The sequence below is a fragment of the Chelonia mydas genome, chromosome 6 (assembly GCF_015237465.2).
Source record: "Chelonia mydas isolate rCheMyd1 chromosome 6, rCheMyd1.pri.v2, whole genome shotgun sequence".
In the NCBI taxonomy this organism is placed as follows: Eukaryota; Metazoa; Chordata; order Testudines; family Cheloniidae; genus Chelonia; species Chelonia mydas.
The window spans coordinates 86233233-86305321 of record NC_051246.2 but is presented as its reverse complement, the minus strand read 5'-3'; the positions used below and the strand labels follow the sequence as shown (position 1 = coordinate 86305321).

The 72089-nt window shown below is 43.6% G+C and overlaps 1 protein-coding gene across 5 annotated transcripts; it reads left to right on the top strand.

Moving 5' to 3' along the window:
* The first annotated feature begins 32826 nt into the window (after positions 1 to 32826).
* EGLN3 (egl-9 family hypoxia inducible factor 3) lies at positions 32827 to 70386 on the top strand. Of its 5 annotated transcripts, none has more exons than XM_007065264.4 (5): positions 32872 to 33665; positions 61545 to 61664; positions 64729 to 64865; positions 65687 to 65760; positions 66185 to 70386. In XM_007065264.4, exons 1-5 carry the CDS (start codon positions 33081 to 33083, stop codon positions 66220 to 66222), a joined length of 954 nt encoding a protein of 317 aa, XP_007065326.1. In that variant the 5' UTR covers positions 32872 to 33080; the 3' UTR covers positions 66223 to 70386. The 5 variants fall into 5 exon arrangements, with proteins under 5 accessions (XP_037756512.1, XP_027683412.1, XP_007065326.1 ...); XM_007065265.4 differs by lacking the exon at positions 32872 to 33665 and adding an exon at positions 34883 to 35804; XM_027827611.3 differs by lacking the exon at positions 61545 to 61664 and having other exon boundaries at positions 32833 to 33665.
* Positions 70387 to 72089: the final 1703 nt, after the last annotated feature.

The window sequence follows — 72089 nt, the reverse complement described above, 5'->3', positions numbered from 1 at the left end:
CTGGGCCTCTGTGGGTTCCTAACAGGTAGAAAATTGTTGTAAATGTCTGGTCTTACCCAGTGCTGTACGTAGCGTTGTTGTAGCTGTGTTGGTTCCAGGATAATGCAGGAAGCGGCGTGGGCCTGGCCTCTGCTTCCTGCAGCTCCCATTGGCCGGGAACGGCGAACTGCGGCCACTGGGAGCTGCGGGTGGACATGCAAATGTAAACAAATAGTGTGGCGGCCTGCCAGCGGCTTGCCCTGACGAGCCGCATGTGGCCCATGGGCCACAGGTTGCCCACCACTGGTCTAGATGATCACAATGGTCCATTCTGGCCTTATAATCTATGAATCTAGTTGCTCCAAAGATTTGACCTCTGCCTGCAAGGAAACCCTCAGCCTTTTCTGGGAATCCTCCAGATGCTGCTTTAGTTCCTTTTGTGAAGCTCCAGCTCCTGCTTCAGGTGTTGTTTTAAATCCTGCAGGCCATTTTTTATTTTATTTTTTCCTTTTTGGTTCAACAGGAACACCGGTGCACACTCTCTCTCCTTGGAAACTGGATCCCGCTCCTGACAGCAACGTTGCCCCTTTTGACACCAGTAGCTAGTCAGAGTTTGGGTCCCTATGAGTGTTCTAGTTGGGAGTAGAAATTGGTGGCAGTCAGGTATTTCTTTGTTGCAGTTTTATTTACAAAGAATATACAAAGTCCTGTGTCCCTGAACACAGAAAGAATCAACTAGGAAGTAACAGCTTCTTTTGCTCACAGAACCACAAGCACTCTCTTCAGCCTCTACCCACAACCCAAAACCTTTTCCCCAGGTTTCTTTTAGGGTCAGCCACTGTCTTTCAACTGCTCCTTTCGGCTGCCTCTCTCTCCTTTAGTCTTCTTGTCTTGACTCCCTTCTCAGTTTCTTTGTGTTCTGCCTTCCCCCTGCACTACCCATACCTATCCAAATCAAATCAGTATTAAAAATAAAACAACCACCCACCCACATTAACAGGTGGGGGAAATTGATGTTGCCAGAAAGCTGGACAGTCCCAGGAACAAGGGACAGGAGACACTCGCCAAAGGACAATACGTAGCTCTTCCCTCAGGGAGTTTCTGGCACCCCCCATTAGCAAGGTGGGGAAGATGGGTTCTGATTGTCCAGTATTCCCCAGCTCCCATAATTTACCCCAGTGCGGGGGCCACGTGGAGCCCCTTGCAGCTCCATTCCAGCACCCAGACTAGGAATGGGAACCCAGCCTGACCGATGCTGCAGATATAGCCAATCACCTGTTTTTCTTCCATGGGACAACTGGCAGAGGACCAGGGAGTATTTTGCCTTCTTTGCAGCATCTTCAAGCCACAGTGGGTTAAGTAGGAACATGCTTGGTACCTAACTGAAGTACTTGGGTTGAACTGTTTATTCATCACTACTTGTTACCGGTTTCCAGTGTGGTTAAGAGAATAAAATGAACAGTTCCCAGAGGTAAAAGACCTGGGATTTTGGTGATGTGCCTTGGGCTCAAGTGATAGGATGAGATTTTGTGGCTTTCACAAAAGCCTTGCAGGCTGAGGTCCCCACTCTGCTGCATTCTCTTCTCCCTAGGGTGGGAGAGCCTGTCGGACTCAGAGAGATCCAAGTCTGGAGGCTAGGCTGAGGACAGCCTACCCCACATTCTTGGTTGTATGATAAGGTGCCCTCTAACCCTAGTTACAGGTTAGATGGTAAGAGTCCTGTAGCCCTGGTGAGGAGCACTGCAACCAATTACATGACTGGGGTAGGAGTATATGGGTGATGGGCAGGTAGCTCTCCCTCCCGTGTTAAAATTTAATAAAAGTTGCGGCCTGCTGCCTAATTACATGCATGTGTCTGTCCTCATTTTGCCACTGGGTCCCCATCAAAAGTTGTTGGGTGGACTGGGTTCATGCGCTTCTTTTGTCTTTGGTGGGGCTTATGGTTACAGTTACGTGAACTGATGCGCGAGTTCACACCCATCAACCTCAATCCCATAACAAGGTTTCACCCAGCTCATAAAAATATATTTTCATATGAGGCTTAAAACTGAGGTCCTGACCATCTGGAACCCTTAAAGATTCCCTGGTAAATTTGTTTGAAAAACTGTTATTTGTTGTCCAGGCCAAATTCTAAGGAAGGGCAGCAAGGGAGCTGGGGAATGGTGAAACGGGGCTTGGTGGGCAGGAAAAGAGAGACTGGATAGCATGCCCGAAGAAGCAAGTATGGAAGTGGGGAAAAAAGACAAGTGTTTGTTTTCACGAACAGCACTACAGCAGCACAGCCGCACCGGTGTCACTGTAACGCTTTCGTGAAGATTCTCCTACGCCACCAGGAGAACTTCTCCCATTGGTGTAGTTAATCCACCTCTCCAAGAGGTGGCAGCTATGTCGATGGGAGAAACTCTCCTGTCAACGTAGCGCTGTCTACGTGGGGGGGTTAGGGCGATATAACTGTCGCTCAGGGGTGTGGATTTTTCATACCCCTGAGCGACCTAATGATACCAATATAGGTCTGGAATGTACACCTGGCCTACGGATGCAGTAAAGCAAGAGGGCTGGGAGAAGTATAGGACATGCATGGGGGAGTAGGAGGAAGTGACTGATGAGATATAGACAGATAGAGATTATGGAGCTTGACAGGCAGCTGTTTGAGGACCTAAATGATATAAGAGTTTCTACAGCCCATTTGCAAGTATCTTCCTCTGCCTCTCTTTTGTAGCTCTGGAACTAATATTACAGATTAATAATGTACTATGTCGACTCAGTGTATCTGGCACTGAATTTGTAAATCCATCCTTTCTATTTCAGTCAGGCATGACTGGGTGAACAGCCTCTATAAGTAAAAGAAGAAGTGACATGAATAATTCTACCTCGAATGAAGGTCAATGTTATCCTCATATGACTTGAGCTGTGTGCAAGGAACAAAGACCTACATAAACCCAGTGCCATTAGCAACATGAGGTGCAGACATATTTTGTCATACGTCTCAGCTAATAATTAAAGTCATTACAGTTATTTCAGCTTTTACAAGAACCACCATATTCTTCATAGAAACTTATTTTAGCATCAAATTCCTTTCAAGGATGAAAAGAATTTAAGTCAAAACAAAATAGCTGTTCTGTTTCCTGGCCATATCTGTGCGTGCGTACTGAAGAATTATAAAAAAATTTTCTAGGATCCAGGTTGCTCTAGGTCATTTTCATCTCAAAGCACATACTTTTTGCTTGTTGCATTAAAGTACAGCTGTACGTATTTGTTTATTTGGTTTTGTATTCCCCTGTGTACATCTGAAAGAGCTTCCATTTTAATATATTACAACTGATTTAAATCAGTACAGCAAGCTACCTCATGTTTTATGTGATATTTTGAATTTAAAAAATTGGTAGTGACTAGTGCAAAATAAAAGCACGGTGCTATTTTTCAACTGGCATCAAAGGAGGAATTTTTTATACATACATCTGAACCCAGCTTACCATAATGTAGAAAACATGTGGTATCTCTACCACAATGACAGAATGGTCCATTTAAAATATCTTCAAAAATGTTATTTCTTCCAGCAAATGATAGATAGATAGATATGTAGCTTTCAAAGTAACACTAGCATTTCTAAAAGGGAAAGGGGTAAAAAGTAGAGTATATTTCCAATGAAAAATGATAATATCTTTAAGTAAAATAAACTTGTGTGGATTTTCCTTTGATTGTTAAAGGTATCCCAGATCAAATAGCCATTAATCTCTTCAGAAATATTTAGGTTACACAATTTTGCTGTCATATGATACTTCTGCTTAGCTGTCAGTTGGAAGCCACATACTGTAGAATGTCTATCTAGGATATTTAATCTGCTTAGCGAGTGGAACTTTCTGAGGCAGGAAATTTTTAAGGCATTATCTTATTTTTACACTGAGGCTTCTAAATTATTTTTTTCTTACTTATCATACTGTTTGCAACTGTTTATAGCATAAATGAAGGAGTACAGTTAAGGGATATTATGCTTTTGTTGTAGTTTTAACTCCGTGTCCAATACTAACACTTGCATCCCTCTCTAGGATATGCAACTCTTGTGAACGCATCATCAGCTCTAACAAACACTTATCAAAACACCATTCTACACAGGCACACCATCAAAACATTTATGCAAAATCTCTCCACAATCTTAGCATTAACAAAATCTTCTTACATAATGCAACAAATTGTGATTTAAGAACTTTTTTAAATGGGATGATGACTCAATTGTTTAGAAACCTGGAATTGAGGTCTTAATGGTCTTTCCTGCCCTGATTCTTGAGTCTGGCTGCACTTTGCTCAGGGTTGTGGGCAAAGTCACCTATTCATTTTCCTCCTAGTCTGGCACCACTAGGAACCACTTTGTTCTATCCTAGGCCGGGGCCAACCTCAGTGCTGCTGTAAACTGTATTTGGCTGCTCAGGGCCCCAAGAAGCAATTGCAGCAATTGAGAATAGCAACAGAGCTGGTCAAAAAAATTCAAATTCCAATATTTTTGACCAAAAAAGTTCAAGTTTTGTAAAGATATTTAAAAAAATTAGTTCCCATTTTGTGACCAGGTCTAAATAGCAAGTGCAGCAGCTTTCTGGACACACCTGCAGCATGCTCTCAAGTGTGAGGGGAGCTAGCATAAAACTGTTACCTCGTAGTTCATGGGGAATTCTGCTTAAAAATTCTGTGGGTTTGTCTGAAGCTGTGTTTTCATAGAAGAAAGACATACTACAAGGTAACACCCAATAGGAGAGAGAGGGGAAGGATAATAAGGGTGCAATAATTAAAAGTGCTCAGCCTTAGCCTGGCTCTGCTCCCACTGAAATCCGAGGACGCAGTCAAAGCCACTGTTGAGTGCTTTTGAAAATTCCCTCCTAAGAGGGAAAGGCAAGAAAAGATTCATGTTCCAAGATGAGAGAGGAAAAGAGTTGAAGAGCTCATGAGGTTAAGCATTGGTGAGTTTGTGCAAGGGACATACCAATTTGCTGTAATAATTTAGACCATGCAAGAGAGATCAGAAATGTTATTCTACCCGTTAGAGCTAGCAACTCTTCTCAGATAACACATACCAATTGTAGAAACCATTTACAGTACCACACTGAGTAGCAGACACTCTCTCTGGATTGGAAGCAGGGCTGCTGCTGTTTAATGAGAACCATTCTTTTCAAATTCAAGCTTTGGTTTAAGGCACCAAATTTAAGTTTCACTAATATTGATGCTTCTGCTGAGTACACCCTGGTGGAATCAAAAGGCCTGGTCTACACCTAAAAATTAGATTGACTTAGCCACATCATTCAAGGCTTTGAAAAAGTTCACATAGAGTGCGTCACAGTTAGGTCAACCTAACCCCCACTGTACATGCAGGTAGGTTGATGGAAGAATTCTTCCATTGACCTTGCTACCACCTCTCAGAGAGGTGGATTAACTACATCAGTGGAAAAACCGCTTCTGTCAATGTAGGAAGCGTCTACACTACAGTGCTACGGCAGCACGGCTGCAGTACCATGGCTGGCACTCCCAGAGAAAGCAGACACAGATAAAGGTTTATTCCTTTAGCTGAACAGAAATAGTGCATTTGTTGATAGTCAAGATGATCATTTCAGACTCTTCTAGTAAATGTCTAGTGTTAGCCTTCAGCATTATTAGCAAATGGCTGAATTTGAATTCATCTTCATTTTGCTTTGTTGATCTGCCTATCTCCTCCCCCTGTTACTTGACTGATAGTATATCTTTTCATAACTGTGCAAAAATACCTGCATTTACATTCTCATTCCAGGTTATGGACAAACATTTATAATCAGAGGAAGCTACTTTTCCATTGAATGGACTGCAGAATACCAGTTTTGAATCACACCATTTCTAAGTGTAACTCTAGCCATTTACTCCAGATGTACACTTGCTGTACTCTACAGTCATAGAATCCAGGCCAGACTGATCAGTCCCTTCAATGAATTATGTGAATATGGCCACAAGACAATGATCTATCCATGGGGAAAAGAACGGATTATGAAGGGTAGAATGGAAAAGGTAGAATGCTTACATGGGATGAAAAGTAAACTCTGGGCATTGCAATTTAGCAAATCAAAGTGAATTAGGCAATATTTTGCCCTGGTATACTACACTGATCTAGATCCTTTGAACCTTATGTTTTACATTATCTGGCTCCTTTGCACACATGGAAGTTGAATACCCAGCTATGGTCTGACTTGAGGCTTGTCTACATAGGGGTTTAGTTTGCAGTGAGTTGATGTGCACTAGTTGGTGTGCAATACATGATCCGCACTAATAGTCTGCACATGGGATAGCTGTGCCCTCTTTCAGTTTGCTTCATTGTGTAAACATGGTAGGGTCTTGATGTGTGCTAGGCATGCAGCATTTTGGGTAGGTATCTCGTAGTCCGTTGTTTCACTAATGAGCCCAGCGCATGCTGCGGTATTTTTCTTTCTGCACATTGTGGGGTGCACAGCAGAAGCCAGGTGGAAGCCAGTGGAATTCTGGGACTTGGGGGTCAAACTCAAAAAAATCCCATGATTCCACTCCCTCCTTCCTGTACTTCCTCTTTCTCTGGGCTCCATTTCTGAATTGCTGTTGGCCAGCATGGATGCAACAATGCTCTGTGCCGCTGTGCTGGCAACTGCGACTATGCAGAGGTTGTCTGGGGTCTTTTTAAGCTCCTGGCTCCAGGGGACTTCAGTTTTGAACTTCAGCCACCACACCACTGAGCAACTGATGTGCCTATATCAGCAGCTCCTCTAGCAGCAGCAGAAGGAGTAGAAGAAGGATGAGGAAGAGGACGACGACACCAAGTAACTGCTACTACATGAGCTCTTCCTAGAGCAGCTTTACACAGTGCAGTACCATTTCTGGGCTCTGGAAACCAGCATTGATTGGTGGAAAAGGATCATTCTGCAGACCTGGGATAATCAGCTGCGACAACAGAACTTCAGGATGGTGAAGGCAACTTTTTTGAGATCTGTGCTGCAGGAACCCTGGAGCTGGAGCTGCATACCAACATGTGGTGTTCTATTCCTGTTGAGAAATGGGTCGCTATTGCCATCTGGAAGCTGGCCACCCCCAGCTGTTACCCATCCATAGCCAACCAACTTGGCACAGAGAGATTGACTGTTGGGGCCACTGCCATGCATGGGTGTGCAGCCATGCAGAAGGCACTGTTGCATTGGGGTATGAAGCTTGGTAATGGTCAGGAGATTATAGATGGCTTAAGCGCATGGATTTCCTGAACTGTACTGGGGCAATTGATAGGACCCATGTGCCTATCTTTTGTCCCCTGAATCAGGCCTCAGAATGTATAAATAGAAAAGAGTATTTTCACAGAGTGCTTCGAGGCTTGGTTGATCACTGTAGCAGGTTTACAAACATAAATGCAGGGGGGTCTGGAAAGGTCCACAATGCTAGAATCTTTCAGAAGTCATGCCTCTTTACCTTAATGAATAATGGAGAGTTTGCCCCAGGATCACTATGGATATTAGTGGTGTGGATATTGCTCTGTTTTACCGGAGAGACCCAGCTTCTCCTCTGCTTCCCTGGCTAATGAAGCCATTTACTGCTCAGTTGGGCAGAATAAAAGAATTGTCTAATTATCACCTCAGTAGTTGAAGAATGACAACCAAGTGTACATTTGGCCATCTGAAAGGTTGAGCTCATGGCTAGGTTAGAAGGTGCAGAACAAAACTTGCCTAGAATTATAGCTGTGGGTTGTATTTTGCACTATATTTGGGAGAGTAAGGGAGAAAGTCTTAACGGTGGGTGGGAGGCTGAGGCACAGAGACTTGCTCAGTGGTATGAGCAGCCATCAAGGCGTCCACTGGCAAGCGTAAACTGCCAGGGCAATACTGTCAGGCATGCCTTTTGTTCTTACTCTGAGTCTGGGGCCTGAAAATGTGCAGCTGTACCTCCAGTTGTTATCCCAGGGATGGGAGCCTTTGGACTGGATTGTGAGCATTGGAATTGCTTTTATAAGTGGTAGAAGTGACACATTGTTGCACTCCTTATTTTAGATTGGGTCTATGCTTGTCTACTTTTGCAAAAAGCTATTACATGTGAAAATAGGTGTTTCTTGTGTGTACCATGCATGCACTGCAGATTCTTTCTGACTTTTTAAACAATTTTTATCGCACCAGTTATGCCCGTACATAATGGCCAAAAATAAAACTTAAAAAATAAATTAACAAGTTTGCTCATAGGGATTGTGACAACGTGAAACACAGCTTTAAAGTGAAAAAAAAAAGACCAACATTCAAATATAGTGCAGGGGTTGGGGAGTGGCACACAGCAATGGGGGTTGGGGGAGAGCTCCTATTCACAGGTAAGTGAATGCCTTGCCTTTGTTACTTCTTGTCCTTCTGCCTTCTGAGATTGCATCAGGGCTCAAAGTTGCCAGGTGCATTGGATGGCCCAAATGTGCTATGAAATATGTGAGCCTGTGAAAAGCCATTAAGAGCTGTATAGCTTTGGTGTCCCTAACCTAAGCGTCTTTTCCTGCCTGAATCCCTGTTTGAGGGCATATATACCTCAGTAGGGAGCAGTAGCCGTACTATCTTTACGGGCATGTACTGCCCATCCCTACATATACCTCAGGTAAACTATGACTAGTAACGACACTTCCCTCCTCCCCCCAGCAACTGTCTCAATACACTTTTGAATTTCACACCACTAAATAGTATCATTATTAGAATCTGATACGTGTGGGGGGAGGTGGGGTGTGACAGGGTGTTCACCCCTCAGCAGCATGGATGGGGTTAAGGTGGCAAGAGACACCAATTAGCCTTAGGACCTGCTAGAGAGATAAGGGGCAATGAGACTGAAGCTCAGGTGGTCAGGAATGCGGGTGTGGGAGGGGGGATTCTGTAAAGCCTAGGAGTTGAGGATAAAATGGGACTGCAGTGAGGTGAGCTGAGCTTGCAGTCAAACTTCCTGATTCACGGGGGAGACTAGGACCATGAGAAAGGGCAGGGTAAGAAGCAGTCCAGGGAAGGAGCAATAAGGTCTGAGGGGGACAGACCTGATGAACTGTTGGTTTGAGGGTTCCTGGATTGGAACACAGAGTAGAGGACGTGCCCGGTTCCCCTACCAGACACTGTGGGAGTGGAGCAGTTAGCATAGTGAAGGTGGAGACTGCCTGAGACTTTGAGGAAGGAGACTCTGATAATATCCTGGATGATGATGGTGACTTGGCTGGAGGGCTAAGCCATGAAGGAGAGGTACTGCAGCTCTGGGCTAGCAGAAGAGTGGCAGCAGAGCGAGTGACTGGGGCAAGGGGCTGAGTAACTGCTGGATGGGGTGTGGACAGTGACAAGCTAATTTCCCACATGAGCCCCCAGGAGGTGCCACCAAACGGTGAGTAGCATGACCCAGTTACAAGGGCAGGCAGAGGTTGCAGCTGCTCCATGTGGCTGCCATGTTGAACACATAGATGGAGTTGAGGGAAGGGGATGTTCGCTGGGCAGGATAGTTGCAGGGAGGCAGAAGGAAATTAGAAATGGATATGTGCCCTCCCTGGCATAGATTTGTAAACAGCTGATGATTGGGGCTTCAGCATGAGATAGACGTCAATTGCCCAGCTCGTCCAGTGCCATTTTAAAGATATATTTGGGGGAGGGGCAGAACAAAGGTGGGCACATTGGAAAGGTGGTGGGGACTGGAGATTTGGAAAGGCAGCAGCCGTGGGGCTCCCACAACAGAAGTTAGCACAGCTGTATAGCATAATACTAAATTGTAAGGCTAGCTACTTACATGCTGCGGTTCTTTCAATAGGCTCGTCCTCTTGTGTCCTAGGCTGGGTTTGTGGCTGGGAATCTGGCTGGCTTCCTACATGGCTGCCTTCATCCTCCGAAGTTCCAAACTGAGCCTGGCTCTCCGGGGAGATCTCTTCACTGTCGTCCTCCTCTGACTCTTTCTCATCCTTGTGGGGCACAGAATCCTTAGTGGTGGCAGAGGTAGGCTACCGCTGTCCATGAAAGCATTGCTGGCACATCAGTACAGAACCCAAAAAATCTCATAAAATGGACAGGCCAAATGGGCACCACTGGATGTGTTTCTGTTATTCCCAGGATTTTAGTACATTTTCCTGAGCTGTTTGTTCTTTATATGGCACTGCTCAGTGTCCCAGTTGTGACCCTGCTCGACCGTCTGCTTTGTGATCTCTTTCTAAAATTTTCTTACTGCAGTGGTTAATCACAAGAGCTGTCTGCACTGTTGCTTCCCCTAGGTTGCGAGGAGCTCAAGGATCTCACCACGGCTCCAAGCAGCTGCTTGTTGTAAGGTTGCTGGAGTAATATCGCTGTACTGCTGATATATTCAAGTCCAGGAGCAAATGGGCCAATCCTGGCTCTGAATCAGTTTTTAAATGGAGGAAGGGACATCCCAGCAACTTGACCCCAAGCAAGGGAGAGCACGTAGGTAAACAAGTTAGTGATAGGCACCTGCAAAGGAGCATGGGATAGCAGTTGGAGGACTGCCATGGTAATACACAGCAGTATCGTGTGCACAAGAACAACAGTCCACACTAATTCAATTTGCATCAAAATTAGTGCACTTTGAAAGAGGACTCTAGAATTCACACATCAGTGCACTTCCAGGGTTTGTGTCATGTACATGATGCAGGCATATCCAATCTGCACTAACTCGAGTTACTATGGACTAACCCCCCTCCTCTTTACCACCCTATGTAGACAAGCCCTTTGTGATGAATTCAATGAATGTGCATTCATGAAGCAATGCTCACTTTTTACACTGCTCATTCTTTAACCAATAGCTAACATTGTAGCCACTGGATAATTAGAAAGGGAAGGATGAGTTAATACCACCCCAAACCTTTTTCTTTCCTACTGAAGGTATGTCTACACTACGAAATTAGGTCAATTTTATAGAAGTCAATTTTTAGAAATCGATTTTATACAGTCGATTGCATATGTCCACACTAAGTGCATTAAGTTGGTGGAGTGCGTCTTCACTACTGTGCTACCTTCTCCAGCTTCAGGGTTGGGGATCCCGCCTTTGGAGGGTATTGGTTCCAGGGTGATGAAAAGGTCCTGGCTGCTGGGGAGAATGGATTCACCGCTTGCCTGCTGCACATTCTCCTCCTCCTCCTCTTCCTCATCCACAAGATCCTCCTCCCTGTTGGGTGAGACTCCCCCCTTGCAGGTGTCCATGGACAGTGGTGGGGTAGTGGTAGGGTCCCCCCCTAGAATGCCATGCAGCTGATCATAGAAGCGGCATGTATGGGGCTCTGACCCGGAGCGCCCATTTGCCTCCTTTGTCTTTTGGTAGGCTTGCCTCAGCTCCTTAACTTTCACGTGGCATTGCTTTGTGTCCCTGTTGTAGCCTCTCTCCATCATGCCCTGTGCAATTTTGGCATATATATTAGCATTTCTACTTTTTGCTCAGAGTTCTACCTGCACAGATACTTCTCCCCATACAGCAATCAGATCCAGTGTCTCCCTTTTGGTCCATGCTCGAGCTCGTTAGCGATTCTGGGGGGACTGTATGGTCACTGTGCTGCTGAGCTCGCCACGCTGGCCAAACAGGAAATGAAATTCAAAAGTTCCCGGGGCTTTTCCTGTGTACCTGGCTAGTGCATCGGATTCAAAGTGCTGTCCAGAGTGGTCACATTGGAGCACTCTGGGATAGCTCCCGGAGGCCAGTACTATCGATTTGCGTCTGCACTACCCCAAATTTGACCCTGCAAGGTCAATTTTTGCGCTACTCCCCTCTCCGGGGAGGAGTACAGAAGTTGATTTTAAGAGCCCTTTAAGTCGACAGAACCGGGTTGGTCGTGTGGACGCATCCACTTTAAAATCAACCTAACGCGGCTAAATTCAACGCAACCCCGTTGTGTAGACGAGGCCTTAGAATACAGCTCTGTTAAACAAGTTGTGCTGTAATTTTCAGGGTTTTACTTACACCTCTGTGCAATTGGTGTGAAATGGAAGTGTCAGGTCTTAACTGTGCTAAGTCTGTGTTTCTGGGATGGAGAGTGGGCCTGATCTAAAAAGTTACCACTTGTTCAAACAATATTCCAGAGCTGGCACTAGGCATAAGCAGACTAAGCAATTGCTTAGGGCCCCAAGCAGCTCAAGGGGGCTCCCTATTCGCTTTTTTAGTATGTGTTGTGTGGCCTCCCCCAAAATTATTCCTGCTTAGGGCCCCCAATGGGCTGGCACTGCCATAGTAATGTCATTAACTATTTAGTCACTAAATTTAGCCTGGAGGCACTTCTTATATGATATCTACATTTCAGGGCAACTGCCACACAGAATTTCAGGGGACATTAGCTGGATCAAGCTGCTTAACAAATACAGACATTGGAATTGCTTGTGCCCCAGCCTGCTTGCTGAGCTAGCTTTCACTTCTAAAGTCACTAACTAGGTCACCGAAAATGTTGTGGTATCACAGACATTACCGTGAAGGAAACCACATTGTAAAGCATCCTGAGGATGAGGAAATAGCGACAACACTTCTGTTAACAGATCAGGGCACTTAACCCTTTTAATGTTAGCACTAAATTGATGTTTCACATGAGATGGAATTTTTTTTCTGGGAGAAACTTCTAAAAAAGGCACTAGAGACAGCAGATGAACACATTCTAGATAGGCTTTGTCCCATTCCCCCCAACTTCCAATTGCTAACTTTAATCAGCTCTTCTGATACCCACAAATAACAAATTTACATGAGGTTTAGCATATCAGTCTGAATCTTTGATTAAATAAAAGACAAGACGTTCCAAATTCCAGTTTTCTATGGAGAAATTTCAGAAGGTCAGACTATACAGCAGAGCGTCTTTAGCAACAAAAGCATAAGGAAAAATAATCTAGCCGTTACTGTAATATAAATAAACAATAATATAATAATCTTCCCAAACATGAGTGCAGCCACCATCTACGATCACTGTGATTTCATTCCACTTCAAGATTCAGTGGGTCTTGTCCTTTCTCCAATTTCCCAGCCAAACTGAAAGCAGTCTATGTTTGAGGGGGGAAAAAAATCAATCTTTTCAAGATCTTTTCCTTAAATTCAGCTTAATATATTAATGCTTAGAACAGGAAAGAGAGAGCAAATGCTGTTAGAGTCAGATTCCTACAAAGTTATTTCTTGTCTTTAAATTCATAGATTTTCAGGCCAGGAGGAACCATTGTGATCATCTAGTCTGCCCTCATGCATAACCCAGGTGATAGAATTTCACTCTGTTATTTCCCCATCAGGTCCCTAATTTCTGGTTGATCTAGGGCATAACTTGTAGAAAGGTCTCTAGTCCTGATTAAAAGACTTCAAATGATGGAAAATTTGCTACAGACTTTGGTAAATTGTTCCAACTTAATTACTCTCACTGTTAAAGCTTTATCCTTGATTTCTAGTCTGCACTTGTCTATCTTGATCTTCAAGTCATTGGATCTCCTTATGCCTTTGTCTGCTAGATAAAAGAGCCCTCTACTATCACGAATCTTCTGTGTAGATACTTAAGCTTTTTAAGTCTCTTGCTGAAAGGCAGGTTTTCCAGACCTCAAATCATTTTTGTAACTTTTTTCTGAACCCTTTCCAGTTTTCTAATTCTGTATACAGTGGTAATACCACCTCCCTAATCCTACTTGATAGTCCCCTTCTTATACTTCTAAGGGTTTGTTTAAACACAACAAGCTGCACCAGCACAGAATTAGTGGTATAGTACAATTGAAAAGAAACAGACAGGAGTGGAGGAGTTTCATCGCTGCCCTAAACGCCAGAGGCATAATGGGAACGTGATGACAATTGAAAAAACTACATTGTGCCCTTGCAACGGTGCTTGTCACAACATTTGTGTCCACACAGCAAGATGCTGGGTCACTAAAAGTACGGTATGCTACAGGTAGATACCTAATGTCCTCCACACTGCCTGCCACCTGAGTGGGGATTTTCTGCTGTGTACTGTGGGATACCACCTGGTGTCACAGAGAATTGTGGGAGCTGAAGTCAAGCATCCAGCTTTTTCTCTCATATATCCCATAATTTGCCACTCACCTGTGCCAGTTCTGAACTGCTCACCACTTACATGGCTGAGGATGGAGTAATGTAGTGTTTTGTCCTTTGTTAGGCCAGAAAATATGACCCTGTTGCACAGGGATGGTCACTGGAGGTAGACTGACTCATCAGAGAAGAACTTGCACATAAAGGAAGTGGATGCAACTCCTCCTTGTTCTGTCCACCAGTTACACTTGGTGCAGTGACTTTTTGAGCTAGTCCAACGAGCATTATTTGGTGGGACTTGATCATTTTGTAGATTTGGGATGGCCAGCAGTGGCTCCAGAACTTCATGTGGCAGGACACATTCCTGGAGTTGTGTGATGAACCCAGGCCCTGCAGCGTCAGAACATCAGGATAAGAGCTGCCCTTCGCATGGAGAAGCAAGAGGTAATCGTAGTGTGAAAGCTTGTAACCTCATATTGCTGCTGATCAGTGGGGACCCAATTTGGTATGGGAAAACTACAGTTGGGCAGTCATCACTGTGGTGTGCACGGCAATGCAGCTGCTTAGGGGGGTCAGTCTGGTCAGTGTGTCGGAAATAATAGATGGATTAGAGCATCTGGGCTTCTCTAATTGTAGTGGAGCTTTAGACAGGATTCATATGCACATGTTGTATCCCCCTCACCTAGCTTCTAAGTATATAAACCGGGAGGGGCACTTAATGCTTCTGCAGGCCATGGTGGATCACTGGGGATGCCTCAGTGATATTAACATTGGCTTGTCCAGAAAAGTGCATGATGCCAGAATGTTCAGGGAGTATTTGACAAACTGAAATCAGTGATTCTCCCCCCTGCCCCGCTGTTCCAATTGATTGACTATACTGGTTGATGACTATACTGGTAGGCTGGAAATTAACAAGGAACCCTTTAAGCATTAGCTGCAGAATGAGTGTGCCTTCAGAAGACTAAGGGCAGGTGACATGTCTCATAACACAGCTTGATCTCAGCAAGGAAAATGTCCCATCTTTTATATCTGCCTTCTGTGCACTGCGTAACATTTATGAAATCAAGCGAGAAATTCTTTCACCTGGCTGGGAAAGTGAAGTATAGCGACTGCTAATTTTGAGCAGCTGGATACTAGACCAGTTACCGGTGTTGATCTCAAGGTGCTATAATATTCAAGTAATGATAAGGATGGGCCATAGTGCTGGTCTCTACTGTCTGTGTTACTGGTCTCCTGTCTATTGCTTACAGTAAAAAGACCCTTGTTGATAAAACACTTGTAGTTTATTAACAACGTATCATTGCAGGAGTTACTGTCCAGTGGGTAGGAGTGAATTGGGAATTGCCTCTGCTGGGGATGTATGTTTCCTGTCAATAGCCTACATTCTCTCTGCTTTGCAGTGCCAGGCACATTTCCTTGGGTTGCCTGATTCTCTTCCTCTGCCCCACTGTTTTTTCCAGTCGTTTTGTCTGCCATTTCGTCAACTGAACCATGTCCATGTATTTATCTGTCCTTCCTCCTCTCTTCAAACACTTTTCTTGCCATTCACAAGTTCTGCTGGCATGTGGACATAAGATCAGAAAACATGATTCTGTTTCTTTTGGCTCAGATATTTACCAGAAGTTCTACAGGTGTGTGTGTGTGGGGGGAGGGGTTACATTATAGGATCCTGCTCTTTAAGCAAACTGATTAATCAAAAAACAAACACTGGTTAGTGCTAGGGATGCAGGCATTCCGTGATAGAGAAATGTTCCAAAGTCTTTATTTTTCCCACTTAGAAACACATATGTAGACTTCAACAAAGATCTCTTAGGCAAATACTGCATTCAAGCCCTCAGGATGGTGAATGTTATTCTCCTTGATTTGCAAGTTCAGCATCTTGCAGAACTTCTCCTGGAAATACTAGAGGGGTGAATAGGGTCTTGTATTACAAGTAAAGGGAATATTTAGTAAATAAATTTAACTTCCTGTAGCTGTTGGGATCCTGGAGGATATATCCCTGAGAAGAATCCCAAAGTGGCAGAGAAGGGAGCTTTTTAAGAGGTCTAGGGGCCATCTGGGGAAATATGCAGCCAAGCTCTTTTCCATGATGACCCCACCCCTTGCCACTCCACCAGCACTTCATGGGAATGTAGTCTACTGTGGTTCACTCAGACAAATCACCTCTCCCCCATAATGGGTGGGCAAAAATAAGGTATTACTCGTTCAAAATGTTCTCTGAAATAGAACCTTTAGATTCAAGAACAGTTCATGTGAAGATTAACAAGCTTCTCAAGCTGTAAGCCATGGCACTGAGAACATCTAGTCTCCTTGAACCCCAGCCCTAAGCAAGGTGCTCTTATTATATTTGTCTTGCTCTGTCACATGGCATGATGAACCATTCAGTATTTTGAGGTTCATGTGGTCAGTGTATTTTATCTTCCCACTGATTTCTGAATGAGAGATGGTGGGTCTGCGTAATGTATGTGTATGTATTTGTGCATGATGTTGTTGCACCACAGAAAATCATGCTCTTTTACCGAGTAGCATATATTGGCTGGAAAGTGCTATCAATTTTTTGCTACCTCAGGTGTATTCTACCTTGGCTGCTAAATGCGTTTATCGAAGTGCATGCCATCACATTAATTCAGGAACTGAGTCGATGAACATACTTTACATGCATCATCATAGAGTGTACATGATATTCACCGTGAATCAATTTTGTTATAGCCATTGCACCACAGATATTGCATAATGTTGCTACTGATGCACCTCCCACCATGTCTGCCATGTGTCAGTAATGGATTTAGTTGCATGCTTTAAAAAAAATATCAGTGTGCTGTGGTGTACTATTGAGATGAAAGTACTTTTGTTTGCAAAATGCCGATTTTTGCCACTCCACTATTTTAGGCAAAATATTGGGGAGGAGGTGCAGTTTGGAAAGCCAACTGCAAAGTTTTAAAAATGGGATTTGGGGCAGGTCCCAACCCAGATCAGGGGAATGGTGAGTGTTTTTAGAGATGGTGGAGAACTGGAACATTCTTACCAGAGTGGGGAGGTGAAATGGCAGATGGAGCTTGTACCAGTGCCAGTGGAGTAGGATGAAGGGAAGGACACTGCTGCCCTCCTTCCTAGTATTTCCACACACAGTTCCAACACGCATGGTGATGGCTAGAGAGGCTTTGCCAATAGTTAAAAGCTAGAAGATAATAATTTGACCTCAGTGTTTGTGTAGGAACTGGCTAGTAATTGTCATGATTATTCATATACTTACTTGAGTTCCCCACTGTGTGGGATATGCAGGTTCTGGCATCTGTGCCAGGGTTTCAGGCTGGGTCTGTGTTAAGTTGGATCTGGACCACACCTGGACTTTCCAGTGCCTAGCTGTACTCACTCCTCATTAACATTGGGCTAAAGATTTTCAGACAAATAGTTTATTCACCCAAAAATGTGGTTTTGGGTTGACTGAAACTATTTGTGAATTCAAGTCGAATTCAGTGAATAGTTTCAACCAAAAAAAACCCAACGACTTTTTTTCAAAAAAAGTCAAAGCAGTTTGTTTTGACATTTTGAAGCAAAATATTTTGAGACTTTTCATCTTGAAATGTTTTATTTTAAAACGTAGCTAGATTTTTCTTTTAAACAAAGGGTTAAAAAAACAACCCTAAGCATGAAATGAAACAAAAAAGAGAGGAGAAATTGTTTTGAGTTGAAGAAAATGTTTTGTTTGACCTGAAATGAATCTTTTATTTTTATATTTTTTGTTGTTGCAGCCCCCATATTTAAAAAATCAGTTTTGTTTACTCTACTTCTCACCTTGTGGGCCAGGAAAATCAATGACTTCCTTTCTGCACCATCCTGAAACCTGAGCCTGGCCATGAACAGAAGACACTGTTTGCACGAAGGAATATTCTCTTGAGGGCTTAGTAGTTTTAATGCTTTGTAAGCCTTTAAAAACCTAGGGGACTTCTGGTCACTCTGACCCCTGAACAATAGAGGTCAAACAGATTACCAGACAAGTCTCTACTGAAGGGAATGATGCAGGATGGGAATGCAGTCAGAGGCCTTCTTGTACTGTTTGCCCCAGCATCAATATAACTTTACCATGAGGGACTTCATTATTCCCAAATGAGAAATAATTATACCAAATAACCTGAGAGAGATTTCAGTGTGAGACAGAGGTAAAAGTGGCCACAAACATGCCTCCACCAAAACAAGGTGCATTCTACCAGTGCAAACTCTGGTGCAACAACCAGTCACAAGGCTCATGTTAACTTCCTTAGCCATAGCACTGCACTAGGAGCTCAGGTTCAGCTGCTTATCCCCCACGAACCTTACATCTATTTCGAAGTTCCTGCTCTCCAGGATGCTGTCCCCCAAAGCATAATATAGATAGTCCATCATTGTGAGCTACAGTCTTTATTCCTAGATGTCTGACCTTGCTTTTGGCTGTATTAAAAAATGTGGAGTTCAAATGAGCCCAGTTTACTAACTGATCCACATTGCTCTGTATAACTTACCTGTCCTTACTATTAATTATAAAATTATTATTAATACTACACTAAAATGATTTATTGTTGAAACAGTAACTTACTTTTTGAGATGATAATATAGCTTGATTTAGTTTGTGGGGCTTTCTTTGGAAAGAGTATGGGAGTTTTGATAGGCACACAAATTGATGAAAAAAGTGAACAAAAAGTGATCCATTCCATTATCCATATATGAGCCACTGATGTCGTTGACATCTGGAGTGCTTAAAACCTCATATAAAAAGAATATGTATATTGGGCCTGATCCAAAACACTCTGACATCAATGGAAAGACTCCCATTGACTCAAATGGGCTTTGAATCAGGCCCTTTGGTCCTACACATAGGAAGCACATACAATCAAGGAGTAAATATATCTTGGCCTCAATGATAAACTCCTTAGCCTCAAGAATAGAATCCAATACAGCACACACTTGATGTATCGAGGTAATTGACTTCTCAGATCTCACCATAGTGTGGCAGAGATCTCTTGTTTAATTATGTTTTTAAAACAATAGTTTGAGTTTTTCTTCCTTATGGGAGAGAGAAATGGGACAACTTGAAGCCAAAGTTGCAGCCATTAACCAGATTGACACTAATGTATTGCACCATAACAAATATTTATGCTCCAATAATCACAACTTAATTTTTAAACTAACTTCTTTACCTTAACTAATTTCCAATTAGTTTTTGGGAGGGGTGGCTTTAGTATGAAACTTTCTGATTAAAGGATAGATCTGTCCCTTCCCCCTTCAAATCACATCTTGATTACATCCTGGCTTCCTGGTAGATAGCCATCTAGAACTAGCCCATAGAATTGATGTAATCTATTTATTAGATCATGTCCTAATCTGGCAGAGGTCTCTGTGATATCTCACTTCCAAGCCAGAAAGTATGATTAGAGAATCCCTGTTAATTAAAGATGTTGTTATTTAATGATTCAATTAAAATCTATGAGAGTTGAGGGCGCTGATGGCCCTTATGGGTGGAGTCATGGAATTTGCCATGGAGTTTATCCCATGCTGCAGAATAGTATCTCAGAATCTATCTGCCTGACAACAGGATACTTCACGTAGTGTGAATCGTGTGTTTCTGTGGGCTAGCCCCACTGAAAACAAGACGTTAGCTTCGACAAAAATGTTTCTTGTTCTTATCGTTGCAAAGTTAACCTTTCAAATGTGACCCAATGCAAACCAAGGCTGCATTGATTTAATAAAAAGAAAAGGAGTACTTGTGGCACCTTAGAGACTAACCAGTTTATTTGAGCATGAGCTTTCGTGAGCTACAGCTCACTTCATCGGATGCATAGCATATCGTGGAAACTGCAGAAGACATTATATACACACAGAGACCATGAAACAAAACTTCCTCCCACCTCACTCCCCCACTGGCAACAGCTTATCTAAAGTGATCCTCAAGTAGAGCCATTTCCAGCACAAATCCAGGTTTTCTCACCCTTTCCCCCCGCCCCCCCCCACACACACATACAAATTCACTCTCCTGCTGGCAACAGCCCATCCCCCTTTGAAACCCCTGGCTCTACTTGAGGATCACTTTAGATAAGCTTCAGAGTAACAGCCGTGTTAGTCTGTATTCGTAAAAAGAAAAGGAGTACTTGTGGCACCTTAGAGACTAACCAGTTTATTTGAGCATGAGCTTTCGTGAGCTACAGCTCACTTCATCGGATGCATAGCATATTTCCACGATATGCTATGCATCCGATGAAGTGAGCTGTAGCTCACGAAAGCTCATGCTCAAATAAACTGGTTAGTCTCTAAGGTGCCACAAGTACTCCTTTTCTTTTTAGATAAGCTGTTGCCAGCGGGGGAGTGAGGTGGGAGGAAGTTTTGTTTCATGGTCTCTGTGTGTATATAATGTCTTCTGCAGTTTCCACGATATGCTATGCATCCGATGAAGTGAGCTGTAGCTCACGAAAGCTCATGCTCAAATAAACTGGTTAGTCTCTAAGGTGCCACAAGTACTCCTTTTCTTTTTACGAATACAGACTAACACGGCTGTTACTCTGAAACCATTGATTTAATAGACTCAAAGAAATGTAGGGCTGGAAAAGACCTCAAGAGGTCATTTAGTCCAGTCCCCTACACTGAGGCAGGACCTAGTAGACCTAGATCAGGGGTCGGCAACCTATGGCACATGTGCCAAAGACGGTACGCGAGCCGATTTTTAATGGCACGGTGTTGCCTGCCGGATCCCAGCTGCCAGCCCCGCTCAGCCAGCTGCCGAACACAGGCCAGGGCCCCGGCAGGCAGCAGCATGCCATTAAAAATCCTGCCCACCCCGGCCTGCTCTTCTGCGCCCCCCCGAGCAGGGTGAAGAAGCTTGGTCCTGCCAGCTGCTGCTGCAGGGCAGGCAAGCTCCCCCTCCCCCGCCTCTTCCCCCAGCGTGCTTCACTCCTGCCCCTCCTCCTCTCCCTGCCGCCGATCAGCTGATGGCCCTCGCACGGGAGGGGGAGAAGCAGAGCCGCAGCACACTCGCTGCTCTGGGGAGGAGGCGGAGAAGAGGTGGGGATGGTGCCTTGGGGAAGGGGGGTGGAGTCAAGGCATATCCCCTCCAGCCCCCTGCCGTGAGCTGCTCTGGGCAGGAGGCTGGGAACACCCCCACAACCCCAGCCCACACCCCCAGCCCTCTGCCCTGACCCCTACACCCCCCCACACACACTCCCAGCCCCGTGCCCTGAGCCCTGCATCCTCTCACACACTCTCGGCCCTCTGCCCTGACCACTGCACCCCCCACACACCCCAGCCCTGACTCCAGTACCCCCATACATTCCCAGCCCTCCCACACCCCATGCCCTGACTCCTGCACCGCCCACACATACCCAGCCCCCTCACACCCCATGTCCTGATTCTTGCACCCCACACATTCCCACCCTCACCCTGAGCACCAAACAGGAGCTCCTGCACCCCCCGCCCCACATTCCCACCTGCACCCCTCGCACCAAATGGGAGCTCCCCAGGTAAGCACTCCACACCCAAACCTCTTGCCCCAACCCTGAGCCCCCTCCCTCATTCTAGCTCCTGACCAGACCCTGCACCCCAACCCCCAGCCTGCTCCTTCACCCCCAGCCCTGTGCTCAGTGAATTCTCACCCTCAGCTCAGTGCAGAGAGAGAGAGGAAGAGAATAGGTTGGAACCATGGAGAAGGTAGGTATCCACTCTATGTGGGCAGGGCCAGGATCCCAGACCGGCAGCGGGCTGAGCGGGGCCGGCAGCCGGGACCCTGGCTGGCAGGAGCCAGCAGACGGAACCCCAGATTGGCAGTGGGCTGAGTGGCAGCGGGCTGAGCTGCTCAGCCCACTGCCAGTCTGGGGTCCCAGCCGCTGGCCCCGCTCAGCCCACTGCCGGTCTGGGGTTCTGGCTGCCAGCCCCTTTCCAGCCGGGGTCCTGGCCGCAGGCCCCACTCAGCCTGCTGCCGGCCTAGGTGAATTGAAAATGCGGCATAAGATCAGCGTTTTAATTTAATTTTAAATGAAGCTTCTTAAACATTTTGAAAACCTTGTTTACATACGACAATAGTTTAGTTATATAATATATAGACTTATAGAGAGAGACCTTCTAAAAAACGTTAAAATGGATTATTGGCATGCGAAACCTTAAATTCAAGTGAATAAATGAAGACTTGGCACACCACTTCTGAAAGGTTGCCGACCCCTGACCTAGATCATCCAGACAGATGTGTGCGTAATCTGTTCTTAAATACTTCCAACATCAGGAATTCCACAAACTCCCTTGGAAGCTATTCTAGTACTTAACTATCCTTATAATTAGAAAGTTTTTCCTAATATCTCACCTAAACTTCCCTTGCTACAGATTAAGACCATTACTTCTTGTCAGACCTTTAGTGGACATGGAAAACAATTGATCACCATCCTTTTTAGAACAGCCCTTAATATACCTAAAGACTGTTATCAAGTCCTCACTTAGTCTTCTTTTCTCAAGACTAAACATGCCCAGTTTTTCTAACCTTTCCTCACAGATTTTCAATACCTTTTATCATTTTTGCTGAGCTCCTCTTGACTCTCTCCAATTTGTCCACATCTTTCTTTATGTGTGTGACCCAGAAGTGGACACTTCATACAACACTTGTGTTAATATACTCTAGAATGATTTTGCAACTGCATCACATTGTTGGCTCATATTCAATTTGTGATTCACTATAACCCCCAGATCCTTTTCTGCAGTACTCCTGCCTATTCCCCACTTTGTATTTGTGAATTTAATTTTTCCTTCTTAAGAGTAATACTTGGCACTTTTCTTTACTGAATTTCATCTTGTTGATTTTGGAGCATTTCTCCAAGGTGTCATGGTCATTTTGAATTCTAATCCTGCCCTCCAAAGTGCTTGCAGCCACTCCCAGCTTGGTAGCCGCAAATTTTATAAGCATATTCTCCATTCCATTATCCAACTTATTAATTAAAATATTGACTAGTACCAGACCTAAGACAGACCTCTGTGGGACCCCACTAGATATAGCCTCCCAGTCCGACGGCAAACCATTGATAATTGATCTTTGAGTATGGTTTTTTTTCAACCAGTTGTGTACCCACGTTATAGTAATTTCATCTAGACCACATTTCCCACTTCCCTGACCTTATCTACACTAGGAAGTTCTGTAGCCATATTTCAGCACGAGTGTGTCTGCATGGTGCTACTCACTGTGTAAGCTCTAACACTGACTGGACAAAAATGATTTACATAGGCAGAATTAGGTGGTATGGAAGTAAAATGCCTGTACCAGTCTATTCTACAGCTTTCCTCTTCACAAGATAGTAAAACGTTTGCACCCAGTCTCCACTACAGTTTATACTATGACCCAGTAGTAAAAATACCTGTGCCAACTCAAGGACTGAGTTAACACCATCATTAAGACCTATGCAGCTGTAGCAGCACTGAAAAAAAAAGAAAAAAAAGAAGTTGGTTTCCTGGTGTAGATATACTCTCTGAATCTGTAGACAGCCTGATACAATAGTTCTTTGGGAAATGTGAGCCGCTTCCATTCATCTCAAGAGGGTGTTAACCCAAAGATGTTACATTGCCAGACAGTTAACAATTTTGCTGCTGAATACTTTTGCAGAAACATCCAGCTAATGTGTTTATCGCATAATTCCAAACCATTTCCCATACCTTTATAGTGTCAAAAGCTCTAACTCTCCTTACCCAGCTTTCACAACCTTCATTCCATGGCAATTCTGTGGTGTAGTTATGTGTTGTCAGTTATTGAATGTGCTTGAATGTGTTGAAGAATTTCCATTGAGCTTTTGTCGGTGTTGAAGAATTTCCATTGAGCTTTTGTCAGTAAATATCTACTCACACTGTAAATTGGAAACAAATTGTATAAGTCTTGACAGTTGTTGTACAGTCATTATGTGGCTTATCAGTATGCCTGTGGAGCAATTAGAAAATGGAAATGATGTGCTTATATGTATTATGTATCCTAGCATAACAGTGTTAACCAAATATAGATGTGCAAGACCTCAACAGGAAGGCCAGTACAAAAATATCACTTGTGAAAAATAGTCTACTTTGTGGGCCTAAAAATATATGCTTCTTCAAAAGCAGGTTATAGATATAGCAGGGGTACCAGTTCCCCACCATCTCAGCATCTTGTTGGGTTATAGTGGGTAATAAGTGGGTTGAAGGAATAGTGACCTGACAAGGTTCTCTCTTTAAAAGGGACTTTTATATTAGAGTACAGCTGAATAAAGACAGCATCTATGTAAACAGCTATTTCCTTTCATTGTGATACTTTGCATTTCCTTTGCTATTATTGCTAATTATGTAAGATAGTTGTTCTAAAAGGTCTTTCTCCCTCAAAGCCCACTTTTCCCTTTCCCCTTTATCCTGCAGTTAAGTCATAATCCTGTGCTCGCAACATGCAGATTCTGCTTCACACGTCCCATGGGTTGTAGAAACCACAATAAATAAATAATTTCGACTCTTATGAAAAAAGAACTTGACTGTGTCTTTTAAATAAGATTTTTTTTAAATTAAAATCCTTTTAATAACCCTCATTTTACTGTACATTGTAGGAATTGGATTTTCTTTTGGAAGATTCTCTGAGGAGAGACATTTCATACTGGCTATAAACTGGGCAATGTGTTTGAAAAGACAGTTTTTAATTACAATTGGTGTTTTTCCTGAGCCTAGCATGGCCTACATGCTGGTGAAAGGGGATATAATTTGGGAAGACAACAGTGTGGGAGGCCAGTGTCACAGATTGTAAAGCTGTTTCCATCCTGTTTAAACATTAGGATAAGAACTCTTAAGAAATAGGGTAATGTTTGCCCAGCATGAGTTGAAAGCTGTGTAAGCGTGATAGCTACTGAATTCATACTGTTAAGTTTTAACGTATGATAATCACCTAATAACGTATTGATTTTTGTTGCTAATAAATCGCTGGATGGCATGTGAACAGCTCTGGAGACAGGAAGAGATTAAAAGAAGAAAAAATTGCCTATCGGAAGATCAAATTTATGACTAATGGGGTTGCCACCAGCAGGATTCTCAGAAGGGAAGAAGTGTCATGTTCTTAATTAAGCCTTATTTTCAGAGAGGGAATTAAGATTTTAGACCTAGCAAAGAGTGTTCTCCACCATATTGGATTCAGAATTCTGCACTGAACAAAACGGCTGCAGCGTAATATTAAGGCTGACATTGTGGTTGTTCAGATACACCTACATATGAGGCTATATAAATTGAACAATTGATGTTTTTAAATTGTCTGTTATTTTTGGCTATTTATAATCTCAATACATGAACAATAGGTGCTCAATATACTCCAACCGTTTTAAGAACTAGCAGCCATATTTTGCTTCCATTTGTGCTCAGAGAACTCCAGTTAAGATGTTCTAGTGTAACAGAGCAAAATTTGTTCTTTGATTTATCATATCAACTTTCATGGTTTGTACTTGAGCTAAACTTTACACTGCAAAAGAGAATGTTAGGGAGCAGACACTTTCGTAACTCTGTGAGCCTGAACTGCCTATGCAGTTGCTGTGCTTAGATACGATAACTGATTAATTGTGCTTGCTATGACATAGGAAAGCAATTGTAGTTCTGTAACTAATCAGTACATTAAAAAAAATTACACTTGTATAATTTTTATAATGGACAAAAAGTAAAACCCCCAACATTGTATGGCCTAAAAAAAAAAGTTATCCTCTTCCCCTTTTTATCTTGTAGATAACACATTTGTAAATACTAACCAATACACTCCCCAATTGTTACAAACCTATTTACTGCTATACTCGTGGTTTCCAAGCTCAGCAAGCTAATAGAAGTTAAAACCACAAGTGCCTACCTTCACTAGGATGTTAACATGGGTTTATTTAACTGTGGTAAAAATATACCTTTTTTCCTAGTGAAGCCACAGGCTTAGCCACGGTAAAGAATAAAGGTCTGCAACCTGGGAGTGTCCACACTAGCCTTTACAAAGGTGTTAGCTATCTTAAGTTAATTAGCAATCAATTAACTCTAGGCAAAAAAACTATTGCAGGCAGGACCATATCAAATTATATGACAAGAATGAAGAGACTGAAAACTAAAGCTATGTGTACACAAGCACTTTGTCAGCAAAACTTTTGTCGGTCATGGGTGTCACCCTGCATGCCTCCCACCCCCCACGCATTGCCCCTGCACTGGGGTGTGAAAAGAATTCTTCCGCTGACCTAGCTCAGTAGTCTTCAAACTTTTTCTCCCGGGACCCAGTTGAAGAAAATTCTTGATGCCCATGACCCAACAGAGCTGGGGATGAGGGATTTGGGGTGTGGAAGGGGCTCAGGGCTGGGGCAGAGGGTTGGGGTGCAGGGGTGAGGGCTGCAGGGTGGGGCTGGGAATGAGGGGTTCAAGGTGTGGGAGGGGGCTCTGGGCTGGGGCAGGGGGTTGGGGTGCTGGACGGGGTCAGGGCTCTGGGCTGGGGGTGCAGGCTCTGGGGTAGGGCCAGGGATAAGGGTTTTGGAGTGCAGGAGGGGCCCCAGGTTTGGGGTGGGGCTCAGAGCTGGGGTTGGGATGCAGGAGGGGGTCAGGGCTCTGGGCTGGGGGTGCGGGCTCTGGGCTGGGGCTGGGAATGAGGGCTTTGGGGTGCAGGAAGGCATTCCAGGTTTTAGGGTGGGGCTCAGGGCTGGCGCAGACTTACCTCCGGCGACTCCTGGTCAGCAGCGCAGCGGGGGTGCTAAGGCAGGCTTCCCGCCTGTCCTGGCACCGCGGACCGCACTGCACCCTGGAAGCAGCCAGCAGCAAGTCTGGCTCCTAGGCGAAGGCACGCAAGCATCAACCCCCCTCAAAAAGAAATGGAGTACTTGTGGCACCTTAGAGACTAACACATTTATTTGACAGGTTTCAGAGTAACAGCCGTGTTAGTCTGTATTTGCAAAAAGAAAAGGAGTACTTGTGGCACCTTAGAGACTAACCAATTTATTTGAGCATAAGCTTTCGTGAGCTACAGCTCACTTCATCGGATGCATGTAGTGGAAAATAGAGTGGGGAGATTTTATATACACAGAGAACATGAAACAATGGGTGTTACCATACACAGTGTAAGGGGAGTGATCAGGTAAGAGTGAGCTATTACCAGCGGGGCGGGGGAGGGGAACCTTTTGTAGTGATAATCAAGGTGGGCCATTTCCAGCAGTTGACAAGAATGTGTGAGGAACAGTTGTGGGGGCGGAATAAACATGGGGAAATAGTTTTACTTTGTGTAATGACACATCCACTCCCAGTCTCTGTTCAAGCCTAAGTTAATTGTATCCAGTTTGCAAATTAATTCCAATTCAGCAGTCTCTTGTTGGAGTCTGTTTTTGAAGTTTTTTTGTTGAAGAATTGCCACTTTTAGGTCTGTAATTGAGTGACCAGAGAGACTGAAGTGTTCTCCGACTGGTTTTTGAATGTTATAATTCTTGACATCTGATTTGTGTCCATTTATTCTTTTACGTAGAGACTGTCCAGTTTGGCCAATGTACATGGCAGAGGGGCATTGTTGGCACATGATGGCATATATCACATTGGTGGATGTGCAGGTGAAGGAGCCTCTGATAGTGTGGCTGATGTGATTAGGCCCTATGATGGTGTCCCCTGAATAGATATGTGGACACAGTTGGCAACGGGCTTTGTTGCAAGGCTAGGATCCTGGGTTAGTGGTTCTGTTGTGTGGTGTGTGGTTGCTGGTGAGTATTTGCTTCAGGTTGGGGGGCTGTCTGTAGGCAAGGACTGGCCTGTCTCCCAAGATCCGTGAGAGTGATGGGTTGTCCTTCAGGATAGGTTGTAGATTCTTGATGATGCGTTGGAGAGGTTTTAGTTGGGGGCTGAAGGTGATGGCTAGTGGCGTTCTGTTATTTTCTAAGATGCTACAAGTACTCCTTTTCTTTTTGCGGATACAGACTAACATGGCTACTACTCCGAAACCCCCCTCAGTTCCCATTGGCTGGGAACTGGAGCCGGTGCTCGGAGCGGGGGCAGCGTGCGGAGCCCGTGGCCCCCCGCCGCCTAGAAGCCAGATCCGCTGCTTGCCGCTTCCGGGGCGCAGCGCAGTGTTGGAAAAGGTAGGCACTAGCCTACTAGCGGTGCTGACCCCAGAGCACGGCAACCCAGTAGTGGGTCACAACCCACAGTTTGAAAAACACTGACCTAGCTAATGCCTCTTGGGGAGGTGGATTACCTACGCAGATGGGAGAATCCCTCCCGTCCGCACAGGTTGTGTCTACACTGAAGTGCTGCAGTGACACAGCTGCAGGAGCCCAGCTGTGCCACTGTAGCGTTATGCGTAGACATACTCTAAGAGCTAAATTCCCATACTTGGAGTCTGTCAAGCCATTCTCCAGCAAAACCAGGTAAGGACAGAGTTCATATTTCTGACATTTCTAAGATTAAAAGACCAACAGATGTGCACACAAAAAAGTTCTCTCTTTCGATAAAAACTTTTCAGGCCTTTATGTACATCATAAATAAGCAAGAAAGGGCATAAGCTCCGGTTTCAATAAAATCCTTTGCGGATCACCTGTAGAACAGCTTTTTAAAGCTTGTACTGTGATTGGAGTTTCAGCTGGACAGTCATAGTTGGGAGTCTAATGGAATTTCAGTTTTAGTGGATAGAAGGAGAACTCCCAGAGTCAAGTTAAAAGTGTACTAAAATAGTATGTACTCAGAACCTCACAGTGGAGCCTTGAATGATTAAAATGCAGCTAATAAGCTGCTTACTTTGACAAGCTAATAGAACTGAAAAAGTGCAAGTCAGTTGCTTAACTTTAAAGGTGATCTGCAAAGGGGAAAAATTATTGGATTTGTGCTCTTTACTTTTCTTTTGCTTCTTTATGATTTATAAAGAAGGCCTAAAAGGGTGTCTCTCTCTCTCTCTCTCTTTTTTTTTTCCTGGTTGTTGTTTTGTTTGTGTTTTAATATTAGAAATTCAGGTCTAAACTGTCTTGAAACATCAGTCATGACTGGAGAACTAGTGAAATGATGACATCATAAGAGCCAAAAGAGTAAAAGATGAGCAATTGAGAGTAGAAGAATAGTCAATTTTTTTTGGGGGGGGGGAGGCGGGGGGGAGTGTTGTGTGTGAACAGTTTATACAACTTCAGTGTCTAACTTGAATTTTAGAGAAAGAAAGCTGTGATGGGGTGTGCTCTCCAAACGGCCCTGAGAGAGTAGACTTAGGCCAGGAAGGCGCAATCGGCCAATTAAGCGGCAAATAGGGGAGATTTAGGCTGTGTGGAGGGCACTAACTAGAAGGTAGCTTAGCTGTGAAGGAACAAGCAGTGATTCCATAAAACCAGGAGGCTAGCAACAGTGTAAGGCTACATGGAGGAAGCCTGCAGTGCAGTCTGTCTCTTTGAGGAACCTCTGAGAAAGCGTTTACCTAGCAGGCCTAAGAGAGAAGGATCTCAGTAGGAAGGCTAGAAAGTGAAAAGGTTGGCAGGAAGTATTCCAGGGAAGAGAGCGGTAAGATAGGTCTAGCCATACACTTTAACTGCTTGCTGTAGGGCCCTGGACCAGAACCCAGAGTAGAGGGCCATCTTGGATTCCCCTACCATCCATTGTAGAGTGGTATTGCTAGGGGCAGTGAATAGGAAGACTGAGGGCTTGTCTACACTACCTGCTGGATCGGTGGGCAGCGATCGATCCATCAGGGGTCGAATTATCGCATCTAGTATAGATGCGATACATTGAGCACTCTCCCATCGACTCTGGTACTCCACCAGAATGAGAAGCGCAAGCGGAGTCGATGGGAGAGCGCCAGCTATCGACTTACCGCAGTGAAGACTTAGATCGACCCTGTGCGGTAGTGTAGACAAGCCCTGAGGGAGGGACCTAGGGCATCAGGCATGAGGACTGATCCTCTGGTGCAGAAAGACTTGACTGATCTGGCTGGAGGGCTGAGTCATGAAGCAGCTATACTGTGACTTTGTGAGTGGGAGGAGAGCTGTGTGTTGAAAGACCAGAAAGGGGGTGCTGAACTAGGTGAAGCTAATTTCCAGAATTGCCAGAAGGAGACTCCACCCAGTGGTGAGTAGAGCACACCCTGATAGAAGCCTTTGGTAGAGATTCCACACCCTCATCCCATCAGTAAAGGTCACCTTTTAGATAACATGTGGGTTTGCTATTTGGCTGTGTAAACTTTTCAAAGTTTGCGGATATATGACTCTGAGGGCCCCATGAGATCCCGCTAGAATAGAAAAGGAAAAAGATCTGACGCTACTGTTATTTCTAAGCTAAAAAGCAGGCAAATATGCTATGAAGCTTTCAGGGTTTCTTTATATCTCCTAAAAAGGCCAAAAAAAGGGCATATCCAATTTAAAAAAAAAAATCCTCTGCAGACTGTTGAAGTGTAAACAAGATACAATAAAATACTATTTCTACTAAACTCTGTTCATACCCTGATAGCTTCCCCTACCTACCCCTGACAGTTGCATATAAACTAGCTACAGTTTCTGTCTCTTCATTGGTGACCTATGAATCTGTGGTTTAGTAGAGAGCAGTGTTCTGTGCAGACCTGTACTTATATCACTGAGATTTAGTGTTTAATTCTAGAAACACTGGAATATGATTTTGGGAGAGGGGGTTGATGCCTGTTTAAAAAGAATCCCATTTCTTAATCAAAAAGTGATTTATGATTCACAGGTTACTAAGCAAGATCTGAAAACTTGCAAGATAGGAGGGAAAAACAGTTGATCCTGTTAGGACCAGAAAAAAAAAAAGGTCAGTATTTCAATGTATTCTCTAGGTGACAACCTGAAGCAAATACTCACCAGCAACCACACAACAAAAACGGTAACCCAGGAACCTAGCCTTGCAACAAAGCCCATTGCCAACCAACCCACTCTCCTGCTGGTGTGTGTGTGTGGGGGGGGGGTGAGAAAACCTGGATTTGTGCTGGAAATGGCCCATCTTGATTATCATACACTTTGTAAGGAGAGTGATCACTTTAGATAAGCTATTACCAGCAGGAGAGTGGGGTGGGGGGAGGTATTTTTTCATGCTTTGTGTGTATAAAAAGATCTTCTACACTTTCCACAGTATGCATCCGATGAAGTGAGCTGTAGCTCACGAAAGCTTATGCTCAAATAAATTGGTTAGTCTCTAAGGTGCCACAAGTACTCCTTTTCTTTTTGCGAATACAGACTAACACGGCTGTTACTCTGAAACCTATTTTAAGATAGTGCATCTGTAAAACATGTGGCATTAAAAACTACACGATGGTATGTATAATGTAGTATAAAGGCTTTACCGGTACTAATGAGTTATGCAAGTCATCCCAAACAAGAGCCATTAATACCATGCTATCAACACACACTTTACGGCATGTATTACAGAGAAACTACTGCAAATGTAAATGTAAGCAATAAGCTTATAATATCCTCAGGGCTTCTAATTGAGAATTAAATAGAATCTTTCAAAAATGAAGATGTAGGATGGCAGAGGGGCAGTTCATATATCATTGAAAGACAAGTTTTCTATTTACAAGGTGTCATCTGTCAAACATAGGAAACACAACAATTATGAATAAGGCTTTTTGTACATCCAGATGTTGAGATGACATTTATAAATAAGCCTAGCTTCACACACCTTTACTTTGTTACATTTGTAACATAATTATTGCCTATACTGTGGCATTTTGCCATGGTAGGGGATTGTGTGAAGCATCTCCAGCAGGTGCTTGGTGAGGCAAGGTGCTTCAGGAAGCAAAATTTCATTGGGTGCTCCCCATTCTGCAGGGCAATAAACACATGCTACATTATTCCTTGGGTTGGTACAACTTGCTCCTCAATGGGCTGGGCTTGTTGTGTGGGCTGGTGCAGATGGGTAACAGGGCCATGGTCCCAGTTTCTCTCCATTCCCCTTTGGGGCAATTTGCATCCCTTGGGGTGCTAGGATTATTCCTTGCACAGGGCCTGAATGGCAGGTGAAAATTTACATCCTCCCTGCACACATGTGCTACTATCAGGGACCATTTGGTCCTATAGCTTAGCTGTAATGGAAATGTGTGTACAACCTAAACTATGGCATTTGTTGTTGCAAATGCTACCTGTAAAATAAATAAGACAGAATGCAGCATGCTTTGGGGTCTGGATTTTTGCAGTGGAATTTTAGCAGGTCACTTTTCTGTATAGCTGATAGAATTCTTTGGGTTTCAGATAAAAACTAATTGGACCTAGCAGAATCCAGATGTTGGAGACAGATTATTGTTGTGCTGTTGCACCATTTTGCAACAAGGTCTAGGCTTTTTGATGTATAGGAGCTGCTGCATTTTTTCTCTATGTAGATTATAAACTGGGATGATCCAGGTTCTTCCACTCCTGTTGGACCAGCCCCCATCAGATTCTTTTAAGTGAAAGAGAAATTTAGGGATTCGGAGGCAAAAATTACCAGGATCTGACTGGATCTAGGTGTTGAATCTGGGGTTTTGCACCTGCCATGTTCCAGCATGCATGGGAGCAGGATATTCTCGGTGGCGCCTGAGGCAGCTACAGTTATTATCTATTTGGGCAGTGGTGCCAACAATTGGCAGGATCCCTCTGGAGCTAGGTGTGGATCTGGGGGGTTTGCAGCAGTCCTGTGCCAGACTCTAGCATTTTTTGGTGCAGGAGAGGCTAGACTTTTCTCAGGTACTCACCTTTGGGGCTTTATGGCCAACATTTTGCTGGGACCCAGCAAGCTCCCGTAACTGGATCCCGGTTTGTGCAGCCCTCCCACTTACAGCTGCATTGAGGTCTCTGGATTGTTCCCCGCCCCCCGGTGTTTTTGATGGTCTAATTTGGGAGCTTAGGGCCAAAAATGAACCGCACCCAGCTTGTCCCCTGGGCAATCACTGGTTTGTTTCAGCTGGGAGGAAACGCACCTTGCAGGCGGGGGCTGCCGCGTTCTGCACGTTCAGCCTTCGTGCGCTTCGCTGGAACTGGCATGCTCCCAGCCGCTGTCCCCCAGGGATGGAGGCGGCGGTACGGCAGGGAGGAGGAGGAGGCGGGTGAGCCTGCGCGCTCCCGCCGGTACGTGTGCACGCTCCCGCCCGGCGGCTTGTCCTCTGTAGCATCCTGTTGGTGGAACATGGCACTTCCCATTCCCTCGCACGGCTCAAGGGCTGGCAGCAGCATGTGAGCAATGCATGGGGACGGGGGACCGCACTGCAAATGGCAACGAGCTGGGGAGCCGAGCCGCCAACAGGCAAGAGCAGTTGCGAATCGGTAGCCAGCATGAAGAGGGGTTTGATCCATGCGGATAACCCCGAGAGCAGCGAGAAAGCCCAGGGCAGGAGTGAGGCGCAGCGAGCTGACCCGTCGAGATGCACAGGAGGAGGCACGTGCCCAGTGAAAGCGGGGGAGTCCAGCGCCAGAGCGCGCGCTCTGAATCTGACCCCTCGCAAGAGGGCTCCTGCTAAAGAACCCAGAAGTGGCCAGAGACTAGTGGTACAGTACCTCGTGCCCTGCATGAACTCCTACGGCTTGTGCATAGTAGACAATTTCCTGGGACACAAAACTGGAGACAAAGTCTTGCAAGAAGTCAAAGCTCTGCACCTGAGTGACAAATTCCAGGATGGAGAGCTGGCAAGTCAGAAATCAGGCAGCACTAAGGCTATTCGCGGGGACAAGATATTGTGGGTGGAGGGCAATGAACAAGGATGTGAAAATATAGGCTACCTTCTGTCCAGAATGGATAAACTCATCATGTACGCTGATGGGAAACTTGGGAATTACAAAATTAGAGGAAGACATAAGGTTAGTAACTGCAGTGACAATTACTTGTTTTAAGGTACCCCTACCCCCCCTAGTTTCTAGTCTGCGTTAAATGCACACATCTTACATTAAGATTTTTAGCAAATCCTAGGCACGCTGTTAGTGGACTTTGTTAAACGATTCTTTATTTGTACCGTCTCATAAACTAATTACTTTTCATTATAATACATTTTATAAACGAGTAGAGATTAAATGCTTTACAAGTAACATGGTATCATATTTGATAACTGGAGGGGAATGTGAAAATCTTACAATGCAGTGGTTACAGTAGCTGCAAGATTGCTGGGTTGTTTCTTAAAAGTGAAAATTGAAGCTCTACGTATCAGATTGAATTTATCACATGCAATGTTACTTCCAGAAACTGACAGAATCCCCTGCACTTCATGCCACAACACAAAATAAACCATTAAAGCCTTTTCAGTAAATAACTGGGGAAAGTACAGACGAGGCTCTTAAACAAACTTTTTAAAAACTTCCATTAAATTTTGCTACCCCCCAAAATTGTACCAGGCTGTCCTGATGTTGAAACTGGCATTGCTATTATTTCAGGGGACAATTTAAATGACGGACAGTTTAAAGCAAAAAATGAATGAGATCTTTAGTTTTAAACGTCTCATTGAACCATATCAGAGCGTTTATCACAAGAAGGAGATACTTTTAAAAACTGATTCGGGAATGGGGCATTCTGTCTCCAGATGAATAAGACTTGGGGCAAGTTTGTTTTTAAACTAACTTTAAATCACCTCCTGGTAGTTTGTGTGTAAAGGTGTATGGGTTGAGGGGCGTCTCCCCGCTCCTGGAAAAAGATTATAGACCCTGGCAAACTCTTGCCCCAGCCCGTATTATTGAGTTAAGATAATTGCCACGAGCAGTTCGATTAGCACTTAATCTGTCAGCACCATTTGTTTACATTGCCTTGTAGTATGTGACTGTAGTAGCTGTGTACATGTTGAGGGAGAATTCCTCAATGGCGGAGACCACGCCCCTGGGATGGGTGGGTGGAGCCTGCTAAACCACAAGACACACCTCCTTTAGACTCATGGAAATCCCCCCGCCCCCCTCTTTCGATTCCAACGGTGAAGCCTTTGAAGGGCTGAACTCGGTGTAACTCGTTGGGGGTTCTGACGGAGGCCACGCCCACTCGACCCACTGATTGGCTAGGTAAGTGCTGAATCGGGTTGGAGTGGGGACGGGGCTCCACCCACGTGCTGATCGCTGCTGAGTAAGAACACATTCTGCACGTAGCAGACGTATTAATCAGAAAGGGGCCATCTGCTGCTTTGGTAAATAAATCGAAAGGAGTTTGCACTTTGCAGGGCTCATCAGCTCCAAAAAAGGGGGAGTGATTACAGCCGCTAAGGGGGAGTTCACACACGTGGATCACATACAACCAGATAAAAAAGAACTCCAGAATCAGCAGCCTTCTGGTTAAGCACTTATCTCGGCAAAGGTGCGGCTGGTAGGCGGGAGGTGGGGGAGTCAGTTCGGGGTAGTAAGTGCACTCACCGTGCATTTAATTATCTAGTCTGGTAACCCAAAGGCTGGGTGGAACTGGAAATCTCCACTGAGGAGAGACATTGCTGCAGCTAAACTTTCCCACGCTGTCTTCGTTACTTAACCTTGCACTCGTTTGCTTCGTAAATTAAAAAGTTGTACTTGCTGGTTGACTCAAGTTACTAGAGCGATTGTTCATCTCCAGCTCTACTAAGCACCGCTTTGGTGCATATTTGACTTAACTCTGGGGGGGGAAAAGACCTAATCAAGATGCCTCTGGGACCTATAATGAGATTAGATCTAGAGAAAATAGCCCTCGACTATATTGTGCCCTGTTTGCATGATATCGGCTTCTGCTATTTGGACAATTTCCTGGGCGAGGTGGTAGGGGACTGTCTGTTGGAGCGAGTGAAACAGATGCACTATAACGGGGAGCTGCAGGATGGTCAACTAGCCGGCCCCAACAATGGCATCTCCAAAAGGCATTTGAGAGGAGACCAGATAAAGTGGATCGGAGGCACTGAGGAAGGCTGTGAGGCCATCAACTTTCTCTTGTCGTTGATAGACAGGCTGGTGATGTATTGTGGAAGTAGACTGGGCAAGTACTATGTCAAGGAAAGGTCCAAGGTAAGAGAGTGGTTCAATCGCTATTTGGATTTGTAACAGACTCTGGCTTTGTGGTTGTTCCTAAATGTATTTCCGTGTTCTAGTTTTACCACTGAGTTATAAACCCCCTGCAATAGCACCTTACACTTCTAAACTCCTGAACTCTAGATATTACTGCTCCCAGATTTTTCATCCTCCTCCCCAATTTAAGCCACACTGTAGATTTTTCCTGTGGAGCACAGTGTGTGCATTAGCTGCCAGATCTGAAAGTACAGGAAATTGTTTATAAACAGTTCCTGTCAATTGTAAAGGGGAGGAATGAATATGTATGTTAAATAAGAAAGTTTGTAAGTACACGACATACATTGACTATCTTGTCAGATTACTCTCCTCTTACTTCTCCTAAGAGAGTCTGCTTGGTCACTGTCCTATTAATGTTCATGGCTAGGCAGGCGCTTGGCGGCTCGTTATTTATAACGTAATACATTTATTCCCTAATTTATGCACATGTGTACCAGTAGAGGCCACAGCTGCGTAAATAAACAAATTTACATAGCAATCATTTAATTTTCTAGTGAGGGAAGACCAGAGCCTGGGTCCCAGCATAAAATGTTTTCTGGTATTTGACCCAAAGGAGAAGCTTTGTTTGCTTACAACCCTGTCCACCAGTGCCTTTCTTATAGTGCTAAACACACCTGGAAGGGATGGCAGAAGTGCACCTAAGCACCGACTAATTGATCACAACAGACTAGAGTACTCTAATATGAGCTCTTTTTATCCCATTCCTTTTTGTCTCTAACTTTCAGAGGGGTTTTGAGGTAGATAGCTTTCCCTATCTGAAGGCGGGGAGGGTGATCTACATTTACTTGAGCACGTCGGCTGTTCAAATATATGTTTGATTTTATTTGGCTGTTTAATACTATCTGATGGATGAAATATTTCACTCCAACTAGTTTCAATTCAGTGGTCACGTATCAACTGTTTCATAACTAAAGAGGGGATATTGTGATTGATTGAACCATTAGTATTGCCATTATAGGTGTGAAGCCTGAAAAGAGAGATCTAGTGCTTTAATGTTAAGAGCAAGGAGGTACAGTTCTGTGAAAAGGAAGGCATAAACTGCCATTTCAAGTCCCCGTTCCCAGTAGAGTTTGAACATTAGTTCATTTAGAGTGGGCTAACTTGGTTTCTCTTCAGTCTGTTTCACTATGGCAGAGTGATCCTGTATGGAATTACAATGGACAAAGTTATTAATTGTTGAAAACTTCCTTGCCTATTGCCTGCAATTTAGGACGCTGCTCGCCTCACTAATGCTGAAAGTGAGGCACTGCATTATTTGGCCACTAGGGGGAAGAAAGGGGAGTTTGTGCTAAAGCTAGAGCCAAACACGAAGGGGGATCACCATAATTTTTACCGAATTGCAGACAGAGACCCTCACTAGATGTAACTTGTAGGGTTGGGGCAAGTTCTTCTGGAACTCATCTTGAGTAGTGGAATTTTTTTTTATAACCAATCTGTGGTGTTCCGCCAGCCCTCAATGTTTGTGAATCATAGTAGTTATTACTCTTTATGGATAAAGAGTAATAACTGACTTTCATATAGTATCCTCCAGAGAACTCAACCACTTTACAAACAGATGCCAAAATATTTGTATACATAGATCTCTTCAACCATGAACATTTTTTGGGTAGAAGGTGGCAGACTTTAAACTGTGCATAGAAAAACTACATAACAGTTCAGGACTGAAAGGGAGGAATGTGGTATCTGATTTTAAATGCAGGGAGAATTTCAATAGGAAATTAACAAGAACATGCAGGCTAACATCCCTATTCTCAAAAAAAAGTGCTGTGGAATTTTTGAGGATCACAGGTAGCCATTGTTCTACCTCTCCACTGAAAGATGGCAGCTTCAGTAAGACAGTGCCTGCTTGCACTATACAAAGTTGTTGATTCAGAGGGAAAGATTTTTTCCCCTTTTGAATTACCATAATAATTATCACAGCTTCCTGCACTACATACCTGTTTCTTTGAAGCCTCCCATCCAAAATCAGGCCCATCTGGCTTTGTCTTGTGAGATTGGTGAACTCGGACAACAATTGCAATTATTTTAAATCTAGATATGTTTTGGCTATATACTATATTGCATCCTTTATTAAAAGATGCTTTGAGTTTTTGGATACTCGAAAACCTTCAGTAGCCTCGGCATGAGTGTATGTGTGGGGTTTTTTTGTTGTTTTCTTTTTCTTTTTCTTTTTTTTTTTTAAATCAACAGTCTCAGCATTTTTCAGTTTGACACGTTGTTATAATTACTCTTTTAGGAAAACTGGCATTTTGTGGGAGTGGGGTAGATCATGGGGATGGAGAGGGGAGGGGAGGAAGGGAGGGTCACAGAAGGTGTTTAACAATCCAGAACAATTTGTGTTGTGTTTTTGTGTGTGTGTTCCCCCCCCTCCCCCATGTAAAACTTTAGCTATGTGATAAGTATTCTGATTGTGGAAATGAATACAAGTATCACAAGACTGATAATTATTTAGAAATCTACTCAAACTTTACATTTGATAAAGTTATAGCATATTCAATTAAACATGAACCTTGAGTACTGATGGAAAGGAATTGCGTGGGCTATGGGTATGTGTACACTTAAACTGCTTCAACGGCACAGATGCTGTAGTGCTTCAGTGTAGGTCCTCCCATCAGCATAGGTAGGCCATTTCCCCAAGAGGTGGGTGTCCTAGCATTGTCTGCATCAGGGATTGGGTTGGCTTAGTTATGTCTCTCGGGGTGCAGATTTTTCACACCAGCTATGCTGATATAATTTCCATCAGTGCAGGAACGCCACCTCTTTGAATGAAATTAGCTATGCCAGTGGAAGCCCTCTTGGTTTACACTTGGAACAACCCGTTCTTTTAAGGCTTGTCTGCACTGACACTTTACAGCCATTTACAGGGGTGAAAAAACACCCCCCTGAGCGCAGCAAGTTTTAGCGCTGTAAAGTGCCAGTGTAGACAGTGCCCCAGCACTGGTAGCTACACCCCTCGTGGAGGTGGTTTTTTTTAGAGCGCTGGGAGAGCTGCGGCAGTGCTTTAGCATTGCCAGTGAATACAAGCCCTCAGTGTAGGCTGTGTCTACACTAAAGGGCTATGCCGATATAGCTGTTCTGGTGTAGTCTGCATAGTGTAGACATACCTGTAGGGCCTGGTCTACACCTAAAACTTAGGTCAACATATCTGTGACACGTGGGTGTCGACGCATCAATTTCAATGGAAGATGCTTCCATTGATCTAGCTGCTGTTGTTCGGGGAGGTGGAGTTCCTACAGCAATGGAAAAACCCATTCAATTGCTGTAGTCTGCATCTACGCTTTGGGGTTATGCCAGTATAGCGATGGCCCCAAAGCTATCCCACTGTAGTCCAGACATGGCCGTAGTTTTAACTAACTTAATAAAGCTGAGGAGCACAAGACTGCTGGTGAGAAGAGGTGTTAATCCTCACAACAGCCTTTCAAGAAAGCAAGTGTTCAGGGACTCTTTGCAATTCAAATTCATAGAATCATAGAATAGGGGGCCATTTAGGGATCTGGGGCAAAAATTGGGAATTGGTCCTGCTTTGAGCAGGGGGTTGGACTAGATGACCTCCTGAGGTCCCTTCCAACCTGGTGCACTATCCTGCCATGCACCCCACAGTTCAAGCCCTGGGGGAAATTATATTGCTATGTAGTACTGTGCAGGAACTGGAATTTTTGTCCCATGGAAAAATTTTCATTTCTGAAAAAAAAAATCCATTGGAATGAGAAGTTGGAGATGCAAAATTTTCTGCAAGAGGGATGTTTTCAGAAAACCCCATTTTTGGAAGAACCAAAATGTACACATCTGAAAATTTACCAGCCTGAGCTCATCAGGCTCCTGAGAAGCCCTGAGAGGCCAAGCATCCTGCCAGCTGAGCTGCTGAGGAGCTGGGAGCGGTGGAGCTTGGGAACCCAACCACTCTGGCAACCGACCAAGTGCTGGAGAGCCTGGGAATGCAGGTAGGCTGGCCAGGCTGATCCCTGCCTGCTTTCCATCAAAAGCTTTCATGGATTCAACGCGTTCCTGTGACCCCTTCCTATTCCATTGAATTGGCAATTTCCAAGAGAGAACTTTTTTCCACTGGAAAATATTTCAGCCAGGTATATTGCTCCTCCCTTTGCTGTTTGTTCACTGGATAAATCTGTCACTCTTGCACATTTTACAGGCTCTAAATTCACTTACCTTAAGCCTGGTCTATGCCTAAAAGTTAGGTCGACAGACCTCTGTGAGGCAGGGGTGTGAAATATCTACAACCCTGACTGACATAGCTATACTGACTTATAACTGCGTCTACACTGGGGGTTGTTGATGGAAGAATGTATTGGTCAGCATAGCAACCATAGTTCAGGAAGGTGTGTTCTCCTCCGCTGATGGGAAAAACCTCTTCCATTGGTGTAGACTAGACTGTGTCTTTTTTCTGAGGTTACACCAGCATAGCTAGAATGACATTGCTATGCCAGTGTAGTCTTCATAGCATTAGATGTGTCACTTGTGCCTCCATTTCCTCATCTTTAAAATGGGGATAGAGAGATTTACTTTACTTTGCGAAGGCCATTGAGATCTATGGATGGAAAGATGTATTACTGCCTTTTACTGTAAAGATGTTTAAAGATGTATTACTGTTGCTTTTTTTGTTTCTGTTTTGTACAGGGAGCATTGTAAAACTATAAAGCAATAGATCTGTTTGGCGTATCCTTTCACAATGAGCAGGTGTGCTGTTCGAACATTCCTTTGTGTGTACTCCCGAGCTCCATTCGCCAACCAGTGCTAGTGTAGAGAGATGCAACCTGCATTCCCTGAGTTGTAAAGGCAACTATGCTCTTTGAGAGGGGTGGTTCATCTGTTGGTGAAGAGCATGTGGTGATTCCACCCTTGCCCTCTGGTTTTGCCAGGAAATGGCAGCTTTAAAGTACAGCTGTGGCCCCATAAGAGTCCCACCAACCATGACTCTCCAAGGAAGGCACTGAATCAGACCATCACCTGGCTGATCTGGCCAGGACCCCTCCTCGGTCAGTTTCTGGCACTCTGTCAGAAGATGGCATACACCCCAACAGAGCAGGGGTTGCGGGCACCTAGCACCCATGCAATTATGGTGGAAGTTTTCATAGCCCACTGGGAAGCATTTTATCAGAGACTCCGCCACTACTTGGTGTGAATGTTGGAGGCTGTGACTGTCTCTGGAGGCCTGAACTCACAGAGGCAAGTGAGTTCCACTGAGTATAGGAAATTTTGCAACCAGTAATAATCACAAGAACTCAATTGTATTTAAGAAATGCAATGACATTGTTTTATACAGAGAGCTCAGAACCCAACCATCTCCAGACAGGACCCTGGATAAATGAAAGTGCATGGAAACCTCTTTTGAAAATCTGGGTGGTTCATTTAGGTGTCTTAATGAGGGCTGAGCTCTTCTAAGAATCGGGTCATATTCTTTATAAAGGGTGACAGTCACTGGAAAGTGTATAGCAGAGAGGAGACAATCACTAGCATTTTTGTCTGTGTATCTGAGTAGTCTCTCCTCCCACCCTTTCCAACCCTCTCCATCCATGTCATCATTCAAGGTAATGACTAAAAAAACTTCAGTCAGTCCAAGTAGGCACCTTCATCCTCTCCAGCACCACCCTACGTGAGCCCATGCTGCCTTTGCCCTATAGATGGGAAAGTATTTATTTACTCTCCAAGATTGGGTGGTGTGGCCACAACTAGCAGGTGCTGGCCCCAAATCTGGGAGGATCGCGTTCAGAGCTCCCCGCCTGGCAGAGGCCCGAGAGTCCTTAGGTGGCTTCTGAAACATGGCCTCCAATGTAATGATTCCTTGCTGAGATGTCTGCTCAACTCCCCTCCCCCATCCTGCCCCTTGCTCATCACAGGGATTTAAGGAATGCATGAATCTTCAGAAGCTCAGGTTGAGGATTTTCATCAATAGTCTTGTAATTCTGGGGGGAGGAAATGTAATTTTTGTGTGTGTTTTAATATATTAAAAAAACAAATCTCCCAGCGATTTTCTTGTTTAACATTAAAATCCAAAGTGAAACCCCTTAGATTCTGGTTCTGGGTACAAACCTAAGGAGCAGTGTAACAGGTTGATGATCAAATTGCAGAGGAACACAGGATGTAGAAATATAATCGTTTGTTATGTTACAAAGGATTTTTATGATACTTGCACAGCAGCATGCCTTGCAATTAGCTTACAATGGAAAGTCTGATGAATACTGCCATCCAGAAGAACTATGCATAATTTTTCTTCTAATCAAATGCACATGTTTTGGCATAATGGTCAGGTTCAAATCTGTTCTTGTGGATGAGTGCCAGAATGTCCAGTGCTCAACAGAGTCCAGAGCCATTGGAACTGTAAATACAACAGACAAGTCATTTTATGATATCAGACTGAGGAATTCAGCTTTGGCAGAGATCCTAGAGCAGTTGCCTTGGATCACTGTCAGAACTGATTTCTATATCTATGTTTGTCAAGCAAGATTAGTTAGCCAGGTTAATTATACACAGGAATAGGGATATTTTTCTTGACAATCAAGCATTAAAACAATATACCAAAGTTTATATCTACTCTTAATTTTGTTCTGACTCATTCTGCTCAGTGACTTTTTTTTTTTTAAAACCACTTCTTTATTGAAATGAGAACGCAAACAGAATCTCAGGGCATGGTTACACTGGAAACTTCAAAGCGCCGTCGTGGGAGCGCTCCCGCAGCAGCGCTTTGAAGTGCGAGTGTGGTCGTGCATGAGCGCTGGGAGAGAGCTCCCCCAGCGCTCCTGGCAATCCAGCTCCACGAGGGGATTAGCTCCGAGCGCTGGGAGCTTGTTTACACTGCCTCTTTAAAGTGCTCTGACTTGCTGTGCTCGGGGTGGGGAGAGGGGTGATTTTTCACACCCCTGAGCCAGCAAGTTAGAGCGCTATAAAATGTAAGTGTAGCCAAGCCCTCAAATTCCTGCTCCACCTAGCAGGACTTTGATGTTACAGAGAGAGGGTCTGATCCTACAGACAGTTATGCATTTGAGTAACTTTACAACTTCTAGTCCCTTTGAATGTCCTTTAAATCTGCATTTAGGCATCTAAACAGTGGATCTTTGGGCTTGTCTACACCCCCCTGAGCAATGCAAGTTTCAGTGCTGTAAAATGGGGGTGTAGACAGTGCTAGAGCACTAGGAGCCATGCTTCCAGCGCTGATAGCTATTCCCCTTGCGGAGGTGGGGTGTTTTTTACAGTGCTGGGAGAGCTCTCTCCCAGTGCTGGAGCCGCGACTACACAGCTAGGGTGACCAGATGTCCCGATTCTATAGGGACAGTCCTGATTTTGGGGTCTTTTTCTTATATAGGCTCCTGTTACCTCCCTATCCCCGCCCCTATTTTGTCACACTTGCTGTCTGGTCACCCTATACACAGCTGACATCAGCATCTGCTGTGTAGACATACCCTCAGCGTCTAAAAGCCCCAGAATGAAAATTTGGCATACGTATCACCACTATCAGATGCTAAATGTAATGTACCTGCAGCCTGATCCAAGACAGGAGTCTTTCCACTGTTGTGTTCAGATGGCTTTGAGTCAGACTCTTCGTCAGCAGGATTGCTATTGCCAGTTCATCTTTTCCTGTGAAAAGGAAGTTTGTGAAACACTTCACCACTCAGTGACCTTTCCTGTGGCCTTTGTCAGAGACCATCCATATGCTTTACTGTCCTAGTACAGACAGGAAGACTGATGACCAGCTAATCCATTCAGGAATGGGAAATATTGGGGAACATTTGAATACTGTAAAGAACAGAGTTGTCAATATATCCTGAAGGGAACTCAGTGGGACTGCACATGCATTCGAGTTTGCAGAATCAGGGCCGGAGGAAATACAATTTAAGGATTAGTTTATTTTATCCCATTGTAGCCTGGGATTCAACAGTTTTTGGAAAGCCGTATTATTACTCACTTTTCATTGATAGCAGATGGTGAGACTTCTGAAATCCAGTCATGGGCCACTGGGCCACTTTTTGATTTTTTCCATTGCCATGTTTCAAACTAGGATTAGTCGCATCAGTACAAGCCACCCTATATAGTGGTGCAGTGGAGGCCTGCACTGATATTGCTATGCTGGGATGTAACTACACCAGGGAAAAATCCCCACCATAAACAAGCCCAAAGTATTCATGCCTGAAACTCCATGAAAGAGTTGCTTTTTGTGAAGGTGCATATAGCTTGCTAACTGGCAGCATAGCTCCTGTGGAACCAGAGCTGTGGGCCTGAACTGTTACGGGAGCGAGAGTAATCTTTCCTGTGGATTTACAGGGTAAGTGGGATTGCATGGCAGAATGTCCCACCCCTTCTGCATCCCCAGATACATCCACAATTTTCTGGAAACTCTGCAAGATTCACCTTGTGGACTTTCCTGACCCCACACCATTCCACACCTATGCATTTCTTCATGCAATGAGATAATTTTCCCTTAGCTGTTAACATTTGTATGCAGTATGTTTAATAACTCTCTCATATGAATCTCCTTAGCATTCAGCGGCAATGAAATGAAAATGCATGGATGCTCATTACACTGAGGTAGGAGAGCACATATATTGCAAGGTAAACCTGTTTGCTGGCATACGGAATTCCTTGTACCTAATTAAGTTAACAATTTACTTTGGTGTCTTTATTACCTTATGGAATCAACTCCTTTAGTAAATGTCCTTTTCCCCTCCCCAACCCCTTCCAAATTCATATACGTGGTGGTTTGCTGGTGTAGAGGGTTTATCCATGACGTTATCACAGCTGGTCGTAAGGGTTCAAATTTTACATCATCCACAAGTGAAAATAATGATGGGGATTTGGGCCTAAATTCTGGCAGAGGTTAAGGCCCTGATCTTGCAATCCGTTCCTCCTGGGTGGACCTGTGTGCCTGTTCAGAACCCCATTGATGCTAAGGGTCGCTCTCGTGAATCCAGTTGCAGGATTGAGCCCTTATCCTGGTATAGTCAGACATGATTACTAGTCTCTGGCTTGGTCCACACTTAAAAAATATCTTGGTATAACTGTGTCAGTCAGGGGTATGAAAAATAATCCCCCTGACCGACAGCTATTCTGACAAAGCCCCCAGAGTAGGCGCAACTATACTGCTGAAAGAGTGCTTCTGTCAACATAGCTAATGTCCTTTTCAGGAAGCTGGTGTTCCTACACTGACAGAAAAAACTCCTGTCAATGTAGGCTGCGTCTGCGCTCGAGGGGGGCTATGCTGGCAAACATGACTATGCAAGTATAGGTTCTGTAGTGTAGACATCCCTCTGCTGAGCAGCCAGAGCAGGGGTGTTGCAGGTCAGGGCTCCGGCAGAGCAATGGAGAAGTCCTGATGGGCAAAAATGATCACCTTCCGCCGCGCGCGCCCCCCCCCCCCCCCTTTTCCAGTTGTGTTAGCTGAGCTAGCTAACATGACTGAAAAGCTCTGTTAGCCTCAAGTTATAACTGGCATCCTGTGTTAGCTGGCTGCGCTGTAGCCTATGTTCCCCCTTGGAACACAAGATGGCCAGCTGAACATGGCTTCAAACGTGCTGGCCTGCAACCTCACTTCTCAACCGTGTTAAGCTAACTTGATTGAGTTAACACAATTTAAGAAAACACTTTTTACCCAGCAAGAGAGGGCCTTTGTGGGGAGTCTTCATAATGCCTGAGCACACCGACAAATTCTAGCCATAGTCATTCCTCGCTTTGCTGTGAAATAAATTCCCCTTCAAAATGGGTGCGGGGTAGGAGAGAGGAAGGAGAACACCACACAACCCAAACATGAATACAGTGGTGATTATATTAAGTCAGTGTTGCTAAGCTGATAAGGACATAATTGGTAGGCACCGATTTGTTACACACTTTAATAGGGGTCTTATGAACAAAAGACAGTAGACACAATTTTTTTTTTTAAAGTATGTGTCCATGCTTTTGACTTGATTGAGTTTCCCTACCCCACACCATAATAGGCAGTGGCAAATTGCCAGTTGAATGCTGCCTGGTCTGCAGTGACACTAACATTACAATAGGTTTCAGAGTAGCAGCCGTGTTAATCTGTATCCGCAAAAAGAAAAGGAGGACTTGTGGCACCTTAGAGACTAACCAATTTATTTGAGCATAAGCTTTCGTGAGCTACAGATGCATCGGATGCATCCGATGAAGTGAGCTGTAGCTCACGAAAGCTTATGCTCAAATAAATTTGTTAGTCTCTAAGGTGCCACAAGTCCTCCTTTCCTTTTAACATTACAATAGGCAGCCTGTGAGAATAAGCAATTCAGTAAGGTTTCCAAGTAGCAAGGGAACTCAGTAAGGGAACCTCTGCAAGTAACAGTTACCAGCTTTAGATTCCTGGAGAGAGGGGTATGTATACCAACAAGAGTGAGTGTCACAGACCTGGCTTGTATTTAGCATGGCCATAATCCTTCTGTGATCAAGTGTAAGACTAAAACAGCAATGTTAGCAAGTCATTAACAAGACAAGACTCTCTCTAAGCTTCAGTGAAAAGGTTTTAATGGATTAAAAGAGGAGCCTTGTTTTTAGAAAAGTATTGAAACTGCTTTCGGTACGTGCGCTCTAGGTGGTGGACGGCTCATTGCAAACGCATGCCTTAGCAGGTCTGAGGGTGAATAATTGCTCTGTTACTACAGGATATGTTGTTGTATGATACCTTGGAAATGGTTTTGGTTTACACATAACATTGCTATGTGACTTTTAGATAAATGTGGAAGGGAGTAGGCCAGAAGTAGCTCATCCTTTCTGTTAGAGAAACAATGAAGGAAGGGAAAAGATGAAGGCAGCTCATGCAAAGCAGACTACATCCTTCTGTCTAAATGATTCACGGCCAGGGCATTTTGTCGCCAAACCATCTCTGACTCTGTTCCCTCAAGCAATTTGGCAGAGCCCTAAGCCCCATTTCTCCTCCCTCCCTGCCTCCGTCCCCGCACTCTGTGTGTGTGAGAGAGGGGCTTTTTTTGTAATAGTTTTCACTGTATTCTTAAAGATTATTAAACAAAGAAATTTAATGATACCGGGCAAAACAATTATTAGAAGCTAATTAATGCAAGCAGTTTTGTCACTATGATTCAAAACCAAAATCTGAAATAAATTATACTGGACACCAAAATGTTCCCATAAAGCAGGTAAATGTTAAGCATTGTGAATGCTAGAGATGTCACCAAATCAGCAACTAACTACGCTGTCCTCCTTAACTTTTACTTGGCACAAATTACTGGCGTAACATATGCAAAGACCTTGCCACAGTTCTGAAAATAAAGATCTGCTCTGACACAAAACTCTGCATGCTTGAATTAGGAGTTTAATTAAATCTTACAGTGAACACAAAGAAATAGGTATTGCATGCTTCTTAGTACCAAAATGATTAATACCTAAATTACATTTGTAACTTATACTGATTTGAGGGTCATGTATTAGCCCTTTTCTGTATTCTGGTCTAAAAACAGTGTGTGTTTTCATTCCTCTGTCCTGGAGTCAATAATGATTATTGTATCAATTTTAAAATCTTGCTTATTGCACTGGATTGGTTTTGTTTGGATTTGAATGTTTCTGAAAAAAAAAATCAATAAAAGAAATATTTTTAAAAGGTTCAGCCCTAATTCAGCAAAGCACTTAAGCATATGCTCAAAGAGTCACTCTCTCTTTTTAAAATCAATGGGACTGAAGCATGTGGATTTAGGAAGGAAGAATCCCAGGCACCACTACAGGTTGGGGACCGACTGGCTAAGCAGCAGTTCTTCAGAAAAGGACCTGGGGATTACAGTGGATGAGAAGCTGGATATGAGTCAGCAGTGTGCCCTTGTTGCCAAGAAGGCCAACAGCATATTGAGCTGTATAGTAGGAGCACTGCCAGCAGATTGAGGGAAGTGATTATTCCTCTCTATTCGGCACTGGTGAGGCCACACCTGGAGTATTACGTCCATTTTTGGTCCCTCCACTACTGAAGGGATGTGGACAAATTGGAGAGAGTCCAGTGGAGGGTAATGAAAATGATTACAGGGCTGGGACACATGATTTACGAGGAGAGGCTGCGGGAACTGGGGTTATTTAGTCTGCAGAAGAGAAGAATGAGGGGGGATTTGATAGCTGCTTTCAACTACCTGAAGGGGGGTTCCAAAAGGATGGAACTCAGCTGTTCTCAGTTGTGGTAGATGACAGAACAAGGAGCAATGGTCTCAAGTTGCAGTGGGGGAGGTCTAGGTTGGATATTAGGAAACACTATTTCACTTGGAGGGTGGTGAAGCACTGGAACGGGTTACCTAGGGAGGTGGTGGAACCTCCATCCTTAGAGGTTTTTAAGGCTCGGCTTGACAAAGCCCTGGCTGGGATCATTTAGTTGGTGTTGGTCCTGCTTTGAGCAGGGGATTGGACTAGATGACCTCCTCAGGTCTCTTCCAACTCTAATATTCTATGTGCTTAAGTACCTTGCTGAATAGGGATGGTTTGCTGGATTGGGGGCCTTAAATAAGTTATGAGGAAAATCTTGCACTGTTTCCCCTGTGCTCCCCCCAATGTGTTTGTATCCACCACTTGTCCTACTTAAGTTTTTAAGCAGGGACCATCTGAGAGGGTGGGTGGATAGATTTTGGTATGTACAGTGGGCCCTAATTTCTTTTGGGTGCTACTGCAATCCAAAAAATATTCTCTCACTGTCTTTGCATCAGGATGTGTACTTGACAGTGTCTTGTAGCAAGCACGTCTCACTTTAAAATTAGTAATAGCATTTATTCCAGTAGTGCCCACAGTGTGCTAGGTGCTGTCCAAACATAGAGGAAGACAGTCCCTCATCTGAATAGTTTACAATCTAAGGCCCTGATCATCCAATGAGCTCCATGCGGGTGGACCCTTGCACCGACATACAGCGCCGTTGACTTCACGTGGGCTCCGTGTGGGAGCAGGGGTCTGCCCAAGCAGAGCACATTGCAGGACTGGAGCCAAGAAAACAAGCAGCTCATAGAGGTGAGGGGCTGGCAGGTGAGGGAGGGAACAATCAGAAAATATATATACACGTACACACACATTTTGATTTACATTAATAAAACAAATTTCAAGGGCTGCTCAACCTGGCTGGTGGTGTCTAATTTATTGTAGGCATCCTAGTAGAAGTGAGTTTTGAGAAGGGATTTGAAGGAAGAGGGGGCAGTGGCTGCAGTTGGAGTGCTATAGTGTGTCCTCGCGCTAAGGCATGTAATTCACTTTCTGCCAGCTGGTGGATATAAATAGAACAGGCTCCCCTAGGCTATACTGAACTCTGTTCTTTCCAGTATTCACCAATATTTCCCTTTCCTTAATGGATTAGCTTTTCATCTGTCTTCCCCTGCCTGTGAAGCATGTACATGGCTGCTGAACCAGGCCAACAGGAAAGGTCACTGAATTGTTAAATATTTTACAGACTGCATTTTCACAGGAGGAGGAAGAAGAGAATTAGCAATGCCAGTCCTGCTGGCCAGGTATATGAATATGAACATTAATGTTGAAATGTGCAACCCTGACATTCATATTCAACATCTAAATTCATATTTAGGCTCCTGATTTAAACAGACGGTGTCAACTTAGGTCACACTACTGATTTTTAAAAATCTACTAATTTAACACAATAACTAGGATGACTGTAAATGATTAGAGCAGTGGTTTTCAAACTTTTTGTATTGGTGATCCCTGTCACACAGCAGGCCTCTGACTGTGACTTCCCCCTCCCTTTTAATTTAAGAACGGAGGGGTGGTGGTATTAATTTAATGGAGGCTTGGGGCTGTCAGCTCTCAACCCCCATGTAACCACCTTGTGATCCCCTCAGGGGATCATGACCCCCAGTTTGAGAACCCCTGGATTAGAGAAACATTTGTTCTGCTCTTTATCAGTTTATTTTGTGCATTTGCTGACCTATAGTTGTTCATCTGTTTCATTGCTTTCCCTATATAAAAATGATGATTATTTATATTCTAATACTTGGGCTAGTGGGGCTCATGCTAGCCTTCTAAAAAGAGCAGTGTAGATTGTGCTTTGAAGTTGTATCTTGAGACAGAGCCCGGGCTCTGAAGCCCGGGGAGGGAGGTGGGCTGACTACTGTCTACAGCTATTTTTAGAATGCTAGCATGAGCCCCACTAGCTTGAATTTCTTGCCCTGGGCTGGGAGGCTTGCTCCCGCAGCCTCCAAAATGCTAGACATACCCTTAGGCTTTGAACCTGCAAACATGCGTGTGTCCTGAAAATTAAGTCCCATTGAAGCCCTGATCCTGCAGGTTACTCTGCCTGGTAGATTCCTGAACCTGTACAGAGCCCCACTGAAATTTGCTCTCTGGAAATCTCCGACAACCATAGTTACAGCAAGGTGTATTTGGAACCACTGTGTACGCAACCAGAAGGTAGTACAATGAAGCAGAAACAGTTGGCTAGCATGAGTGTCGTGCCACATTGGTACTTACCCTGCTGCTGTCCCACCTAGTAAATTATCAAGGCTTTTGTTTTCTAGTGTAGATATGCAGCCAGAATTCATGGAGTAGCAGTCCTTGCTGTCATATGGGAATTGGGCAACTTATGTTCAATTCTGGACTCTGAAACTGGCTTGCAGTGTGAATTTGGGCAGCTGCTTAACTTCTCTGGGCCCTGGTTTCCGCACCTGTAAAATGAAAATGATAATGGGTTAACTGCCTTTATGAATCATGTTGATCTCCAGATACAAAATGCAAAAGTATAATGAATATAGTGCTGCATGCTGAGGGTTTATTTGTTTTGCACTGGATTATTTTTTAAGTCCTGGTACTGGTATAAAAAATGTGTAGAGAAGTGTTCATTGCGGGGTGGTGGAGGTTTATTCTGTGGGGTTTTTTTTGTTGTTGTTGTCTAGTCTAATCCTAGTGTGGATGCAGTTATGCCAGTACAATAGAACCTCAGAGTTACGAACTGACCAGTCAACCACACACCTTATTTGGAACCGGAAGTATACAATCAGGCAGCAGCAGAGACCAAAAAAAATGCAAATACAGTACAGTACTTAATGCAGTTAAATGTAAAGTACTAACACATTAAGGGAAAGCAGCATTTTTCTTCTGCATAGTAAAGTTTCAAAGCTATATTAAGTCAATGTTCAGTTGTAAGATCAACCATAATGTTTTGTTCAGAGTTACGAACAAACTCCATTCCTGAGGTGTTGGTAACTCAGAATTCTACTGTATAACAGTGCTTTAAGGTATGTCTACACTTACATTTTATAGCGCTCTAACTTTCTGGCTCAGGGGTGTGAAAAATCACCCCCCTGAGCGCAGCAAGTCCGAGCGCTCTAAAGCACTAGTGTAGACAGGCTCCAAGCGATGGGAGCTGGGCTCCCCAGCGCTCAGAGCTAATCCCCTCATGGAGGTAGATTACCAGGACCGCTGGGAGAGCTCTCTCCCAGTGCTAGAACGCGACCACACTCACACTTCAAAGCGCTGCCGCGGGAGCGTTCCCATGGCAGCAATTGGAAGTTTCCAGTGTAGACATACCCTTGTACTGAAATAGCTTATTCCCCGTACCATATGGGGACAAGCTGTACTGGTACAAGAACGTTTATACTGGTATAACTGTGTTTACACTAGGAGGGATTGTACTGGTTTAATTCTAGTGGTATCTTCAGAAAAGGTCTTAGAGCTGAAAAACTAAAATTCATCCATTCCTTAGAGAACAACATAAATTATTTCTGAGGGTAATTTATCACTGATAACTTTAATGGGTTTTACCCATAAATATCCATTTATGCACAAATCAGTGCAGGCATGAATGTACTGTTAGCTAGTCGACTTTCAAAAATGTAGAATTAGCTTTATTCCAGATTTACAGCAGGGATAACTGGTCTCATCAATTAGCCTTAATTTAGTGGTACTGCTGTGATCAACATTTGTGTGCCATTCATCTCGGTGTTCATGCTGCTCAGTAGTGTTTGCATAGCTTCAGAAGCCAAGCTGGCCTTGAGAACTTTGGGATGAGACACAGATGAGATTTGGGGTTCCCTCCAAATTCAGTTATATGATTTTAAATTGCTACAACTGCTCTGGCCCCGTATACAGGGATTGTAACTGTGCTGCAAGAGAGAGGAAAAATTCCTCAGGTGCAGAAGCAGCATAGGATCAGTGCAAGTAGCCCTATGCTGCCTTCCCTCAGAAGCCCTTTTCATAGGAGGCATCCTGTGGGCAAGACGGCAGCGTGTCTGGGCAGAAAGGTCAGTAGCTATAGACTCAGTATTGTGAGGGATTCTGGTCTGCAATGTGACGCTGGGGCAGCTGTTGTAAGTTGGAGTAGCCCAGTGTCCCCTCAGCAGCACTGAATCAGGGTAGTGCAAAGATGGCTTATTTATGCATACTGTACACCACATTGAAAGTCCTGCAGGCAGTATTACCATCTCCCACAGCGTCCATAAGTCAAAAAGGGATATAGGCCTGATCTTGCAGCCCTAACATAGGCAAAATTCCCATTTAAGTTTTGCTTCCATTAAATCTAGGATGACGCCCTATATTAATGTTCTGGGACAGAGACTAAAATATATGCAATTACTTTAATTGTTTCTGGGGAAGGCATTACTTAGTCTATCAAAGTCTCTGTCAATATTTCTCTGGGTGATTAAAAACAGAATGGTAAAGATCTAAGTGGTGACAGGGAATACAAGGATCAAATATTAAAGGAACTATGACATTATCCCCCACGATATATAAAACCACTTGATTAAAAACTTTAAGGAGATTTATTTTCTGCTTACCATGCCTTTATTCCCCATTGACAACTGAACTTAAGGCGAGACTCTTTACAGATTTCCTTAATGAGCTTGTGTTTATGAACTTGTTTTTCTACAAGGTTGAGCTCTTGGTCACGGTCTCTCTTGTGGCTCATTACAGAGTACTCTGTATTGAATGTCTGATGCTTTCTAGTTAGAATAGTTGATCCCCGCTTTGTTTCTGGACAATAAAAAAATGTAATAGTGTGGAGGTTTTTTTGGATGATGAGGCGGGGAGGGAGAAAGACAGTGGTTTAAAGCACAAGTAAGAATGTTCTAAAAATCTATTTAGACCGTAGTGTCTCTTTGGTATCTAGCATTAAAAGAATATATAGGAAATGAAAGTGCGGGAAGGAAGGAGGGCATTCAGTAAGAATCAGAAATGAGAAGTACATTGACTGTGTGGACTGTAAGTGTGTGTTTCCTTTCTTCGGCAGTCTCTCTGTGAGGTGTACTCTGGAGTAAAGTTTGTGTTTGATTGCCGATACCCTCACGCTCTGCACGTAGCACTGTCATTAAGCCATCATCTAGCTGGCCAGGAGCCAGAACTCAGTAGTTAAGGGGCGGGCTTCCTAAACCGAAACAGCTTTTATTGATACAATGATGCACCAAGCCTGTTTACATCTGCTAATTGGAGACTAAATCTGAATATCCTGACAGAAAGTAATTAATTGGCTTATAGCCTCATAAATTTCAGGTTTTATGGTGATAGCATGGCTGCTCTCAACATGCAGTAAGTGAATCCATTCTCAAACTGTACTGCCTGTGGGCACATAAAAAGAACACCAGCTGAATAAAATTTCAGCATAAAGAGAAGTTTAAATTAGAACATAATTTAAAAAAAACAAAAACAAAGCGCTTTTTTCAGTATTGTAGAACATAATGAGCAGGGGAGTCCATGAGCAGTGGGAAATCAGAGAAATGTTAATCCTAGCAAATACAAACATATGTGGGTTAAGGAGCATGACAACACCCTTCTTACACAAGTGAAGATTAATTCTTTTGAAGATTAGAAGAGACAAGGATGTTACTCTAAGCAGAATTACAATCTTATTGTCATAATATTCCATATAACTTTGGTTTTATTTCTTTAGCTTTCAGCATTCTCCTGAAAATGCAGAGTTGACAAATGATACCTATCCTTTGCAGTTGGAATAGTTTTTGGATCATCGGCTGATCCTTCTTTAGAGACTTTCTCTTCTTCTATTCAAGGAAAGACTCTTAACCAACCTAGTGGCAATCAGAATAATGACAGATGGTAGTATATTGGGTTGGGGAGCTCCTGAAAATTTCTCATAAATGCATCTCTGTACATGTGGAAGCAGCTGCAAAGGTACACCTGAATCATCAAGGCAGAACAAAAAGTAGAGGCAGGCAAAGCAAGAATTTTTTTTTCTGTTCCTGGAACATCCAGATCTGTCCCACAAGTATCCAACTACCAGGCCAACTGGCTAAGCTGATGTGTCCTGGGAACAGAGGAAAGGGAGCTAAATCAATGGATTTTTTTCCACAGTTAATTGAGATACAGTTCCTGCCTGACAGGAAAGTAATAAAATATTGCTACTGACACTGGCAATCCTAAGCTTGGAGAACAAATTCATAGTCATTGCTCTGGATGTTCTAGCACAGTGGTTCTCAAAGTTTTTTACTGGTTACCCCTTTCATACAGCAAGCCTCTGAATGCGATATGTTTTTATATATTTAACACCATTATAAATGCTGGAGGCAAAGCACGGTTTAGGGTGGAAGCTGACAGCTCGTGACCCCTCATGTAATAGCCTCGTGACCCCTGTGGGGTCCCGACCCTCAGTCTGAGAACCCCTGGTCTAGAATATGCCTTCCCTTCTTCCTCAAGCCTACGCTTAATTTTGCAAGTAGTCGCAAGTCTCCCTTTGAGCCCAGAAGGTACCCTTGTAGTTTTGTCTTTCTCATTCAGCACTGCCATTGAAGAGAATGGAAATTTTTGGGAGAGTAAGGTGAGCAGAATGTAACCTATTGGAACTGGCGGTTACCTTTCGAATGGACACGAGACAGTTTGTTTAGGTTTTTAACATCATTCTTCTCTCCCTTCTGTTCCCTCCCATTTATTCTCCTGTAGAGACCATTACATTAGGCCAGTATGGCTAGTCTATTCCTTGGTTGGGTGTTTAGATTTTCATAAATTCAAACAAACTAATATTTAATACTAGCCATGTAAACCTTATACCTGACCACTATAAATTACACAATGGAAAACATTTGGGCACAATTGGGTGCAAAAAAAAAAAAGTACTTGAGAAATGTTTCATTGTGCCCGTGTATCATACGAGACTTGATTGAGAATCTCTTTGCTTTGAGCATTAGATATCAGACTCTTCATGCTGTTTTAATGTAGTGCATGCTGTGTACCTTCTTTTTTTTCCTCCAAGATGCACAGAATATTTGCAGTCTACAAACTACTCAACCTGTTTTTTAACGTGCACTCAGACCTGGGCCTCTGATGTGAATCCTGGTGCTCCTTCTCCAAATGTGTGTGTTTAATCTTTTTAGTTCAGGATTGCAAACCACATATTACACTCCACTTTTAGGCAACTTGGAGTCATTTAAAAATATATCCTAAAGCTTGTGTGTCAGAAGTAATGCAATTAATTATTAGTATTTTGGCTTTCCATCTCATGACTTATAAATGAGAGGATGCAATTACATAAACCATTATTGCTTTGTGTTTACGTAGCACCTTTCATTTCACAGAACCTCAAAGTTCTTTCTAAACTTAACGAGCTCAACTGTCTCAAATTTCATTGCACCGCGACCTCCTTTTGACAACAAAAATTACTACACGATGCCAAGAGGGAGTACTGAAGCCTAAGCTCTCCTGAGCCCCACCACCCCGGGCAGGGGGGCCAGAGCCCAAAGGCTTCAGCCCTGGACAGGGGGCCTGTAACCTGAGCCCCACCACCCAGGGTTGAAGCCCTCAGGCTGTGGCTTCGGCCCCGGGTGGTGGGGCTTGGGCTGTGGCTTCAGCCCCGGGCCCCAGCAAGTCTAATACCAACCCTGGCAACCCCATTAAAATGGGGTTGCAACCCATTTTGGGGTCCCAACCCACAGTTTGAGAACTGCTGAGAGGGGTCACTGTGCCCTTTCCTGGGATCAAATATAGCAGCTGTTTAATGACAAACAGCAACACTACACAACAATCTTGTGCAGGAAATGGAAAAAATACCGGAACCAGCTGATACCTATAGAAGTAATTTATGCAGGCAGATGGTAATTATCCAAGGCAGAATTTTATTGGGTCACTGGAAATAACAGCCCCGGGATTGGAGAAAGGTTTGGGACCTATAGTGGTCACAAATGTCAGTACCTTATATTTACATCTTATCCTAAAATGTCACCTTTATAGTCCCTACTAGCATGACACTGGCTCAATGCTAACATAAAGGGAAGATGCCACCTTCTGACCCACCATCACCACCCAGGAATTCCCTGAAGAACTCCTTTTCAAATAGTGACTAACCCAACTCTACTTAGCTTGTGAAATCATCTGACAATTCCACAGTGTATTGTGAGGTGGCTGCAGGCCAGTAGTAAGAGAAATTAACCAGGGCTTTTCCCTAGTGGAAACATTGAGGGGAGAGAGAATGAAGTGAAGGGCGGGGGATAGGGGGACTATTTATACATCTGTAGCTTTTTGTATACTTCCAGTCTTCATTTGTATTTCCTTGCCATATTCTATGACTTGTAGAATTCTTCCCCTGGTAATTCAATTTGTAATATATGGTATTTGACTTTATCATTATTTCCTTTTGTAAACGTTTTTGTGCAACATGTAATTCACTGACGATCCCTGGCTCCTTGCTACAGATAATAATTACTTCTCATTTAACTGGTGGTTAGGTTTCCCAAGTGGGTAAACAAACATCTCGCATAATGACAGTGCAGAAACAGTAGGATTCTTGATTTCTTCATGGTATCCAAGTTCCCTAGGTTTGCTACATCCAAGAAGACTTGAGACAGACAGAAAACCAGTCACAAGCCTCCTCTATGATCTAATTACAGACAGGTAGTAAATAACACTCCAGGATTTTAGGGTTTTAATTTGTGATTGTCAGCTAGACAGCCTTTAACCAGCTAAGTAGTTTGTATGTACACTGATGTGTGAGGTTTTTAATCTGGAGTATTAGACCATAGTGTGTTTTTTGGCATCAACAAATTGCAGACTAATGAAAGCAAATTCACCTGCTGATTCTGAGATTTACTCCTGAGTATTTGCAGTGGGAGGTTAAGCCTATTCACACTCCTTGCAGCTGATTTCACTGCTATAAAATAACAGCACAGGGCACATTCATACTTCCTACTGCCTGACTGATTTATATTAAATCAGAATTGGCTGTTGCGGATAGACTTCCCCCAAAGGAAAGTATTCTCCTTAACACATCAACACAAATCCATAGGGAATAATTGTTGTTGTTGCACTAGCTGCTCCCCTATATAGGGGATAGTGATTTTGTTGATCTGATCCAGTCTCCATTTTTTGCATCAAGCCCAAGTGCTAAACTGGCAAAGACCAATGTTCACCAATTACCTAAATTAGGTCTAGGTTATCTCCTGTTTCTTGTTTGCTTTCCAATGAATCCAAAAGCAGTAGTAACAGCTGGAGGCCCTGCTGAGGCCAGCTTGATCTATACTGGAGCTGCTCCAGTCAGTGCTCTGATAAAACTTGATATCATTTCAACAGGCTCTAGGAGGACCACAATGATTTCCCTTCATTGTTTAAGGCTTCATTCAAATATTACTAGTGCCAGGAAAAAGGATATTTCACTTCTGCTCTTCTGCCCCGAGTCTGCTGCTGCTGGAAAGCTCCTATTTAACCTTTTATATAAACACGTTCAGTGCTTTGGATGCTACGGTAATTGCTCTACTCATTCATCCCCAGGGACTCCTATAAGTTGCAGATGCAGACAATACAAAATAATAATAATTAATACCTCAAGGCATCTGCTGAGTAAAAGCACATGTTTCTTATTAGAATGTAGTGTGTGGGGAGGCCTGGGAAGATTCTGGCCTCAGTGTTAAGGCATTAGATCCAAAGCCTCAAAGATATTTAGGCACCACTGACCCTTTCATAACCACCACTCAGTTACTGCCTAACCCCTACTCCTTCTGCTAACTTGCCACCGGATGGCACTTGGAAAGCCACCTATGTTCTGACATTGCCCCACAGCTAATGAGCTTCTAGCCTGTAAGGTGGCAGATCATTGTGCAAATCCTTTATTTCACATCAGGGGCTTCAACCAGGGTCTCCCACATCCCAGATGACTGCCCTAACCACTGAGCTGAAACTTATGAGGGAAGGCCTCCTCTTCCCACCTGTTTTTGTGTAGGCTCTCCAGTTGGAGCGGTCTGAAGATGCCTACCCAATAACTCACCTGTGGGGCCCAAAGTGGAGAAATGCCTGTCTGCCCGCCCTCCCACCAACCCCCAAATCCTGCATCGCTGTGTGGCTTAGGCATCTGGACATGTAGAGGGAGGCAGCAAAGCGCACACGCTGAGGCAGAAAATAGGTGCTGGGGGAACTTTTACTGTAGAAACATAGGCACCAAGAGCGTTGAGGCACCTACACGGTTCAGTGGCCACTGAGCGAGGGTTTTGTGAATCCCCGTGGGGCCTGATTCTGGAATTTAGGTGTCTACAGTGGCAGTGAGGCAGTTTTTGTGACTGGCCCCAAGTGCATGGCATCCTAGTGTGCTGTAGATGTAAACCCTCGCTCGCTGCATTCGACAAGACCAGGGAGAGGGTTCCAGCTGCTAGAGCATGGGCTACCTAAGCAGCTGACCTGGCTTCGGTGTGTAACTTCAGGGGAGGGTTTGCGGCTGAGGATCCTGAACAGAACAAGGAACTTATCTCTAGCCCTTCAGCCAGATACCCCATGTCAGTCAGTTAAGGGCCTAAGCCCTTCTTCTTTCCCAGCCCTGCTCCTAGGCATTTCACTCCTGGTTAGCTTAGGCAGCTCCTCACTAAGCCTGCTGGCTTCTGAGGATCCCTGTCTTAAGCACCTAACTCTCCCCATGCACTGTATAGGGCAGGGGTCTCAAAGTCCCAGCCCACGGGCCATCTGCAGCCCGAGAACCTCTCCACTGTGGCCTCTGTCTGCTGCAGGTGCCGCCCGCCACAGCTTTCCATTGGCTGGGGGAGAGATACCGTCGCTAGTGGCCGGGCAGAGTCAGCCATGGAGGCAGCATCACTTTTTTCCACGATGAATATAAACAAGTCAAAATACTGAACATAACTACCTGATGCACCCCTTGCTGCAATCCTGAAGGCTTCAACTGCTCAGTCACGGAGGCCAAACATCATCAAACCGACAGCACTGAAGCGTTGCCGGGTGTCTGGCCAACACTAAAAACTCTCTGGCAGGCAAAGAATTGTATAAAGTTGTTTGACAGTTTTATCACTTCTAAGAAATTCAAAATAAAACATACAATATAAACGTTTTCTTTTCTGAACACCATCTTCAGTGACATTATTGGCCCGCTGGGAGGATTTGAGGACTGGCACTGGCCCTAAGGCAAATTGAGTTTGAGACCCCGCGTATAGGGAGTCTGGGTACCTAGCTGTGGGCTGAGGATTCCACTAGGTGGCAGGGCACCTATGGGGCTGGCATTGAAATACTGAGCTAATCAGCCCCTAAGTCCTTTAAGACTCTGGGCCTTAGGCTGTGTCTACACAGCAGCTGGGAGGTGTAGTTCACAGTTGAGGAAGATGTACACACGTGCTAGCTCTGATTGAGTCAGCGCACTAAACATAGCAGTGTGGCTGCCGTCAGCCTTGGTGGCAGCTCTGGCTATCCACCCAAATACAACTCTGTCTGAGATCCTGGTATGTTCATGCCATGATGGGGACGCTGCTCTTTTGGGGCACTAGTTTGAGCAGAGCTAGCACATATGTCTACCAGTGCTGGGGATTACATCTCTCAGCTGCTGTGTAGATGTACCCTTAGTGACAACCTCTGACTTATTACACCACGAGAGCTCACTTTTTTCAAACCACAATCACTCTGAATTTTTATTTGAACAATTCATTGCTATTCAAATGATGTTTGCCCATTGAAGAAAGCCTTCCTCAGCCGTCCAGCATCACCATAATATTGTGTAAACACCTTGTTTTCAAGCCAGGGCATCTCAATCAGCCAACGAGTATTGTTCCTGTGATACAAAGAATTAGTATTGTCCTTCCTCTACTGCCAGAGCTCACAGTCATGGGCTCCCTCTACATTGCAAATACAACTGTCAGGGAACCTGGTTCCAACCAGGTTTGTCCCTTAGCCTTTTTACTGAGCTATATTTAGCTATATTTCCAGTACTGCCATGGAGAATGGACCTTAGCACGGTTCCTCAGTCTGGTAATGAAATATCATTGAGGTTCAGCCTACATTACAAATTGACACCCAACTTGCAGCCAGGTTCCCTGAAATGACTATAGTGAATAGGGCCTTAGAGACCTATCCTGCAAGGTGCCAGCACATCCTAAGAGTGCCTATTGATATTGATCGGAATTAAGAGCATGCATCACCTCCTTGAGATTCTCACCTTACCGTGTAGGATTGGGCCTCAAAATAGCTATGTCCATAGGGGCTTGAACAGCAGAGCAGATTATAAATTGCATCCTATAACAACTTGTTAGTGTCATTCTGGCAACCTTTACAGGAAAGGACAGGCAACGTGAAGGAAAGTAAATTACTGTAGTATTAAAAATAGAGAACTGTATGTGTGCCACTGTGTATACAATCATTTCTGCGATTGGCACACCCTTGAGGGAACAGAGTCTAAGCTTAATTAACAGAGGTTCAGAGGGATCCATTGTGCTGGCTGACTGACTGTCTGCCACCATTGCTACTACCTATTCCATGCCTCCCGTGTTAATAATAGAAGGAAAGTTTTGCGGGAAAAAGCTAGTATGGCCATATCTTTAGGACTAGAGTTTGGTGCACTTAGGTTGTCACTACCAATTCAGACTAATAATTTAGACAAGTGAGGCATGGTAACCAATTGATAATCCCTTGAGCATCCAGTGCCCTGTCTGCTAATATCCTTCTACTGGGTTGAACTCATGTTAAATGCGTACGTGCTGCAAAAGACCACTTTTTTTTTTTTTTTTTTTTTTTTTTTTTACGTGCTCAATACATACTCCTCCTAGTCATCTGTAGTTCTCTCTTGTGGTTCAAAATGATTCATGTTTGTGTTTCTGTTGATTCTTCTCACCATTAAATGTGAAATTAACCAAACCTTGACTTAAATGGCCACATCAGCAGGTTTGAGGATGATCAAAGAAAGAATTGTGATTATGAAAACTTTTGGTTACTTCTGTGGCTCAGCCCGTGACAGCAAACATGTACAGCCTGGTTCAAGCACAGCCTAAAGATTTGCATATCTCTGCACACTTCACTCCTGAGGAACCTGAATTTGCAAGTGCATGTGGTGTTTTTGGATATGAGCTATGTGTGCAGGATACTTGGAGTGGAGGATGGGGACAGAGCAAAACTTCAGCATAGTAAGATTGCTGTTTGCTTTCACTATGACCAAGAACTTCAGATTAATAGTGACCATGCAGCCTTAGAAACCCTAGTAAACCTTTATTGAGATACTCTCTTGAACAACAAGCTGCTGTTGAAAGTTATGTTGCTTTTAAATAATAGGAACTTGGTCCCTTTATGTTTTAGCGTATTACTCAAAATAAACTATTTCCCCCCTCCAGTGTACTTGCTCCTATACACCAAAGACGTTACATGTATGGAATTGCCCGTAGGCAGGATCATATGGGGGAAGAAATTTGTGACTGGTCCTCTTGTTAGTATCCACTGGAATCTTTGGATTGATGCTCTGAATAATTTAGAGTCAAATCAACTGTTCAGGAAGGTTTTAAAAACAAAGCGAGAGTCTTGGGGAATTTAGTTGATGGATATTTTTCTTTCATTTAGGCAATGGTAGCTTGCTACCCTGGGAACGGAACTGGGTATGTTCGTCACGTAGACAATCCAAATGGCGATGGGCGCTGTATCACCTGTATTTATTACCTGAATAAGGATTGGGACTCAAAGGTATGTGAGCCATGGGTTCCAAAAGCAACCCCATATTTCTAGGCAAGGGAAGGCTGGCCCAGAAACAGCTTGTTGTTGCTATCAGTTGTTTACTTGCATTTCATATTTTCATGAACTCTTGAACAGCTGGTTTAAAAACTGCACTTTTCAGTTACATTTTGGGTTTTCTTGCTGTTTTTAGCAACCCCTTTGGAAGGTTGAAACTGAAATTGTTTCCTTACCAGTTTTTTTTCTTCCATTTCCCCTTCTCCTCCCCTCCCCCCCCCCGCCTCTTCCAGTTTGTTGTCGTAGAACAGCTCATGTGCTGGGCTGCTGGCATTTTAGTTTTGTTTAGAGAAAAGAGTAATGAAGCATCTAGAAAGAAACCACATCCACTCAGGACTAAGTGGAATCTGGGAGCAGTTTTAACAAAAAAACGGTAGGTCACTTTTGGGGTCTGTCCCTTTAAGTTGACCTGCAAAGGATCTATAAAAATTGGGTTTGTGCCCTTTTTTGCTGCTTATGATTCATGAAGAGGGCATGAAAGACATTTATTAATTTATGCTTGTTTTTTCACATTAGGGATATTAGGAATGTGAAGTCTGATCTTTCCTGACTTTGCTAGAAAATTTCTTGCCAGAAATGTTTATGATCTCTCTCACCTTAATTTAAAGACTTGGGTATTGTGACTGCTTCCTGGTTAAATAAAGACTGTTTTATGTCTCTATGGAAACAAAAAAGTGCTACAAAGTGGGTGTAAAAGCCCCATGGGAATATCCTTGTTCAGGAATTCCTCCCCGCCTCCCCCGGCTAAAGTAGAACTGATGTAAATTCTCTACATGAGCCCTTGTCTAGCATAGGGGGCACAATGAATGCATGTTGAGCACCAAGCCCCAATGCTGCTATGCCTTATGCTGGGAATCAGTCAGGGCCTTGCATGGTCCTAGAATACTGAGAACACAAAGGTGGTTTAAAGCTATCTTTTGGCCCCAAGCACAAGAACGGATTAACTACAGATTGGGTCCCTTGAGTCCAGAAAGACTACCTGCCTTCCTTCCCATCAGTCAGGCATACAGAACGTTTGGAGACTAGAATTCTCATGGTAGCCCATCTTCCTTCTACTCTAGATCCCTGGTCTGTTTTATTTTCCTGACTGCCTTTGGCACTATTAGAATCTGTCAAAGATGAACTTTCCATGCTGGTTTGGTATTTTAGGGGTGGTCTGTTCAGGCTTATGGGCCTGCAGCTTCAGACTCCATTCTGTGTGGCCTCTAGGAGTTTCCTCAGTGGATTGGGGCCATTTGTCATGTTTTCTGGCTCCAACTGTCTCATTAGATCCCTTAATACATTAAAGATGCAAGTTTTTGCTCAAGTGGTCTGACTCTGCTCCCACTGAATCTTATGGAAAAACTTTCATTGACTTCAGCTTAAAGTAAGATCAGACCCAGCAAAGGAAGCACTTCCTGAGTGTGAGAAGTAGCTTCGTTTCTTTATGACACTACCTCCAGGGTCAGAGCCAAAACTGAGGCTCCTCTGCAGCACTGTCCCACCCTCTCTGTACTCCTGTCCTGTGTAAAACCCCTCTGGAGAAGGAGCTCCTGTGGTCTGCAGTGGGGCTAGCAGCCAGAAGGCAGGGAGCTTGGCTGTATTTTGTGACACTGTCCACTGCTTAACCTCATGGACATCTGAGTATGCATTTCCCTCTACAGCCACTGTTAAGCCAATGGCAGCTGGGCTGGGCGAGGACTAATGGGGCAACACTGAGGCAGGGGCTGTCAAGGCAGATCATTTCCCCACAGATTTCCTAGATTCATGGGATTGGGAGGCCTTGCCCCCTGTATACTCCCCACGTCTTTAAATCCCTTCCATTCAAGGGGTCGCAGCACACTTCATAAGGGGAATCGGGTAGAGTTTCCCTAACTCTCTGGCCACATCCCATGAGTTTCTTTGCCAAATGGGGTGAGCTGGCTCTCGTTTCTGTGCACGTTGTATCATTACAGGGCAATTAATTCAGCCCTGAGCAGGGGATTTATCAGACCTTAAATAATAAACAAGACAAGGGCTTGTAAAATCAAAGACTGTTTCTTCAGATTTCTGTTGTTAGAATGCTTTCAAACCTGTTCCCAGGTTATTTCCTGGTCAGATAATACTAAGGTCACCTTCTTCTTAACATGCATTGGTCATGTAAAGCCGCCATCCCTTTAAGTGCCAACACGCTTCCTCCACTAAATCCCAACAAGTGATTTAATATTGGAGAGATGCTGCCACTGAAAAATCCTATATTATAGAAAAACACAATCCTGGACATACAGCGTGTTCTGAATAATACCCCCACATATTGAAACGGAAAAAAATGTAACCATCTGCTTGACCTGTTGCACTTCCCTTAGTCCTCTAGGAGGATGGTAGCACAGACTTGTACCCTGTGCGCTTCCGCTGATGCACGTAAATTGGTGCAAACTTTGTCCCATAAGATTGTCAGAAACCAGAGTGAGAGATGTGACAGAAGCCAGACCAGAAGGAGTGAGAAGAGTGGAGGATGTAGACACAATTTTATGTATAAAATGCAACTTTAGATGGCTGGATACACCCGCATATTCATGTCCAGTGCAACATTCCACTGTCAGACCCAAAAGAACTCCTATGTGGGCTCAATACCAGGGTTTTGAAATGCCATTTGACAGTCATGCAGTGAAGTCTGATCTCAAACCAGAAAGAATGAACAATCTTCTTATGAGTCTTAACTAATTTTAGAAATGAGACTGTGAGCTCAAGTGGTTTCCATGTGTTTGTGACAGAGCCTCTGTGAAGGGGGAAGTCCTGTCTCAAAAAAGCAGTTGGTGTTTCATCTTGGCTGACTGTTTTTTTAAACAGACGTTTATCATGCTCAGTCAATCCGAATGGTTTGCTAAAATCAAAGTGACTAACGTGAGGCAACACACAGCTTTCCATCACTGCCATGTGCTGCTGTTGCGTTGCCCTCAACGTTTACTCCACATTTGTTGTGTGTTAAAGAGGAAACAATTGTCATTTTAAATGTGGGTGTATGTATGTGGGGGAAAATAACCCTTCACTCTACTTTCAGCTGCATGGTGGAATTCTTCGAATATTCCCGGAAGGAAAGTCCTATGTAGCAGATGTTGAGCCCATTTTTGACAGGTTACTTTTTTTCTGGTCAGACCGAAGGAACCCACATGAAGTGCAACCTTCCTATGCAACCAGGTAAATACGATGTTGAGTACTGACATGTGGCCAAAGATTAAAGAGCTTGGCTCTTTTCCAACACACACATAGTATATAAAAATATATAACCTTTATGTGGGGGGGTGTATCTGTATATATGCACACATGCATATGTACAGTACAAATACTAATGTGAATGGACTTTATCTGGGACCATTGAAGCCAATGTAAATTTCCCCACAAAAATGAGCAGCAGGATCAAGCCATATATGTGCATAACATATATGGTGAAGTTCCCCACTCCCTCTACCCCATTTGCTGCGGCCCATGTATGCTGCTGGTGAGGAGAGAATTCCTCAGTGGCAGGCTCTGCACAAAACAGCCATAGTGAATATGAGTGTGGGGGTCCTTGGAGCAGGCCTGTATCATATAACATTACAGGGATTGGGGGTGCTGCAGCCAACTATAGGCAAGCCAGGCTACCATAAGTTAGAGCAACCCCCAAGCTGGCTAAGTCACCCCAGGGATTGTTTTAACATCTGGAGCACCTAGAATGGGAAGATCTTAAAGTGATTTCTGCCCTCCCTCTGCCAGATCTGTGCTATGCCTCCCAGAGGTACAGCACAAATTCTTCCCTGGATTTTACTTACACTCACACACACAGAGTTTGTCTACAGAGATTCCCTGGTTTGTTTTATCACCCAGAAGTCAAATTAGTTCTTTATTCGTCTGCTTCCAATTTTATAATAGACAAACGAGAGTTTTGAGCTCTCTGTATGAGAATAAAAAACCCAGTGTCCTTAGGTGTTTTAGTGTCTTCTTGGGAGTCTAAGAAATAAATCCTTTCCTTTTGTTCACAGGTATGCCATGACTGTGTGGTATTTTGATGCTGAAGAAAGAGCAGAAGCCAAGAAAAAGTTTAGGAATTTAACTGGTATGATTTTTTTTCATAAATCTATTGAAAATAATAATTCAAGGCATTTCTGTTTCACTATGGCTACCCAGCATGCACCATGCTGTGATGTCACAGACACTACAGAACTACATGGGACCACACAGCTGGCCTAACTCTTCCATCAACCTAACTCTGTCGTGTAGACAGGTCTAAATCTCTGACTGCCAAAATGAAAAGTCAAGGATAGATCATTCCAACTGTCCTGTTCCATACACTCTCCCTGAACCTCAGATACTGGAGACAGGATACTACTCTAGATGGGCCATTGGTCTGACCCAGTATGGCAGTTCTTATACAGATATATTCCTTTCGCCAACTGAGTCTTCTGATTACTGCTATTACATTAGATGTTCAAAACACTTACTTACTATAACTTAATTGCATTTTCAATTGTTCATTGTAGATGCAGGGAAGACAGAAGCAGCTCTCCATGAAGACTGAAAGTTATCTGCTGGCATAGTGCTTTTATCACAACCGTTTCTGAACTCTTTGCAAATGATGAGATCCAAAGACGACTTGTCCATTTCCAGTGAAACACTGGACATTCTTCCTACCCACAGGAATGTACTTATTTGTCTAACACCTGCATATTACATTGATGGTACTCACAGTAGCCTCCCATCATGCCTGCATTTGGCAGAAGGAACCCTTGTTTTCTATTTACCTTTAACTGAAGAAAGTAACCAGGATTTTAGTAAAAGAAGAATGTCACCAAAGCCTAATGCAAGTGGCTAAGCCAGCTGGCTTTTAGTAATAGTGGTAATAAAGATAACAAGTATTGGAACCAGTGGGGAAAAAACCTGAGTCTTATTTGCACTTTATGTAAATTTCTTAGCTCAATGGAAAGGCGATTTACAAATTAAAATCTGTTGCAGATGCCGATGGGCAATGCAAGATATTGGAAATGTGAAATTAAACTAGGTATTTGTAGAGGGTCATCTTCTGTTATGCTTAACGTGGGGCTATTGATGGGCTGCTAATCACTTTTTTGCTGCACAGAGCATTGGCTTTACTCTCCTGTATTTTTACTTTCTAAAAGGATAATCTTCCATGTTGCCATCAAACTGCCTGGATTTTGTTCACGTTTCAACAGTCACGCAGTAGCAATTCAGTTGCTTTGCCCTTTTACAGCCCCCGGACAGAGGGTGGGGAGGCAGTTATGCATCTGTTCACAATTTTGTGAACTATTTTTTTTTCTTTTTGATTTGAGCTGGATCAATGTTCACTTCCCATTTTCAGTTTGTTTTTTAAAGCAGCTGGTTTCTCCGAAAGATTGGTAAGCTGGGGAAGTTGATGGCACACAAAATGCTTTAGCCCTTAGAGCCAAGAATTTTTAATTGAGTCTCCATATACCAACTTGTGTACGATAGAAGTGTGAATTTGGAAGATAAAGATATGTTTGGCAGCCTGACAAATGTACGATGAATAACTATGTCTAATTTAGAGTTTTGCTTTCTCTCTCTGCTGCCCATCCTGAGCTCGGACATTTGGTTAATTTGTATGTATGTGCACTTTGAATGAAAAAGTGATGCTGTCCCAATTATTTCAAATTATTTTCCCTCCTGCATTTGAGCCACAAGATATACAAAAAGAGGATTAGGCTCAGATGAGCAGGGACACATTTTCTTCAAGTGTGTGGGGTTTTTTTTTGTTTTTGTTTTTTAATTTAAAAGCTAGATGAATAACTTCCAAGGTGTCCCCAAGCAGCTTAAACTTCCAAACCAGGACTTAGCTGCTCAGTGTAGATCTCACTGATGTTGAGAAAATTGTCATGGTCACATTGAGCACATAAATAAATCGTTCTTGTTTTAACAATTGTACACCTAGTGTGTAAACTTTCCCTCTTCATTCATATAGTTATACCAGGCTTGTCAATGTATGTCAGTACCTACTAACATCTTCCAAGTATATGCTTTCCCCTCTGGCCCATACTCCCATGTGTCAGGGGACCCCAATGGTTTTGAGGGGCCCTGCCAATTATGATTTTTCTTCCCCATTTTAACCAACCCACCCTTGACTCAGCTTGTCGCATGCCTGACCAGAAGGGGAGCAATTGGCAGGACAGCCTTCATGGGCAAGCACATGGCTTCCACAGAACTTGACCCAGAGAATGAGTGATGATGTGAGTGCTAGGCACTGCCAAATTAGGACCTTCTGACATTATTCAAGCTTCCTAGATAGGGGAAAAAGTACAACAGCAACACAAGATGTAAAAGCAGCAGCTTTTCTGGCATGAGAAATGGCAAAAGAAATTGAGTATTTTGAGCCAATTGTGTTTTTTAAGAAAAGAGGGTCATCCTTGTGCCCATTTTTTGGAAGTCTGAATTTAAGTGAACTAGTATTGGCAAACCCCTCTTCCTCTCAGACTTCTGCTGGGGATCCAGGTGTGATCATGTGGTTTTAACTCCACTTGGTCTGCGTGTCTGTGTCTGTGTCTTCAGGGCACACATCCTGCTGAATGAGAGAGATGCATTTGAGGAGGGGCGATGACACAACCATCCCTGATCCCTGTAAATCCTACTAGGTTCCCTCAAATAAGGCATGTAATTTGATACATTTCTTCTGTAAAGTAAAATTCTTCCACTACAGATGCATCTACCTAGCACAGAATGGGCTTGAAGGAAACTTAATCAACTTAAAATTCTAATTCCAAAGGAGTCAAAAGTCTTAACTGAAAGCAATAGGTGACTCCTTGAAAGACGAATTTATGTAAATAGTTAAATGTTGAACTCTCTAAAAGACTGGCTGCAGGGGAATATGTTGTAATAGTTTGAGTGTGTCTATGCAAAGTTGACATTTTCTACATTTTAAAAAGTTCTTTAAAGGAGTTTTTTAATTATTTGAGGGGCCAAACCTAATAAAAACTCATTGCTTTTGATAGATTTCAGAAACACTAAACTTAATCAATGTTGCCTATTAGATAGTAATGTTAGTGCAAATCACATCAACTGCCTACAACAAAGTAGTGTGTACAATTTTTTTTTAAAAGGGGCTGGATATTAAAGGTAGTTTTGTTATCTCTATTGCCAGCATAAGGCACCAGCAGTGTGCTTGGGGTGTGTGGAGAAATCGGTGCGTTTATTGTAAAGAAAATGTTTGCTAAATGTTTTCAGTTTCAGCCTATATTCTCTTGGTCTAGGTAAGAGTGTTGATTGATTGATTTTTACCTGGAAGAGACAGACCTTTCATCTCTCAATATGTAAAATTTAAACATCAAGAAACTGAGTATACAGGATTATAAAATATTCCCCCTTTCCCTCACCACAGATCTGAGATCAGTTGAAGGATCTCTGTGGATGTTTCACACATTAATTTTAACAAGTCATTAATGAAGCCTTATTCTTGAAGTCTCTCCCACTTTTTCTTGAGGGGAATGCTTGCAAACTGCTACACAAGAACAAAGTTTTCTTTTAGCAGCTGTACCAATAATAAAATGCATGAATTGCTTCTCTAGATATAGACTTAAGGAGTTTCTTTCCAGCTTTGGGTTTCATGGCAAAGTGTTTAAAATATACAGTATATAGCTAAGCAGCGTGTGCCATCTGGCTATGAAAATGGACTTATTTCTCCAGTGTATTTAATTTTCAGTCTTCCCAAAGCCACCAACAGCTTGTTTACACATTTAGGTAAATGTGTGCCTTCATCATTCACGTCTGCAGAACTGCTGTACACCAAATGCAAGCAATGTGAAAGGTGGAGGTTTGTTGTTTGTTTTTGTTTTGCTTCCATAGATTCCAAGGACAGAAGGGACGGTTCTGATCATCTAGCCTGACTTCCTGTAGAACACAGGCCATAGAACTTCCCCAAAACATTTCCTAGAGCAGAGCTTTTAGAAAAAATTAAAATAAAATTCAATCTGGATTTAAAAATTGTCAGTGATGGAGAATCCATGGCTTTTAAAAAAAAAAAAAAAAATTAGTTGCCCTTCCCAATGTGACTTCATTTCACATTAGGTGATGTTGGAAGATCTGCAAGCTCCACTAAGCTATCGTTCCCAACAGGGCCTACTGGTTGTGAAAGAAAGCTGGGAGAGGACAAACAACTTTAAAAACAAAAACAGAAGGCATTGATAAATAGAGAGAGGCTATTTGTATTCTTAAGCCTGTACCTGACTTGTTGGCCTCTTGAGCAAAGTGGCCTCTCATTAATCTTTTTCCCCCTCTAGTTTACCCTTGCTCCTGTGAGTAAATGACTTCTGCAGAAGTAGAGTTTGAAAAGATCGTGATCTTTTCATTTTTTTTAAAACCCTTGTTTCTGTAAAGTATTTTATTCCATTTCTGTTGAATTTAAAATGTTTGAATGTTTTTTTGCAAATACCTGGCTCGAACACCACTCGCATCTAAAGGAAAATGTATCTATCTGCAGGCAAATTAATTATTTTTACTTCAACTGTGATGTACTACCAGCTCTTTGAGAGTGAGTTATGGGTAAACCTTCTCTTGTCAGGTTGTATGCTGGTCAACAATCCTGGCACTTTGGAGTCAATAGATACTGATTCATGTGGTGGTATTTTACAATCCAGCACATTTGGTGTTCATGTTAATTAAAAAAATGTGGAATGAAATAAAGTGTTGCAGGAGTCAATAAACACTGGGTCATGTTAAATTCTGTGCTGAGCAAGTCTCTTCAGTCTTGTTTCTTATTCAGGAGGTATGAGATGTTACATAGCTGAATCTATAGAGTTGAGAAACGTGATGGCATCGAACATATAATCAATAATCAGCACTTTTTCATAGATGGTGGCAGTAGTCCTTTGGGGTACTGCACATTTCTGGAAAGCTGTGAGTGAAGAAATCCTTTTTTTTTCCAGCAGCTTGGCCTGTTTCCTTGGTCGCTTCCTGCTATTTTGAGGTTAGTCACCTAGCTAACTACACTCTTCTTGAAGTGCCTATTTGTTTTCACACTCCTGTTGGGCCAGATAACATTGTCAGCTGATATGTTTTATTTTTTAACAAAGTTCACATCCTTTCTCTGCTTCTTTTTCCAACTGAGTCGCAATTTTCTCTTCCACAAGTATGGGAGACTGCTCTATGCTTGCACTAACATTTTGTAAATTGAACAACCAGGACATGTTCGCTATGCAGTGCTGTGAACTCCACTTGACTTTTTTCTTTTTCTTTTTTTTTTTTTCCCTTCTTTTTTTGGCAGTATTTTTATTGTGGGAGTTTTTTTCCTAAGCAAAACCTGCCTGTGCTGGAGGGCTTGGCGTACTTTTTTAAGGGGGAACGCTACAGAATTCCCCTCTCTCACTTGAAGTGTTCTGTATAGCCCAGGTTAATGGTCTGATTCTGTGACATTGAGGATTCCTCACTGTACCGATGGGAGAGGATCCATTGAAGTCAGTGAGGCCATTCCTGTGAATGTATGCTCTTTACTGTGAACAAGCGGTGTAGAATTACGGCTCAAGTGAAATTGGCCATTGTCCATCTAAATGCCTAACATTTAGTTGTTTGCAGTGTTGTAGTTATACTCTTCCCACCATATCAGAGAGACAAGATAGGTGAGGTAATATCTTCTATTGGACCAATTTCCGTTGGTGAAAGAGACAAGCTTTTGAGCTTACACAGAGTTCTCCTTCAGTTTTTTCCTCTGGCCAAAGTCTCCCAAACAAACACGTTCATAGTAAATTTATCTTGCGGTTATTTAGTGGTCTCTTCCCCACCCCCAGCCGCCCCAAAGGATTAGGGCTAAATATATTGCACTGAGAATTCCCATGACTACTAAAACTGTTACAAATATGAGAGGTTGAAGTCCAAATTAAAAAGCGGAGGGGTTAGTAAAAATGAGCCCCTTTTCCCACAGTTTCATATGGGAACATTCCCATTTAGATAACACCCTTCACCAATCATGGTTAAAAGCACACATTCTTATCTATCCACTGGAAAGGTGGAATGAGATCTAAAAAAACAGCAATAGCGACTAAAACTAGCAGCTGAACTAAAGCTCTTGTTAGTAAGTCTCACATGCTGATAACCCTAGTTAATGCCAAAATGTTGTTCTGTTCCTTAGCTGGACACCCACAGAGGTAAATCTTCCTGGAGCAAGAAAGAGATTATAGATTTTTGGTCCCTGATCCTAGCCTAGGCTTCTTTACACCCTGGAGTCTTTCTCTAGAGGGGAGTGAGAAGAGAGAAGCACTTCGGTAATGTGTAGCATCTGGATGGATCTGACAGTATAATATATGTGTAGATTTATGATTAAGCATGGAGAGAAGTAACCTGTGGAGTAGATTACTCCAAGCTAAGGAGCAGTTGACTATCACTGTAGCTGCATATTGCTGTTCTTGGTTTCCTTAGCTCTGAAACTTC

Excerpts from the sequence above, each read along its gene's own strand:
- EGLN3 (XM_007065264.4), top strand. The coding sequence starts at position 33,081 with ATGGCAACGAGCTGGGGAGCCGAGCCGCCAACAGGCAAGAGCAGTTGC. Across the intron at positions 64,866-65,686 it reads CAACCTTCCTATGCAACCAG|GTATGCCATGACTGTGTGGT; the intron begins GTAAATACGATG and ends TTTTGTTCACAG. Across the intron at positions 65,761-66,184 it reads AAAGTTTAGGAATTTAACTG|ATGCAGGGAAGACAGAAGCA; the intron begins GTATGATTTTTT and ends TGTTCATTGTAG.